Below are 72089 nucleotides of genomic sequence, written 5' to 3' on the forward strand. Positions count from 1 at the left end.
CTTGGTCCGACAAAGCGTTGTACCAGACTTGAAACATTAACTCCAATTCTCTCTTCATGGATGCTACAAACCCTCTTGCATTTTCTGTTTTTATTCCAGATTTCCAGCTTCCAGCTTCCAGCATATTTTGTTTTGGTTTCAATGCCATACATGACCTGATCTTCTGTTTTTTAGAGATGTTGGTTATTGGTTGGGCACAACGGAGGACTTGTGCCTACCCTTCTTCAAAATAGTGCCATGGGACCCCTTCACATTCACTTGAGCCTCAGTCTAACAATCTTATCCAAAGGATGGCACCTCTGACAATGTAGCATTCCCTCTGTAACACACTTGAATATCAATCTGGACTTTGTGCTAAGGTTTATGAAATACACAACCTCTTGACCTGGGGAGAGGTATACCCCTGAAGCCCCAGAACCTCTTTCTTATTCATTCAGGATGGGACAGTGTTAGCACTGCTATCTCACAGTGCCAGGGACCTGGGTTAGATTCCACCCTCAGGCGACTGTCCGTGTGGAGTTTGTACATTCTCCGTGCGTCTGTGTGGGTTTCCTCTGGGTGTTTTTAGTTTCCTCCTCCAATCCAAAGATGTGCAGGTTAAGTGGATTGATCATGTTAAATTGCCCATAATGTCCATGGATATACAGGCTAGCCATGGGAAATGTAGGCTTATAGATAAGGGGCGTGAGTCTGGGTGGCTTGTTCTTTGAATGGATGCATGATGGACTTAATGGACCGAATGACCTGCTGCCATATGTATGTGATTCTATGAGGGCATCGCTGGCTAGACCAGCTTTATTGTCCATCCCTAATTGCCTGGAGGGGAGTTAAAAGTCAACCATATTAGGTCTGCAATCACATGTACGCCAGACCATTAAGGATGACAGGAGACAGTGAGGACTGCAGATGCTGGAGATCAGAGTTGAGAGTATGATGCTGGAAAAGCACAGTAGGTCAGGCAGCATCCAAGGAACAGAAAAATCGACTTACCGGGCCGGAGTAAGGATGGCAGTATCCCTCCCTAAAGGATATTAGTGACCGGATTCACGCTTAATTTCCAGGTTTTTATTGAATTCAATTGTGGCGGGATTCGAACCTGAGTCACTGGTACAAAGAAAACGAATCGTGGCTTATGAAAAGAGGGGGAAGGGGAATTAAAAACCTCCCCAGAGTAAGTGAGGTGAAGACTCTGCAGAGGGAAAGCTCTCCACATCTCGGCGAAGGTTTGGAACTGTAGGTTGTTGGTGTGGGAGCTCTGATCCGCTCCGGGTTTTGACAGCAGCCTTCCATGCAGTGAGGGCTGGATTTATTTAGAGGAGGCTGTCCTGACTATCAGCTGTAATGAAACCGAGTGACGTGGAGCTGAAAGTCTTATTACAACAGAAAGTGCTGCACCGAGGAAATGTGATGCTCTGTCATGTCTTGGGTTTGAGAGGAGGACGCTGCGGACCTTGTGCGGGGAAATCTGAACAACACCAGGCACTCCAAACACTCCTCCCAGGGCAGACAATAATGTAGAGAGAAAGGAGCAGTCCCTCTTCGAGATTTGCAGGAGTTCGCTTTATTCTGTTTGTCCCGCTGCCCTGGCGATCGGACCCCGTGGAGAATTGAGAAAAAAAACAGAAGGAAAATGTTAAGCACAGTGTTGGACTTAGTGTTGGCAGTGCTGCTGGTGTGTAAAGTGGCGACATCGCAGTATTCCATTAACCAGTGCAGCTGGAAGGGAAGGTGAGCCGGAACATATAGCCTGACAGATAGATAGATAGATAGATAGATAAATAGAGAGCACCGGGAAAAGTCAGAGAGGAAGGGTCGCCGGACCCGAAACATTAACTCTGCTTTCTCTCCACAAATGTTGCCAGACCGGCTGAGCTTTTCCAGAGTCAGAGTCTTTTAAGTGTCAGAGAAGACTCTCTATCGGAATGTTCCTGTTAACCAAGGGGGAGGAAGCACACCTCAGTGCGGTTCACCAGCACCCGCACTATGGCACCAAGGCTATACTGAGCGGGTGCTGCTGCGGATTTGAATGGGGAACGCATTGCCTAACCTCAGACCATTGACTGATGCTGGATCTGTTGCAGGCTTGTTGCATTCAGTACTGAGTTGGTGTCGATCATATATAAATGTAGTGTTGACAAGTTCCCTGCTATGGGACTTGGTCAATGTGAGACTCGAGTTCAGCATGCAACGTCTGTATTGAGTTTCCTCTTTAACAAAAAAAAAGCGACTTCAATTCTTCTCGAAAGAAGCCCGTTTCTTCGTTTTTCGCGAATGTTTTGGTATTTTCAGTTAGTGTTTTGTCTTAATGTAGAGACAGTCGAGTTTCAGACCCCTGCGGTTAATGAGACGCTTCTATGCTGTAATCTAACCCCAAAGTAACAAACAGGCAGAGATTCTCGCAGGGTTATTGGTGCACACTCATTGTTGCGAGATAGACTCGGAGACATTAGGAAGAAAACACCTGCCACACACGTTTATTCAGAATTTTTAAAATAATGAATCAGTTTGATTTTAAAAAGTTTCCAAGTCTTGTACGCAGGAACCTGCCTTTATGTTTGTTTAAAATAATTCTTTCGGTGTTCAAAAGTCCTTCCTTCTCAATTTTTTGTCTGAAAATCTTATTGAAAATATTAACGACCTGCTACTGTCACCCTCCTGCTATTGTTGCTAGCAGTGATTCACCCACATGATTCACTGTTGTTATGATGTTTCAATTGAGCAACTGGGATTTTGAAATGGTGTTAGTCCAAAAAGAAGAAACAAGGACAATAATTAACTGCAAGTCTGGAGAATGGCAGCCTGTATTTTAAAAGTGCTGTTGTTTGGGAAACATAAAGGAATGGGAGATCTATTTGAACGAAAACTGCAGGCATTATAGTGCCAATGGGCATTAAGGAGTGTTCAGCAAGTGTGGCGGGAAAAGAGAGAGGTGTTCGTTTAACAGACTCGCACTGAGAGCCTCTTGTGCGAGACAACAATTGTACCCCAGGATGGGGAGGCCAGGGGAGGGGAGAGGGGAATAACATAAAGGAATCACAAGGACACATTTGCTGCTCAATTCCACTAAATTGCATATAGCTTTTGCTTGTATATTTTTAGTTAGTTGCTCGAAATGTGGTTTTGAACTAAAGTTTATATCAGGAGTTCCTCTTTACAGTCAGTTGTACTGTCTTGCAATGGCAATGACCAGATAGCTTCTCATTATAGATATTATAGCATGTTTACCAATTTATGAGTTTGTGATTTGCCTTATCTTTCAATCAATTTAAGAAAATGCTCATCCAATTTCTTTTGATGTTAATTAGTCAACTACCAGGGCTATTTGTTTGCCCACCTTAAAACCCTTTGTGCATACTTGTAGTTACTGTTTGACATGTGGTTATTATACCCTGGGAGGTCTGAGACATCCTCCAGACAAAGAAAGTTTACTTTACCCAGGAAAAGTTTGCCAAAGCTAATGAAAAGTGACCTGTTATCTGTCAGTATGTTTACAAGTGGAAAATAAGTCAACTCAAAATAATGACCACTTAAATTAAATGTGGCTTACTGCAATATAACTACGGTTGCTCAGCAAATTTAAATGGAAAGATAAGCTGTTCATGTCCTGTGCATTTTTTTTTGGTTGGAAGTTCACTTATTTGGAGCTTGCAAGTAATTTTAAGTTGATAGGAACACTGTGAACATATATGCAGTGACACTTTAGAGGACTTAAAGATCCGCACCAGTAGGAGCACCATACAAATAAATACTGCAGATTAGTTTTAGTGGATTATCAACCCACATAAACTCACATGCTGTCAAACAGGAACTTTGAAGTGGTTAAGAACGTTAAATGAGTTAAAGAGAAATAACTTTTATTTTACACAGAGCTCTTTGTATTCAGAATTTCCTGTCAGCAGACTAACTTAATTTAAAACTTGTGCAACTTGTCAAAATCAAAATAAAAGGACATTTGAGACAAAAAAATGATTGAAGATCAGTTTTATTTCTGCTTGTTTGCCTTCTTCACTATTATCACAAGCATAGGGAGGGAATGTTAAGTGTTCTTTTCACATTATTGTGGTGAGTTTGATGGCCTGGTTTCAAGTCCCAGCTGTAGTAGAGGTGTGGCACAACACATCTCAATATTAAAAATGTGTCTGTTAATGGTCAGAGGAAATTAGAGAGAAGTAAAAGAAAGCATGAAGGACTTGTATTGACAGAATTAGCTGTTTAATGGTCTGGAAACAGTTTCTTGAGTTATTAATATTTCCTGTCAAAATTATCTGATATTCAAGCTACCTTAGAATGAGGACTAGGATAAGGTTTGCTTCTTTAATTTCAAATCTGGGGAAGTGAAAAAGAAATGAATGTAAAAGGATTGCTACAGGAACCCCACCCCCAACCACCTTTAAATTGATCCAAAGCATACTGAGTAGGATATATCTACAATTTGCAAAGATTTTAATTGTTTTTCTCCTTGTTTTTTTCCCCTAGTGGATTAACTCACAATGCTCATTCCAGAGATATAGAACAGGTATATCTGCGTTGTTCCGAAGGTTCACTGGAATGGTTGTATCCTACTGGAGCCTTAAGAGTTAACTTAAGGACTAACATAGCAACAGCCTCCTACAAAGACTTGACTGTCTGCATAAAACCTTTCAAAGACTCCAAAGGAGCTAATATTTATTTGGAAAAAGCTGGCAATTTGAAGCTTCTTGTGAGTGAAGAGGACCATATCCCAAACAAGGTGTATTGCTTTAATATGGACCAGGGGACACTCTTTATTCAGGCTACCCCTCAGAGGGACATAAGCAGAAAAATCACTGGCTTCCAGTATGAATTATTTAAAGACAGGACTGCTGCCGATTTACACAATTCACCAGGTAAGCAATATATCCAGAGTTACTGACACAGTTTCAACATTATTCCACTCTCTGCTGCAAACTACTTATTGACTGGCTTCTGATGACCAGTAATCAGTGATGGAAACATTATTGACTTGAAATCATAGTTTCTGCTTTGGGCAGATGCCTTGGTGGAGGCTTCCAAAATTGAACTTCAGAATAGTTACTGCAGTACTAACATGCACACACACAACATTTGGGCCAAAATATCTTCTCAAAAAACCTGTCTTCATTAATATAGAAATTTAAGTACACATGAAATGGTTGGATGACCATCTGTTGTAATTTCTAGATGTTCAAAGCCATCTCTGCAAAATAATTCTTTCAAAGGATTTTTCTGTGTTAAGACTTTACTCTGGTGCCTCTTCATTTGGTTGGCAGTGTCATCAGGTAAGGTGGCTGCCAGTAGTGAAACAATTAGATTAGATTACATACAATGTGGAAACAAGCCCTTCAGCCCAACAAGTCCACACTGACTCATCGAAGCGCAACCCACCCAGACCCATTCCCCTACATTTACCCCTTCACCTAACACTACGAGCAATTTAGCATGGCCAATTCACCTAACCTGCACATTTTTGGACTGTGGGAGGAAACCAGAGCACCTGGAGGAAACCCACACAGACACGAGGAGAACGTGCAAACTCCACACAGACAGTGCCTGAGGCTGGAATTGAACCCGGGTCTCTAGCGCTGTGAGGCAGCAGTGCTAATCACTGTGCCACCGTGCCGCCCAGAAGATTAGATTTCCTACAGTGTGGAAACAGGCCCTTCAACCTAACAAGTCCACACCGACCCTCCGAAGAGTAACCCACCCAGACGTGTTTTAGGGTTAGAGATAATTTAGAAGTCCAACTGTTTCCTCTGCCTCCCAGAGTTAAAGTGGTGCATGAGTGCTACATTCCTGCAAACAACACACATAAGAATTAACAAAATTTGTCCAGACTGGGATGCAATCACTTTACCATGTGGTTGAAGTTCCATGTTAATATTCATTCATTAACATGATGTAATGCTGTGAGTCAACCCAGAATTGGGATTTAACAAATAAATTTGGTTTATTTTAATTATGGAGTTCCAGCTGGAAAGGCAGTATACATATATTTTAACCACAACATGTATTTATAAATACAGCCTAACTAATTGCAAATGTTGTGTCCATCACAATATTAGCAGTGAGTTTAAAATTGATTTGCAATGTCAATTAAATGTAATTTTCACTTTGCTCCATGGCCTCTTTTTCTTTTAAATAAAACTGAGGAATGAGAGGCTGTATTTATTTGTAATGATGCTAAATGCAAATACATTTTTGACACACTCCTGTCTTTGAGGGGCACAAAATGATGAACTCAAAGTGACACAATGACCCAGTGTTTCAATTGTGTATGATAAAATCATGCCTGCACTAAGCAATAATATTTTCTGCATATACATGCAATGACACCTGGTGTGTTTACAGTAACAATGATAGTTTTGGAAAGAGATGTACAAGATGTATTACTTCAGCTAAAGATCATCTGAATCTGTTGTCTTGTTTCAGGTTGGCTTAATTTCAGTTGTAGAGTTTTTGTCACCAATAGATGGCGCTTTCACATCAGCGGGTTAAAAAAAGCAAACTTTTTCAAGCCATTACCAGTCTAACCTGTTGTGCTTAGAACGTTTATTAAGATTAGTAGCTTTTGTCACAAACTTCATCTGGCTGGAAATTGAGTCCTTTGTTCTTAAAAGAAATGATGAATCATTGATCTGACCTCAAGAAGTGTGTAAGCTAGGTCTTAAGCAAATAGCATCAAACATCTGGGTAGCTAATCATTGAAAAATTGTGCTTTCAACATTTACTGTTTTCACTGCCAGGAACTTTTTCCATTTGCATGAAGCAGTGGTAGGCTTTACACACGTTCTTTATAGTGTCAGGATGGTGGGGCAGACAGAGGGCAGGTTGTGCTTTTGGATTGAGTCATGCCTTACCAATTTGCTGCAGTATGAAATGAAGTGTTCAGTGTGCATTGAGGTGCAGTGTAAGTCAGAGGTACGGGGTCTATTTGAGCCAAGTCAGGAAATGAAAACCATGTAGCAAGTAAGTTTGCCAAACAGCTTGAAGTGGTTTTATATTGGAATGAATTAAGTTTTTAAATATTTTTTTTCTTGCACACAGCAGTTGAGAGCTATACCTTCAATTATAACCAGAACTAAAGTGGGAAGCCTTACACACCATCATCATCCCCTTTAGACCAATCTTAAAATGTACAAAATACAAACATTTGCCTTAATGCATTTGGAAAACTAAACTCCTTATAGTTTCTGATCCCCTTCTAAACTATGCAGTAGAGTGTCTCTGGTCCTCAAACTAACAGAAAATAAAATTCAATTCCAGTCCAAGGCATATTTTGCTGAATAACATCATCTAGACCATCATAAAAGTGAATGTACTTTAAGACCATACAAACAAGGAAGAGGAGTAGGCTATTCTGCCCTTGAGTCTGATCTGCCATTCAATAAGATCATGGCTGATCGGATCTGATTGTAACTCCTCAGTTCCTCATTCCCACCAAATCCCATCTCCCCGCTTGCTTATATCAAAATGTTCAATTCTCAATGACATTCTGTCACAGATAGTCTGCAAGAACACATAGTCATTTGGCAGTTTATTTTCAAGAAGGTGTGATGTAAAACTAACTCTTGGGTAATTTTCTGGAGGCAAATGTGAAATGTGTTCAAAGGGCTCAAAGTAAAATATCTCTCTGAAATCCTCAGCTCATGCTATGGAACCATTTGGTTTTTTTATTCTATGACCTTGCTGGCAGCAGAATTTAATCTTGTGTCTCACTATTCCAACACTACCGGTTTGTCTTGTCATCTCAATTACATAAACCATAGTTCTATTATAGAGGTCTAATGTCTGGTTCTGGAGAGTGATGGGGGAGGAGGTGTGAGGGTGGGATTGTTGTTGTGTACTGCCTATTAATGAGGGAATTACATTGCAGGCTTGGGAACAATCATTGGAACGATCATTGGAACCAAATCTATCCCTTTGCACAATGCAACAATTAGTGAAGTTCATCTAATGTCCTGGTCAACATTTATCCCTCAGCAAACATCACTGAAACAGACTTTCTGTTCATTTATCTAACTGCTGTTTGTAGGAAGTTGATCATTTATAAATCGGCTGCCATACTCTCCTACAGTTTTTATGATTAAAGGAATTTTTCCAATAAAAAGAACAATGACTACTGCTCTTGAAAATCATCAAATTAGTACTTTATTGAGAAGTCCTGAGAACATGAAAGATGGAGTACAAATCTACCTTTCTCTGTGCTTGCTTCTTTTAACTACTGCTCTTCAATATTTTGCTAGCAGCTATTATATCTACACCCACAATCCAATATAACACCTCCTTTACCCTAAAAGCCAAACTTCTCTCGGGAGACATTCAGCACGTGCTTGTGTTGCTCTGTTTACCTCACCCAGGTTTGTCTCACTGCTGGAGGAATTCTTTTTGGAATAAATAGAGAATAAGTAATATGCCATCAGAATTTAACCAAATAGCAGCAGTGAACTGCTGTCACTAAACATTGATGGTCTTTTGAATGTAGCAGCACTTGAATCTGCCCTTTTCCCATTGATGTTCATTGAAAGGAACGTATGAAGAAGCTTCAGCAGGTTCATCTGGGAGAAGGAAATAACTGAGCAGAAGGATGAGCTTAGTAATGAGATGCCACAGCTGTACAAACACAGTAATCTCCCAAACAATTCAGGAAAGTACAGTCACACTAATATTTTTGAATACCATACCACGTCTAATTACTGACTTGAATAATTGATTCTTTTGTCTCATTCATTCTGGTGGGTTTTTAAGTTACTGACATTTTATGGAGCACTATCCAGTTTCACAGTTATTAAAACAAAGAGGGCAACTGTAGGTTCCGATGCACTGACTGCTTGCTTTTGGCAAGGTGAAAGTTTAGTCATCTTGTGGCCAGATTCATAATTGAATAATTTTGAACCCTAATTTAAGTGAAACATTTTAAAAATCATAATAGGATTTTAAATGGCATATAAGATGGTCCTAACTGAGATTTTTTAAAATTTAACCTACCAGTAGTAGGCTAGCCAGTATTCCTATATCCCTAATGCTTTCTCTTAAACTGCTGATGAATTGACTTAGATATGAGGATGAGCTACAAAAACTGTGATTCTTGTTTGACAAAGCATTGCAGATTGGAGGAAGAATAAAGATATGCATAATGTTACAAAGATTTTGTCATACAGATATGAAAAGAGGCACATAGAGTCATAGAGATGTACAGCATGGAAACAGACCCTTCGGTCCAATCCGTCCATGCTGACCAGATATCCCAACCCAATCTAGTCCCACCTACCAGCACCCGGCCCATATCCCTCCAAACCCTTCCTATTCATATACCCATCCAAATGCCTCTTATATGTTGCAATTGTACCAGCCTCCACCACTTCCTCTGGCAGTTCATTCCATACCCGTACCACCCTCTGTTTGAAACAGTTGTCACTTAGGTCCCTTTTATATCTTTCCCCTCTCACTATAAACCTATGCCCTCTAGTTCTGGACTCCCGTCCCCAGGGAAAAAAACTTTGCCTATTTACCCTATCCATGCCCCTCATAATTTTGTAAACCTCTATAAGGTTACCCTCAGCCTCCGATGCTCCAGAGAAAACAGCCCCAGCCTGTTCAGCCTCTCCCTATAGCTCAAACCCTCCAACCCTGGCAACATCCTTGTAAATATTTTCTGAACCCTTACAAGCTTCACAACATCTTTCCGATAGGAAGGAGACCAGAATTGCACGCAATATTCCAACAGTGGCCTAACCAATGTCCTGTACAGCTGAAACATGACCTCCCAACTCCTGTACTCAATACTCTGACCAATAAATGAAAACATACCAAACACCTTCTTCACTATCCTATCTACCTGCGACTCCACCTTCAAGGAGCTATGAACCTGCACTCCAAGGTCTCTTTGTTCTGCAACACTCCCTAGGACCTGAACATTAAGTGTATAAGTCCTGCGAAGATTTGCTTTCCCAAAATGCAGCACCTCGCATTTATCTGAATTAAACTCCATCTGCCACTTCTCAGCCCATTGGCCCAACTGGTCAAGATCCTGTTAGATTTATCTGGAAAGAAAATAGCATATAGGGAGCAATAGTGGAAGCAGTGTGCATTGATGATTTAAAAATAATTAGATATAATTTGGAAAATAAATATTTTCAACATTTCAAAGAGCGGGGAATTGGGTAACACTTTTAAAGGACGGGCCCAGATACGATGGACTAAAACATCTTCTTTCCTGTAAAATCCGACAGTTCAATTGATGCTTTTTAATAACATTACAGTATTCTTATAAAATTGAAAGTCACAACACCTAAATCTGATAAATTATTCAGAGAAAATTTCCCCAGGTATGTGTTGACATTCCCCATTTCCTGAACCAGTATAAATCTCCACAAACTGATGGCGAAATCTTAATAGCAATCAGCAATCTAACTTTTAGAGATTTCAACAACATCTTTAAACTTGGGTTGTTGAACAATGCCTTCAAGTTTGTTTTTGACCTTGCAGGTACTGAGCACTCATTGACACAGAATGTTTGAAACCCTTGAAATATCTAAAACGCAGAGCTGGCAATGCAATACCTGTGTGATTAGAACTATGTAATTGACGATCACTGGGAGAAAGATTGACCGAAAATAGTTTTAGCTTCTAATTACCATTCTGAAGAAAAGATGCACTCATCTGAAATCAGGGTAAACTAGCTGAATGCAAACAAAATATTGTATTTATAAAATGTATACTTACCTTCTAATTAATGCTTCACACGTTACTCTTTCTGAAGCATTTGATCTGTACATTAAACATGATCATTTAGAGCGTCCTTACAAATTAGCTATTTTGTTTAGAGTTTCTTCCAGTAAAGAGGAAATATTCAGTTGCCCTTTTATTTCCTTTCTTTCTCAACAGTAGCAATATAACAGTACAATTGTTGTACTGCATGGCTATTAACTGAGGAACACGAATCTAAAAGCATAACTGTTATGCTAGGCTGCACTTCCATTTATAATTTATCTAAATGTTCATCTTGTGAATAAGTTAAATGCATTACGCCCAGAGCATTATTTGAAGCTTGATTTATGACCTAACTGCATCTGGTTAGGAGCACGGGAGATTTTCAGTGAGTTTAATAATCTCGTGAATTTTCATTCCATAGAAGCTTGCTGTCGGTTGTATCACCTTTTGGATAAAATGTTAAGAACCTTAAAAACTAGGCAATTATGCTCCTCAAGCCTGCTCTGCCATTCAATTTGACCTCAACTCCTGCCCATTCTACATAATACTTCAACCTCAAAATCTGTCTCTTTCCTCCTCAAATGTATTCAGTGTCCTGGCATCCACTGTAACCGAGGTAGTGAATTCCACAGATTCACAACTCTTTGAGAGAAGTAATTCCTCCTCATCACAGTTTTAGAATAGCCAGTAACAGATTTAAAACAATTGTTTATTTTCTTGTAGATTGCTCAGAAGAGGAAATATCCTCTTTACAGTTACTTTGTCAGTTTCCTTTAACACCTTGTGTATCTCAATTAGATCTCCTCACATTCTTCTGAAGAATAGAGAGAAGTGGCCTAAATTGTTCAATCTCTCTTCATAAGGCAAGGTCCCATCTGCCCTCAGGATGTCTGAGATCCCATGGTCGTATTTTGAAGAAGAGCAGGAGAGTTGCCCCAGGGTCCTGGTCAATATTCATCCCTTGATCAGCATCACAAACATAGATTATCATGTCATTACTACCTTGCTGTTTGTGGGTGCTATCCGTACGCAAATTGGCAGCTATGTTTCCTAATTTACAACAGTGAATACATTTCAAAAAAGTAATTCATCAGCTGTGAAATGTTTTGGGATGTCCTTTGGTCACGAAAGGAGTTGCAATGGTCATGAAATGCAAATCTCTCGTTTTCACTTTTAATGTGAGGCAAGTCAGATGCAGAATTGCAGGTTTTGATGAAATATGAAACTACATTCATCACTGTTTTGTTGCATAAGAGAGAGGAGAAAAGATGTTCGTGTTACCTCTTCTACCCTGTAACTTGAACTAGAGAAAGGAAGCACTTTACTTTGTGATAATCTGCTCTAAATTGGATCTTGAAGCCACAGATCTGCCATAATTGACTGAACTAGTCATAGAGTTATGTCGACTGGTACAGCATGGATCAGAGCCTTCAGTCTAACTTGTCCACACTGACCAGACATCCCAATCTAATTTCATCCCATTTGCCAGCATGTGGCCTATGTCTCTCTAAACCCTTCCTATTCATGTACCCATTCATGTACCCTGTTAAACATTGCTTTTGTACCCGCTCCCACCACTTCCTCTGGCAGTTCGTTTCATACATGCACTACCCTCTGTGTGAAAAAGTAATCCCTCAGGTACTTTTTAAATCCTTCCCCTGCTTTAAACCAATGCCCTCTAGATTCAGACTTGCCCTATAATAGGAAAAAGACCTTGCCGATCACCCTATCCATGCCCCTTATTTTACAAACCTTCTCAGCCTCCAATGTTCCAAGGGGAGAAAGCCTCAGCCTATTCAGCCTCTCCCTGTAACTCAAACCCTCCAGCCTCAGCAACATCCTTGTAAATCTTTTCTATACCTTCTCAAGTTTAACAACATCCCTCCTGTAGAAGGTCATGTCTGACATACTATGTTGGAACACAATCCAATGATCACCTCCAACAGAATGAGGTAGAATGGAAGGAGACTGTTCAAGTGCTTTCTCTGTTAAAGGGTATTCATTTTATTCCATTGCCGTGTTCTTTCTTCAATGCCATGTACAGACTTTCTTTTCAAGAAAGTTAATGAGGAATCTGCTTGCATTACCTTTTCAGACAGTGCATTCCAGATCATGGCAACGTACTACATAAAACAAATTCTCCTCATCTCTCACCTAGTTCATTTGCTAATGATCTTAAATCTAATTTCTTCATGCTACCTGTCTCTTCCCAGTTAAAACTATTTCTCCTTATATTCTCGATCCAAACCTGTCACTTTTGTAAATACTTGTTTGGTGCCCTTCAGCGTACAGCAGTGACACAAGTCTGTATCCCATATTTCCACAGATTTGTTAAGGGCTAAGGGCCCACTTTGCACTCTCCAAAAGGTCAGCTCAAACTTTTCCCCAGAACATCCTTTTGCAACTTTTCTTCTTCAACCTGATGCTGAATCCTGGTATGTTTAGTGCAGGCAGACTCTGGTTTAGTAATGGTTGGGCTGGGCCTTTTTTAAACACACCACCTGAATTTCTTTTCTGGTGACTCGGTTGGATTCATTCCCCCTCTGAGAGTATTTTCCATGTTCGACATCATTTTGCAGAGGTGTGACACTTTCCTCCCATCCGAGCTGCTGTCAGCTCTGCCCTGAGATGCCGGTTCATCGTAGGTGTCCTTTGTTGGCCATCCTGACACAGAGGGCTCCCGTGTCTATGATGGGACGTCCATTGTTGCTTCTATAGAGGAGTTTACCCTGCACCCCAACAACCCTAGCATCTTTGAGCCTCTTGGCACCTGTCCTTGAAGCACCTTCAGGGTCACTTGCCTGCCTCAGCAGTGCCCATCTTCTCTGTTGGTCTTGTCAGTTCAACATCACTGTCTATACTTTTGCTTCCTGCTTCCTTTGTCCCAACTGTCATCTTTAACTAAGTGAGGTTTCTGGAAGCAACTTGTTCATTGGCCAACTCCTGAACAATCATGGCCACTGGCCACAGTTTCCCTGGTGTTCGGACTCCAAATTGAGACTAGTCTTTGGGATTGGACCCTACCTGAGGTTTGATGAAAGGTTACAGTGCTGAAACATAATTTTGTTTGTCTCCCCAAGTGCTACCAGTCGAGTATATCCAGCAATTTTGAACTTTATTACAGATATTATTTAACCAAAACTTTGCTTATCTATGTACAAATTTTGGTTAAAATTGATTATTTGTTTATTTTGAATACTGTCAGACATTCCTGATTTGAGGCATTTTATATATCTTTGAGCTCAGTGATCTGTTTTGATTGTCAATTTACGTGGACTGGAGAATAGAGAACTAGTCGGACTAAACTAGTGTACACACATGCACACACATAGACACACACATATAGACCCAAAGGCACACACACACACGTACACATGCACACACACACGCCAACAGGCACACATGTATAGATAGACACACACATACAAATGCATGTGCGTGCACACAGACGTACATACAGACACACGTACACATACACATACACATATACACACGTATACATAGTGTGCACACCCGTGTTTGTAATGTGTGTGTCACACATACAGACATACACATGGTCACACACATATACATAGACACACACATACAGACACACATATACAGATACACATGTACACGCAATTGGTTTTGCTCATGGGATTAAGCTGGATTGTTGAGTCAGTGATGCCACACAACATGATCAATACAACATAAGGGAAAGTACATCCTGCCCCTGAAATGTTATATTTCAGAAAATGATTTCAATGCCGTAACTAAATACATTTGCTACTAATTGTCTGCGGATCCACCAAGGTCAACTTTGTGTACCAATAAATTTATTTTTTGACAAATTTATGGAATGATATCAAAGAATATGCTTATCATCACTCCGTGCAAAGTTTGATCTGTTCAGTAATGTTCTATGGTCTGGATCCAAATGAACTCCTTTTGCGTAACTTAGTGGGAACTTTAAGACAAGATGAAGGTTTGTTTTTGCACTCGGCATATGGTTATTCATCCAGAACTGCAAAGTTAATTCTGTTGTCAAGTTTTCGAATTATGCTGCAGTGAAGGGGTGCTTTGACAAGGAATAATGGTCCTTCCTTGGATTTAATTTGAACTAGCAGCATGGTCATTTAGGTGTTCAATGTTTCAGAGCTGTAAGGGAGCAAAAGATTAAGTAAAAGGGGAGCTTATTTTGCATGTACAGGCAATGCCTTAAATACAGATAATATGATGTGAATCTAGATAGCATTTTTACAGCTGCTGGATATCTTGAAACACATTACTGCCAAAGATATTTAAAAAAAATGATTTTGAAAAAATATTTGGAAGTGTAGTTATTATTGTAATGGAGTAAGAAATGCAGCTTCAAATGTATGCACAGCAATCTTCCAAAAACAGCAACCTAACAATGACCAGATCATTTGTTCTTTGTGATGTTGACTGAGTGACAAAATATTGGTGATCACACTGGGGATAACTCTCTGCTCTTCTTCAAAATGATACAATGGGATTTTTACGTCCACTGAGTGGAAGTTGGGGGCCTCAGTTTAATGTCTGATTTGAATGACAAAACCTCCAGTACTCCCTGCATAATGCACAAGAATGTTAAACCTTGGTATTGCTGCAGAAGGTCCTGGGCTGGGCTTTAACTTGGAGCCTTGTGATGCGGAGGAAAGTGTTCTAACAATTGAGCTGTGGCTGCTGCAGATACAGGAAGTATGTTTTGGGCAAGTAATTGATTTGAGCCTTTTATAATTCACTCTTTTTTTCTTCCTACGTCTGAGGACAATGGGTCAGGGTGGGAATGATTAATTGTGAACCCATTGGCAACTCTTCAATATTTTATCCGAGTGGCTACCCATTATGTAGAAGCAGGCAAAGTGAGTAGAGTTTAGCTCTTTGATAGTGGAAGACATCACAGTTGAGCTTGATTCTGGTCTCATGCGACATTCACATTTATTATTGTTCATTAAGGGATACTTGATGCTGACCGGAGAGGGGGGGATGGGTTCATTCCTCCATTTCACCTGGTGATTCCTAATCCATTCTCCTGCACCCTTCTCGGGGTACATGATGCTGCTCTGTAGCATTCCATTGATGTTCTGGCAGAAATAAGCTGACACAACAGAGACCAATAATCAAGCATCTGTTCAGAAATCTTGTCACTATCTACGATATTTCATGGATTCTGGACAGGCAACTAACTTGTGGTGAGAGTCATTTCATATGCAAGATTTGCCATAAACAAATACTTTTCCAGGAAACATTTAGAACATAAGACAGCCGGTATTGTCAACATCCAGAGATCATAATTGTGCTATGACTTTTCAATCTGGTTTTGTGTTGCAACTTTTAATGACAAACTACTTCTGATATATGTAATCAAAACAACTGACCACTTCCATTGTGATCCTTTCACTTTATGATTAAACAGATCTTATCTGACTTATTTAGGTTATATCCAAGATATCAAAGGTTTTCTGTGCCGTGCAGAATTGATGTGAGGCATTCTTTTTGCTTTTCACAGTGATATTATATGCATTGGGAAATTGAGGTTTGTTCAAGTACAGTAATACATTGGTCTATGCTGATATTGCATCATTAATAACAATATCATCAATAGTTACTTAATTAGCAATATTTAGTGTTGACAGATAATGATGATAGTTTTATGATGAAATGAGTTAAACTTTTAAATCGGTCCATTATCCAATTGGGTCCATTAATTATTGATTTAATTCAAGTAGACTGCCTTGACTAGGGTTGTTTGTAGTCTGTAATTAGATTAGACTCCCTACAGTGTGGAAACAGGCTCTTCGGCCCAACAAGTCCACACCGCCCCTCCGAAGAGTAAACTCCTACCCTATATTTACCCCTGACTAACACAATGGGCAATTTAGCATGGCCAATTCACCTAAACCCACGCAGACACGGGGAGAATGTGCAAACTCCACACAGACAGGTGAGAATCAAACCCAGGACCCTGGTGCTGTGAGGCAGCAGTGCTAACCACTGAGCCACCATGCCGCCCATCTACTGAGCAACTACATAAAATCCAGAGTGAACACTTGATTGTTATGCTATACTGATTTTACACTTTTTTTTTCTTTTTGCCTCATAAAAAATAAGTTGTAATGCAATGATTCCAGGATGGGAACACATTGGAGGTGTCCTGTCAAAAATTTAATACAACAGCTAATAATTGTAATTGGAAATGAAAGTGACACACGACTGCAATTCATACATTCTTGGTAGAAGAAAATCTTAAATATATTTACTTGAGGTGTTTTGAGATAGAAAGATCTACAGACCAACTAAACATAATTTTTGCTTTTAAATAATTTATATATTTAAGTACTATACTGTATATATAAAATTTTAATGTAATTCTTAGTTTGTCACATATAAGGAGAAAAGTCAGCCATGGTATGACTTTAAATTGTGTATATTTGTGCATATATGTCAGTATGCCTGTGCATGGGTATTGTATTTATCTGCATGTATTATGAATATTTCTTTGCGTTCTGGATGTATATATGAATGTGTTTTGGTTTATATGTGGGTATCTCTACGTGAATGTATATGAGTTGGTATTGTTGATGTGTGTGCATCTATACCTGTATTAGACGTCCTGCTGTTTGTCTATCATATAACTGTTGATGAATCACAGGCATTCATCAAACACAATACGGGGTATTAGAGTATTGCCAAGTTACCCTGACTTATTGAGTCTGTAGTTTGTTCTATAAAGGTTATTAAAATAAAGTTCCACAGGCAGGAAATTCAGAAAAAAAAAACGATGTTGATTTTGTTTTAAAGATGTGCAATTATGGCAGAGACATTAAAACTTTTCTGTTTGGGTGGCCTTCTGTAAATATTGACACACTCCCAGTGACCTCTCCAACTACTGTAAATAGTAACACATTCCCTGAGGGGCCCTGTTCCTAACTTCTATAAGACAGTGTTGCTTTCTCTTGAGTAGGTGACTATCCTTGCAGAAATTGCTTGGTTAGAATATTGCAACAAGCATAGTATAACAGCTCTTCAATGCACACAAGAAATATATAGATTTTTTTTAACAGATGTAAAACTGCAAATCATTTGCCAACTTTTGTCAAACATCCCTTGTACATCCGTCCCAAAGCAATGTGTTGTGAAACCTTTTATTATCTGCCTCTTAAACAATTGTTTTATTTCGCTAACACATTCATAGAATTGTACAGTATGGAAAAAGACCGTTCGGTCCAATCAACCCATGCTGACCATAAACCCAAACTAAATTAGTCTGATCTGCCTGTGCTTGGCCTATTACCTCTCCAAACATTTCTTATTCATGTAATTATCAAAATGTCTTTTAAGCATTTGTAACTGTACCCCCATCCACCACTTCCTCTGGAAGTTCATTCCACACACAAACTATTCTCTTATTAAAAAACATTGCCCCTCATGTATTTTTAAAATCTTTCTCATCTCCCCTTAAACATATGCCCCCTAGCCTTGAAATCCCCCACCCTGGGGAAAAGACACCTGCTGTTCATCTTCTATGTACCCCTCATATTCTTTAATAACTGTATCTTTCCATGTTACTTTAATGTCACATCTCAAGCATTTGTAATCTGATTTTATTTGTTTCTTATTAATTCAGCAAGCCAGAGTTTTCAGTACGGGTGAGATGAGTATGATGACTGTATTTGCAACTTTCTCTATGTTATAGGCTGCTACTGGGACTGCAGTAAAAAAATTAATTTCCTCAGTTGGTTTGGAGGGAGGTGGTGGTGAGAGATCTAGATTGCAAATGTCTAGCTGCATTTTCTTAAAATTGCAATCTCTGGGTCTGATGGCCCAAAATGTTTAGAAGATTTATTGTTTCTTTAACAAGTGTTCGAACTGCGCAAACAAAAGTATTTTCCTGAGGTAAGAACATATAAGTGTTAATATGTGAGGAAATAAAATTCTCCAGAATATTTTGGCATTTGATTTACTTGCAGAATCACCAGTACATACCAGATTTGACCCTCAGTGATTCAAAACTGATCTGAGTAAAGGAATTACAGTACAACATTCACCAAAGACTCATGCTATAACATGAATTGTACTGGCGGATTTTGGTGTTGTGGCTAGTTTAGAAGGTGAGTTATTCAAGATTTTGCTGTAACAATAACAATGTGGTTTTGTTTGAAGGCTTTTTTTCTTCCAAAATCTGTTGCTGAGCTGTATCTAAGAACTGCAGTAGATTGGGAAGCCAGGAAGAAGTATGAAGAAATAAGAACAGAAGTTGGAAACATCAAACTATACCATGAAATTTAACTTTCTCACACGATACAACTTATATGTTCCTATCTTAGGAAAATGATTTGGTTTGTCTCCATTATCAAAACTGATTAACATTTCACTGGGTAACATCAGAACTCAATTAATGCTTCAGTCATTCTGATTTGATTCTGAAATGTTTAATTTGAGATTAAATTAAGATGAGCATCAAATGGAAATAGACTGGATTTTAAACATGATAGTGCTTGGCAAAGTATGAGATGTTTTTAAAGTTAAGTCTGACCACTTAAGAACTGTTCTAATCCTATAGATCTGGGGTTTGTGGTGACTCGTGGTACACAGTTAATGCAGCTCTGTGATAATAGGAAAGAAAATGGTGGGGGAAGGGGTGTAGGACAGGAAATACCTGTTATTCAGAGCTTTGTGTGCTACTATATTAAATGTTCATCAATATGTTCTGATTTTAAAACAGTTGTTCCAAATAAGGTCCCACCAATAGTATTCTCAGTGCACTTACCTTCTCTGTTGTTCATTTAATTAATTAGGATTGAGGAATCTGTAGAGAAAGTGCTCATCTGCTCAGGTCTTGGCCATTATGCCATTCTGGTGACAAATAGTTGCTGCCCCTTGGGAAGATCTATTCACAAAGTATGTTGGCCAACAAGTGCTGCCTATTGTTAGCAGCATCATGTACTTTCAGTAACATCAGGTTCAGAGGGCAAGTCTTTCAAAGCAGCTGCAACACGACTGCTGGCTTGTGCAGAATGATGTAATTACATCCTTCTGTCAAGCAGTGAAAGCAGTGGACTCAGGAGCAGTGGTTCGGCCTGAGTCAGGTTACTGCAGGATGCTGTCGGTATCCGTAAAGTAATCCCCAGCAGAATCCACTGTGGGCTCCAGACAATGCCCATATTATACCATAAATAACTCTGAATTGTGTCTAAGCTTTGGAGATTCATAATGTGTTTCTTTCTGTTGTGTGGATGGAAGTCTCTGATTGTCTTAAGTGATTTGATTCAGAGACAGTAAGTAAAGCAGACCTGGAGGAAATGGAAACAAAGGTTTTTTAGTCAATAATGGGGAAAAAAATGCTGACCACAAAACATTAAAATCCTTCCATGAGAACAAAGAATGAATGTTGTGTTCAAGGCATTATTTGAAAATACAGTATCCTTACTCGTTAGTGTGTAATTCTCATTTTAAGTCTCTGACAGATCACAACCTAGTTCGCTTTCTTGAGTGTTCCTTCCAGATTATTTATTAAATACATGGTTTTACAAAATACTAAAATAGCTGATTAAATCCATGTCCTGTCTTCATATTTTGAATTGTTAAACCTAGCATCCTGGATGTAATAGCTGTGCTCATTTAAGTTTTCATTACCTTCTCATATTCTGCTGCAGATTAGGAATCAATCTTTCAAATCCTAAGTATATTTTAAGCAGTACTTGACATATGATGGTGAATCATGAAGTGCTTTATTGTGTGAGTATGAGATGGAGCAGAAGGAGAAATGATTTCAGTGTCACTGATCATTTTCACTGTTATCAATAAGGCTTTATTCAATTTTAATAAACAAGCACAGCACAAGAGATGCAGGAATACAGCCTGATTGAAAACTGATTAACATAGTGACTTTGGGAAACTGAACTTTCTGTTTAGCAGAAGATCAACACATCTGTAAATCACAATGAATTCCCTTTGTACAGAATCCTTCTAGATTTGTTTTTCCTTTACAGTTAGTAATTCAGTTAAAGCATGGCTTTAAAATGATATCTAAAAACCATATAAGGGTAAACCACACAGCATTTTATGCTTGCATTTTACTGAATGATAAGTTATCATATCTATGATTTGGAGATTCCGGTGTTGGACTGGGGTGGACAATGTTAAAAATCACACAACACCAGGTTGTAGTCTAACAGATTTATTTGGAAGCATTAGCTTTTGGAGTGCTGCTCCTTCATCAGGTGGTTGTGCAGTATAAGATCGTTTATAGCAAAACAGAATTTATAGCAAAAGTTACAGTGTGATGTAACTGAAATTATATATTGAAAAGGACCTGTTTGTTAAGTCTCTCATGTTTTAGAATGAACTGTTGGTTTCAGTTCTTTCATATGTAAATCGCAGAACTTTTTAAAAGTTGCATTCTCAATTGGTGTCATGTCAGCCCAGATAATGCATTTAAGGTGTGAGGTGCCCTGTGTGAGACTGTCTGTGCCACAATGGTCAGACTGATTCTAATCTAAAAACGGATTTATAGAATCTTACATGGATTCATGCAGTTTTTGAGCAAAATAGAATGTAATTCTGCAAGTACAAATTCACCCCACAAACTTGTGTGTGTGTGTGCGTGCGCACGTGGGTGTGGAGCGGTTATGAGTGTCTGTGAGAGAGTGTGTGTATGCGTGAGTCTGTGAGAGGGTGCGTGTGAGTGTGAGAGTGTATGTGTGAGCATATGAGAGAGGGTCTGCATGTGTATGTGTCTGTAGGAGAATGTGTGTGTGTCTGTCTGTATGTGTGTAGTGCAGTGGGGTCACCTGTAGTGTGACATGAACCCAAGGTCCCGGTTGAGGCCATACTCATGGGTACCGAACTTGACTATCAGTCTCTGCTTGGCCACTTTGCGTTGTTGCCTGTCCCGAAGTCTGCCTTGGAGGACAGTCATCCGAAGGTCTGAGGTCGAATGTCCTGGACTACTGAAGTGTTCTCTGATTGAGAGGGAACACTCCTGTTTGTTGATTTTTGTGCGGTGTCCATTCATCTGTTGCCGTAGCCTCTGCTCGGTCTCGCCAATGTACCGTGCCTCAGGGCATCCTTGCCTGCAGCGTATGAGAGAGACAAAGTTGGCTGAGTTCCATGAGTACCTGCCTCGTACATGGTGGGAGGTGTCCCCATGTGTAATGGTGGTATCTGTGTCGACACTCTGACACATCTTACAGCCGCAGTAACAAGGTTGTCCTGAAAGCCGGGTGGTTTGCTACGAACAATGATCTGTTTGAGGTTTGGTGGTTGTTTAAATGTGAGCAGTGGAGGTGTAGGGAAGGTCTTGGTGAGGTGCTCATCCTCATTGATAATGTGTTTCAGGCTGCGAAGAACATGGCATAGTTTTTCGGCTCCTGGGAAGTACTGATCCACAAAGGGTACCCCGTCGACTGCAGCACGTGTCTGTCTCCTGAGGAGGTCATTATATTCACTCGCTGTGGCATATCAGAACTGGTGGTCGATGTGTTGAGCATCGTATCCTGTTCTTATGAGGGCATCCTTGAGTACTTCCAGGTGCCTGATATGTTCCTCCTCATCTGAACAGATCACATGTATGCGTAGGGCTTGTCCATAGGGGATGGCTGTTTTACTCCAAGTGGAACTGGAGAAGTGTAGCATCATGAGGTTATCTGTGGGTTTGTGGTAGAGTGAGGTGCTGAGAGGCCCATCCTTGATGGAGGTGCATTTGTTCAAGAATGAGACAGATAGTTGAGAGTAGCCCGTGGCGAATTTGATGGTGGCGTGAAACTCTGGACAGGCAACAACACAAAGTGGCCGAACATAGAGTCATAGAGATGTACAACCCGTCCACGCCAACCAGATATCCCAACCCAATCTAGTCCCACCTGCCAGCACCCGGCCCATATCCCTCCAAACTCTTCCTATTCATATACCCATCCAAATGCCTCTTAAATGTTGCAATTGTACCAGCCTCCACCACATCCTCTGGCAGCTCATTACATACATGTACCACCCTCTGCGTGAAAAAGTTGCCCATTAGGTCTCTTTTATATCTTTCCTCTCTCACCCTAAACCTATGCCCTGCAGTTCTGGACTCCCCGACCCCAAGGAAAAGACTTTGCCTATTTATCCTATCCATGCCCCATATAATTTTTTAAACCTCTATAAGGTCACCCCTCAGCCTCCGATGCTCCAGGGAAAACAGCATCAGCCTGTTCAGCCTCTCCCTGTAGCTCAGATCCTCCAACCCTGGCAACATCCTTGTAAATCTTTTCTGAACCCTTTCAAGTTTCACAACATCTTTCTGATTGGAAGGAGACCAGAATTGTACGCAATATTCCAACAGTGGCCTAACCAATGTCCTGTACAGCAGCAACATGACCTCCCAACTCCTGTACTCAATACTCTGACCAATAAAGGAAAGCATACCAAACGCCTTCTTCACTGTCCTATCTACCTGCGACTCCACTTTCAAGGAGCTATGAACCTACACTCCAAGGTCTCTTTGTTCAGCAACACTCCCGAGGACCTTACAATTAAATGTATAAGTCCTGTGAAGATTTGCTTTCCCAAAATGCAGTACCTCACATTTATCTGAATTAAACTCCATTTGCCACTTCACAGCCCATTGGCCCATCTGGTGCAGATCCTGTTGTAATTTGAGGTAATCCTCTTCGCTGTCCACTACACCTCCAATTTTGGTGTCATCTGCAAACTTACTAACTGTACCTCTTATGCTCACACCCAAATCATTTATGTAAATGACAAAAAGTAGAGGGCCCAGTACCAATCCTTGTGGCAGTCCACTGGTCACAGGCCTCCAGTCTGAAAAACCACCCTCCACCACCACCCTCTGTCTTCCACCTTTGAGCCAGTTCTGTATCCAAATGGCTAGTTCTCCCTGTATTCCATGAGATCTAACCTTGCTAATCAGTCTCTCATGGGGAACTTGTCAAACACCTTACTAAGTCCATATAGATCACATCTACTGCTCTGCCCTCATCAATCTTCTTTGTTACTTCTGCAAAAAACTCAATCAAGTTTGTGAGACACGATTTCCCATGCACAAAGCCATGTCGACTATCCCGAATCAGTCCTTGCCTTGACTTCACCTTGGGTGGCATGATGGCACAGTGGTTAGCACTGCTGCTTCACAGCGCCGGAGACCTGGGTTCAATTCCCGCCTCAGGCGACTGACTGTGTGGAGTTTGCACATTCTCCCCGTGTCTGCGTGGGTTTCCTCCGGGTGCTCCGGTTTCCTCCCACAGTCCAAAAATGTGCAGGTCAGGTGAATTGGCCATGCTAAATTGCCCATCGTGTTAGGTAAGGGGTAAATGTAGGGGTATGGGTGGGTTGCGCTTCGGCGGGTCGGTGTGGACTTGTTGGACCGAAGGGCCTGTTTCCACACTGTAATGTAATCTAATCAAATACAGATGCTGATAGCCAAGTTTGGTACCCATGGAGATGGCCTCAACCAGCACCTTGGGTTCATGTCACACTACAGGTGACCTCACTGCACTACACACAGACAGCATGGTGTTGTGTGATCTTTAACTTTATCATATCTAACCATTGTAAAGTCGAAACTCAGAAGCAGACTAAAGTGTAATCTCAGCACTGTGATTGAATGATTAGTGAAATATTACACATTTAAGTTAATTTGGGATTTCAGGTTTTCCAGCCCATAATAATGGATCAGAGCTGGTGCAATAACAGATGTAATGTTTGTAGCAAGTTTCTATCTGAACAAATGTATTGATGACAGCATGATGACACTGGCGGTGGCAATCTGAAAATCTAAGAGTAAATATTCTTTACCATGAACTGAGAAATTTTCTTCTGGATGTAATGAAATATACTGACAGAGATTTATATGGCTGGATTCTAAATGGCTGGATTCTGAATAGCTTTTTTTCTCTTTCTAGCATCTTGCCGCCCCTGCAATGATACAGAACTCCTGATCGCTGCCTGCACTAGTGATTTGGGTAAGAGTGATTGATTATGATTGATCCCTTCTTTGCACCATTGTACAGTTTAAAAAGGTGTTCTTTAATTTGAAATATTGTTAAATTAGGGTATGCCAAACATTGAACATCTCATGCTAATCAGCAAATAGAATGAATAAAAGGAGTCAAAGCCATCATCGGACTAAAAAACAATTGATGATTTATTTTGACTAAAAACTGTAAGTGTCTGCACATTTGTGCATTGAATATAAGAGGCCATAGATTTTAAAGAGGTTTTGTGTTCAAAGAATCCCTAGAACGAGCAATGGGCATTTTCTTTAACATTCTTCAGTGGAAGAAGAGAGCAAGGTTTCTGGACCTTGCTCACACTGTCTAAACTGTGTGTTAAAGTTGTAAATAATGCTGCATTTTAACAGTGAAACATATAACATAATAGAATCTCTACAATGCAGAAAGAGGTCATTCAGCTCATCAAGTCTGCACCAATCCTGTGAAGATCATCCCACCCAGACCTACCTCCCCACCTGTAATCCCACATGGGGTTATTGTCATGGCTGACCTGTACACCTTTAGACTGTGGAGAACCCAGTGTAATCCCATGCAGAGATGGGAAGAATGTGCAAACTCCACACAGAGAGTCACCCAAGGCTGGAATTGAATCTGGGTTCCTGGCGCTGTGAGGCAGCAGTGCTAACCACTGTGCCACTGTGTGGCTGTACTGTTTTGCAATAAATACTCTGTTGAGATACAAGCAGCTTTTTGGAGCTATGGAATGCTTTGCCTTGTCACCCCATGATCCTTGAATCCAGTTTAAAAACAAATATTCAGAGGCTTTTTTTAAGAAATAAAACTCCTTGGATCTTAATGTTCACATTAGTACATCCGGCTGTTGAATTGTTAATTCAGCGTAAACTAATCAACAATTTAAGTTTCAAATTTGGATGTTGACAAAGTAAGATGCAAGATAATATCAAAAAAGGCAGTGTGTTTCAAATGTGACAGTATATCAGCTAAAATCTTATTTGAGGTTGCATATGGCTCATGGCCTGTTCATCTCATACTGGTTACTAAATTGGTCATCAGTTTTTTTTATATACTCTGCTATGCTCTGTAATTTAGTATAAATATCTCCTGCTCATGTATAATTGCTAGGACTGGATGGTTGTACCTTGCCAGTTCCAGAAGTTGCCATTATGCAGCAGGAGGAGCTAACTGCTACAAATCTCCAAATATATATATATATATATATATATATGAAACAAAAGAAAACATAGTGTAACAGAGAGGGACGTTTTAACCTGCTTTTGCCTGACTAAAACTGAGACAAGGATGGTTAAAATGAGTCCTGACTGATCTCATACTGTTCCTGCATGTTTCAATATTAACCAAGCCAGCAGGACAGCAGCCAGAGACAGTGGGATCCTGTTTTATTAAACTGCAATTCTATTCCTAGGCATCAGTGCGAAAAGCCTTTGCGCCCTTCCCTAACCAAGTCACGCCTGTCAGAAGACACTTCCTTAAATTTAGAATGTCTTTTCTTTGAATCTAGGAGTCTCCAAAAGGAAAGCCTTTGGGCTTACCCACTCCTAATTCCTCCATTCCTCTCATCATCCCAACTCTCTTCCATCCACTTACCTTAGTGCCATATACCATTCCTCTGACCTCCATTCCATTCAGAAAATGCTGCCTGATTTCTATCAGGTATAGATGAGAGACTGATGGGGTCCATTCTAAAGAAGACTTGTAGTCTGCATGCTGCAGATCTCCTGCTGTAGAGGACCGGACGACTCCCTGTCCATAATGGCAACAATGCCACTCCTCATTGAAATTGACTCATTGTGTTCATCCAGAAACTACATTTGTTTGTGTATTAGTAATTGCTGAAAACTGGGACACCTAACCATCTCACGAGTAGTTTTGTAACGTTCTGGCACTTTTGTTTCAGAAGTTCCTTTTTTTTGGATAAACATTGAATCATTATCCCCTGCGTCCATCGTGACAAAGAACACAATCAAACGACATATTCCTTAAGTTGTTTGTAATAGACAAAGTACAGGCCATACTCAATCAGCCAGTGCTTACAAAACCCAAAAGAAAGTATCTATGGATAGATGTGATTTTGCAATTAGGTAACAATCTTGATTGCATTAATTTATACAGTAATAACCAATTTAAGACGATAGTTGAGCTCATAACATGACTCATTTATGCTTACAATGAGTGATAAAGATGAGTGCTTTACAAGCAAAAGGAATATGCTTTGTACCTTTTTGAACTACCTGAGAGCTACATTGGGGAGCCAATAGTTCCTTGTTACTTTCTCCTTTGCCAATTGACATATTTTTCTCCTGCAGTAGAAATTGTTACAATTGTTTAAAATTTGATATTCTTGTGTTTGTCCTGAAAAGCACAAGATGAAAGTTTTCATTAACATGCTTTTTTTTTAATCAGCAGTGTTCATGTCCTGTATTACCATAGTATTAAGTTACCTTTAATATAGAACCTTTGATGAACTGAACATGTCAAAGTGCTCTATAAACATGTAGACAAACTACTAGACTACAGTTGTCACTGGTTAACAAAGAGGATTGATGAGGGCAGAGTGTTGGATGTAATCTATATGGACTTCAGTAAGGTGTTCAACAAGGTTTCCCATGGGAGACTGGTTAGCAAAGTTAGATCTCATGGAGTACAGGGAGAACTAGCCATTTGAATACAGAACTGGCTGAAAGGTAAAAGACAGAGGATGGTGCTGGAGGGTTGTTTTTCAGACTGGAGGCCTGTGACCAGTGGAGAGCCACAAGGATTGGTGCTGGGTCCACTACTTTTCATCATTTACGTAATTGATTTGGATGTGAGCATAAGAGGTATAGTTAGTAAGTTTGCAGATGACACCAAAATTGGAGGTGTAGTGGACAGTGAAGAAGGTTACCTCGGATTACCACGGTATCTTGACCAGATGGGCCAGTGGGCTCAAATGTAGCAGATGGAGTTTAATTTAGATAAATGTGTGGTGCTGCAATTTGGGAAAGCAATCTTAGCAGGATTTATACACTTAATGGTAAGGTCCTAGGGAGTGTTGCTGAACAAAGAGACCTTGGAGTGCAGGTTCATAGCTCCTTGAAAGTGGAGTCACAGGTAGATAGGATAGTGAAGGAAGTGTTTGGTATGCTTTCTTTTGTTGGTCAGAGTATTGAGTACAGGGGTTGGGAGGTTATGTTGCGGCTGTACAGGACATTGGTTAGACCACTGTTGAATATTGCATGCAATTCTGGTCTCCTTCCTATTGAAAGAATGTTGTGAAACTTGAAAGGGTTCAGAAAAGATGTATACGAATGTTACTAGAGTTGGAGGATTTGAGCTATAGGGAGAGATTGAATAGGCTGGGGCTGTTTTCCCTGAAGCGTCGGAGACTGACGGGTGACCTTACAGAGGTTTATAAAATCATTAGGGGCATGAATAGGATAAATAGACAAAGTATTTTCCCTGGGGTGGGTGAGTCCAGAACTAGAGTGCATAGGTTTAGGGTGAGAGGGGAAAGATTTAAAAGAGACCTAAGGGGCAACGTTTTCATGCAGAGGGTGGTACAGGTATGGAATGAGCTGCCAGAGGAGGTGGTGGAGGCTGGTACAAATACAACATTTAAAAGGCATCTTGATGGCTATATGAATAGGAAGAGTTTGGAGGGATATGGGCCAGTGCTGGCAGGTGGGACTAGATTGGGTTGGGATGGACTAGTTGGACCGAAGGGTCTGTTTCCGTGCTGTACATGACTTTACAAAACAGCTGTAAGACAATATTTTTGGCCACCTGACCACAGTTCTTGTCACTAAGATACAGTACTGGCCATTGTGTTGAAGTCCTCATCTTTAAATTGTTTCTTTGACCCTTGTGTTGCAAAAAAAATCTATATAATTCATGAGAGTGCATAAATGGGAATAAGACTGATCTTCAGTGTAAAGTGATCAATGATTAGAAAAAGTCTAACTCTCTTGTCTAGGCAAAAACTAATTATTGCTGTCATCCCAAAAGAAAAATTATTAAATGGCATATACAAAATGAATAACCAGAATCATGCTTAAATGTAAGCCATAAGAACATTTTTAGGTTGCGAAAAAGGAAATTAGAAACAGATATTAGGAAAGATTTACTAAAAACCAAGCATTTGGAAATATTTCAGGAGGTAAATAGAAATAAAAATAGTGAGGAAGCTCAAAATGTGAAGAACTAGTGATGTGGTAAAATAAAGCAACTTGCTTTTCCTCACCTGTGTCTTATTTTTATGCTTCATGTTTTACTGATGCAGCCTTTTCATTTAAAAATATATATTTTTTGTCATTCTCCCAGTGGTTAGAGGAAGCATTCGTTTGGTGTCACATGACCTGCAGCAAGAAGAATCAATAATTGATATATTTGCTGACAAGATTTACAGACAAAAGAGCAAAACGTTCCAGCCAATTGGGAAGAGTGGGAAGTGGCTGGGACACATAAAGACATTGCTACACTGTGGGGTCAAGGAAGGAGAAGGGGACTTCCTCTTTGTCGGCAGCATGCACTTTGGTGAGGTCCAGCTAGGCTGTGCACCCCGGTATAAGGACTTCAAAAGGATCTACAAAGATGCAAGAGACAAAGGGGAAAATCCTTGTGAGTTGTCCACTGATTGAAGATGTTCTTTCACAATTGGTCACCAGGATCCAGATAAAGAGAGTGAAGCAAAAAGAACACTATCCTATAGTGCACTGCATTTGATATGTGGTACTGATGGAATTAAGCATTATGCCACTTTATTAGAGCTCAGTGTTGCTAGGCAACAGTACAATGTTCAGCTAAACTAAATTGGACAAAAGGTAATTCATTTCTCTTCAGACTGATCACTGCTAATCAAGAATGCCATGAAAATATCAATACTAATGAATTTCAATGTCTTAAAGAACCTGAATGTAGCATAAACTTGTATATGTTGTACAGATGGTCACTGTGATGACTAGAAGTTGATGCTTTGTAATGAAGCTGATGTACAGTGCAGGTATTTCTTACCATAGAAAATTATGAAGTCAGAATGTTTCTGGAAGAATGTACAGTCCGAGCTATTGTCAGCCCTTTTTAATTGGTAATAAAATCATTCCAGAGAAATTTCTGTCCCTGGATCAAACACACACTGGCCATGCTTGTCAATTTATGCTTGTGCTCACTTTTGACATTGGATAAGGTGCAACATGTAATGAAAATGTGTCCAGTGCTTAATGTCTGAGGAAACTATTACATCGATAACTGCAGTTGTTAATGTGATTCAAAACATGGATAAGTTTGTATCCAGGCCTCCCTCAACATTCCCTGCCTTTCATAAACAAGTTTTGAGTTCTCAGCTTGACTGCTATAGAGCTGAGGTTTGCTAAGCTCCAGGGCCACACATTTCTGCTGGCCTGGATCTGACCCCTGTCACTAGATCTTGGAATATTTCACATGTCGGTCTCAGTGACACTCATTCCTAATCTGTACTTTTTGAAAGAAGCATGTCAGCAGGAAAGATAATGTCAATCTCTGGGTGTTCTAATAATAATATGTGGGACTGAGTGCATAGGCTACTGATGAAAGATATTGGAAACAGGATTCACATTGCTGCAACAGTACATTCAGAGGCCAAGTGTGACACTGTGCCCACGTACAAGACCATGTCAGGTAAGGAAAATAAGAAGTAGCAGAGGAAAAAGGTAACATGAAACTTGAGCAGAGAAAATCAAATGGGGGGGAAGAAAATAAACTAGAGATGCAAAAAGCATTTGGATTTAAATCATTGATACTTTTTGTTTTCTTTACGTAATGACTAGGAGAAATATTCTCCAGCCACCACCTCTGTCTCAGCATTATGGAAAAGCTGTGCACTAGAGATGTGGTGCTCTGATACAGTCTGAGAAGGGCCTGGTTAGCTCAGTTCATAGAATCATGGAATTCCTACAGTGCAAACAAAGACCATTCAGTCCACTGACCCTCTGAAGAGCATACCACCCTATCCCATAACCCTGCATCTCCCATGGCCATCTTCAGACAATGGGAGGAAACTGGAGCACCCAGAGGAGACCTACGTAGACAGAGGGAGAATGTTCAACCTCCACACAGACAGACACCCAAAGGTGGGATTGAACCAGGGTCACTGGCACTGTGAGGCAGTAGTGCTGCCCGGTGAGCCAGTATGTCACTCCAGTTGGCTGGCTGGCTAATGTGTAGTTCAGAATAATGCTGGCATTGGTTTGTTTTTTGTTGCAGTTTAGGTTGACTTAGGGCCTGATGCTTTGTCCTCTTCCCCAGACTTTCAAAAGCAGCGGCAAAAAACCACTGACAAAACTGTCAGGAAGTCAGCTCCACATGAGGCATTAACTAACAATGATCAAAAGGACCTACCGTCAGGCAAGGCAAACTAAAATGAAGGCTGTAAAGGCTATATGTGCTTCCAGACTGTCAGCAATTGTTTATTCGGGGTTGACCTCTGAAATAAAAACGAAGTGCTGGAAAAATTCAACAGGACTAGCAGCATCCGTGGGGAGAATAACAGAGTTAACGTTTTAAGTCTACTGACTGTTTGTTTGTCAGAGTTCTGAGGCAGGGTCACTGCTCGAAATGTTAACTCGGTTTCTCATCTCATAGATGCTGCAAGACCCCCTGAGCGTCTCCAGCACTTTCTGTTTTCATTCCGGATCTCCTCTAAAATGGCTTAGCAAGTCATTCTGTTCAAAGAATGGGCAAGAACTGCTCATCTTTTCAGTGACACTCGCATCCCATGGAGGAATTAAGGAAAGAAACGATATTATCTGTAGTGACAGCAGGCTGTGGGCCTGCTCCCTAGCTGGCTGGGCTTAGTACTAACTGTCAGGGCAGCAAAGTCTTTTTGGCTTCTAGTCATGTGCCACGCATCAAGCGAGTGAGATCCTCTGATGGGGATTGTGCTAAATGCATGTGCAAAGAGAACTGTGTGAACATTAGAGCTTCCCAGCCTCTTCCAGAAATTATTGTAGCTGATCTGTATGACTTCAATGGACTTTTGCCAGTCTCTTAGTCAGATAAGGGTCAGTTTCTGCTCTGTGTCCCCCGACCCCACACTATCCCCCTTTACTACAGCCACCTGACAAGCCTTCTACCACCAATGAGTGGTGAGTACAATTATCTGAGGGCCTTAACCATAATATATTTTGAAGCAGAGAATAATGATTCTTTGGCAGCATAGTCAGTAGCTTCATTATTGTTCAATGCTATTTTAGCAAAGTTCAACAACTCAATACAGCGGGCCAGAGCTGTTTCGTGTCCTGGAGAGAGTTTTCAGCCGAAACAACAAGGAGAGGAAGAGAGACCAGAAAGATGGTGGTGAAGCCCTTCTGATTTGCTGACCAAATGACACTTATGGTAACTATTGCTGATTTTAATTGGTAACTGCTCATTTTTGTAAACTTGATGAAATGTATAATCGTACCATGCAGTTGGTAGATTTTAGTTCGTGATCCAACTGAAATCTAGGAAAGTCAAGTGACAAATCTGCCAGACTGATCAATTGCTGACACCTTCTCTATTAGTTGAGCCATTTCAGCAATCTGACTCCCTTTCTCTCTCTGAAATATCTGCTGGTAGGTATGGAGTGCCAGTCAAGACCAGCAGGGCACCACACACTGCGACAGACTGTATATGATCATGATGAATATGGGGTACTGCTTATGGAGGGGTCATTGGAAGCACAGACCAGTGAGTCGCAGCTGATTGGATCCTGGATGATGGCTAGGAGACAGTGCCAGGGAGCAAGACCATTTTTGATTGGTAACAGTGTCATCTGCAGTACCCACCTCTGCCTGTGTCTTGCAACACTCACCTTCTGATTGCAGGGGGCCCTGCCTGCCAGTATGACATCCCTAATCCCACTTAACCTTTGGGTGTGTCTTGGCTATTGACCTCCTTGCAGCTGTAGCTTCTGAACTGGCCACTACAGGTGGGGGCACCACTGAGCTGCTGGCCCTCCCATTGAACTGGCAGGTCTTCTGTGGGAGAGCCGCCATCCTTAATAATCACAGTAGGCCCCATGCTGGCTGCTTCTTTGGCTACTGCCAGGAATATGCCAGCCCAAACCCACCATCATTTGAAGGGGAGGGGGGGGGCGGTCGACTCCTGCTGTCGGTCTCGATGTCAGGACTTCGACCCCTCCATCTGCTCCCTTACTGTCCTTCTCAATACCCGCTCACTCTCATTACATCACTTCATGCCTTCCCTGCTGGATTAAGGTTGTTTTGGTGGAGATTCTTGCATTATGATAACATCATCATTAAATACAAAGAGAAAACTTATGAACCAACCACATGAAAGCTCAGTCAAATACCTCCCTCCCTGCACCAACTTTTCTGAATCCTTTCCAAACCAAGCAAGCTCTCCATTTATAGATAAAGGCTCGAGAGACAAGATGACAAAACACAAAAAAAGCCTGCAATTTTTCTGACTCAAATTGTAGAGATTATATCATGGCTAAGGGAACATGGTCTCCTCAGCCACACCCTGTGGGTTGCTTTTATGAAACTGTTCCACATCTGAAAAGTACAGCGTGTGCAGGTACTTGGGAAAAGATGCCAAGTGGTCTTTCAAAGATCCAAATTTCACAATGAAGCAATCTGACTCTTCTCATCCTAAACAGAAACTTAATGCAAACCAGATAGAGAATGCAGAACGAACAACCAGAAGTGACTTCAATAACAAAAGTAGCAACATGAAAATGCTGGTATGATAGTGCTTGTCAGTCAGCATTGGAAAGAGGAAGACGAATGCATGTGTAGGTCCTGTGGATTGAAAAATGCTTACACCAATCATCTTATTTTTGACTGGCTCTAAGGGCCGAAGCTATTTATTTATTTCTGTTATTCTTTTTTCTTTTTTAGGATATCTGACCCTCCTGTTCTTTTTTTTCATATTTTCACCAACTCTTGTTTATTTTTCTTTTTTCTTGCTTATCCCCACACTCCCGCCTAACTGCGGTAGTGCTTATTTTTCCCCAGCACCCATGTTGTGTGTGAGACACAGTGAAAGACACAAGGTGTACAAATCTTTTTTCAATTTTCACCACCAGGAAGAAAAGAAACACCCAAATGGCCAGTGACAAGCTGTGCCCTCCACATCAAAGGGCAATGCTGCGTGATGAAACAGTGAAGGGATAAAGGCCTAATTTATTTATAGTGATGGAGGATCAGCTTCTATTGAGTCTTAATAAGAGGCTTAACTAAGATGTAATTTATTGCATAATAACAATTAAACGCATGTTACATTGCTAATAAGAGTGTTTACAATGGTAGAGATTCAGTTACGATTGAGTCAAAGCAAGAGCCTCCAGTCTTAAATAACATGGAGCCTATTGCATGTTAGCTAGTTACATTGTTAATAATGCTCTGTCAATGAACTAATGAGGGGATCTTTGCAATAATGGATCTCACTCCCTGAGATTGTTCTGCCTAATGTCCAGTCAAACTAGTATGACATTATCACATTGAGTGGCGCTCGTGCAGTCCTCAAGGTTAACCCTTTCAGAACCATTTACATACACAACAGGTTTGATCAGCCTTTTCTTTCTACTAGATTTTGAGCATTTGTATCTGCTTTCCAGATCAATAATGATCTTTTTCCTGTATTTAAGCCAATTCTGTGGGTACTATATGTAAGTTTTAGATGTTAAGCAGAGTGACTGTTTCCCAAGTCAGAAACTTGACACAAATAGCATTTTGGTTTTAGCTTTGTTTTACCTCCCAGCAATGACTCAGTTGGTCACCCCTCTGCCAGAAGACTGTCAGTTCATATTCTTTGCCAACTTGAACCATATGGTTGAGGCTGATATTTTAGTGCATTGTTGGGGGTGCATTTTATTGTCAGAAATACCATCAATAGGATAAGACATTAAACTAAACATCTGACTATTTACTTTGGTATTTGCATTGGAAGAAGAGTCGGAATGTTTCTTCACAAACATTCCTCCCACACCAACAGCTCCAATTCACTGCGGCATTTGTCGACATAACAGCAACTGAATTTGAAAAAAAGTATCCATTGGTGATAAAATACAAAGCATACGTTTAATGAAATAAGATAATTATTGTGCTGCACATAAAATAATTTTATGTGAAGTTATGCCATACCTGTACAGTAATATTCACTCAGTATAAATTTACTAACTAAAGTTTTTAGTAGTTAAAGGTGGGAATGACTGATGCCAGGATATGACAGTTAGGGTATGAGAACAAAAATGGAGACAATGAGTAAAACTGCCTTATTTATTCTCATTCATTCAACCCACCCACACTGTAATTTGGGCCTGATTGTTCTGGCAGTGAAGGGATCCTGATGGTCAATTCACAATTAATTCCCAGAGTGGAAAATTCAACCTCTTAGTGTCTACACTTTCAGTACACAAGTGGCATTTTGGCTTCAAACTGGTATTTGTGGTACCTGTGCAGACTTCTGGTTCAAACCATGCCAGATACCATTTTGGTGAAAGAATTGGTATGCATGCAGGGAACGTTTGCGGGAAATAAGTAAGCAGATTGTGAAGTCAATTTGTGGTAACCATGAGTTAATGCCAGCACTTTTACTCTGGAACACAATGTTCCAGCTAATACCATTGTTTAACCCTCTCAAATTTGAACATCCATTCAGCAGCAGAAAGGATTGTCACCTCCCCTCTTCTCTCTCCCAGCCCCTTTACCTCAACCCAAACATCTCTAATTAAAGGGAAAATCAGCCAGTTTCTGGTTAGTTGCTGATTAGTTTCTAGTGGTTATTGCTGATATTGTGGAAGTGTTTGGCAATTTCCACTGGAAGTGGTTCGTACATGTTGCAAGACTGTCCCAACTTCAAAATTCCTCTCAAATTATCTGTTCCGAGATGTAAACTCACCCCCTGTTGATCTATAGTATAGCAAGCAGTAGCAACAAAGAGCAGAGCAAATTGCTGGAAGAGGGAGAAGTCTTCCAACAGAGATGGTTATCCAGCAGGATATTCAGCAAGCACTGCATGCACCTGAAACTCAGTTAGGAATAACCCTTCAGATCTTTAGGTGAAGCTCTAGACTTTATTTAGGCAATCTGTGTGACATCTCACCATTTTCCAAGTATTGTTGTACTAGCTCTGGCTTCTGAGAGAGCTCAATTCATTTCATTCCCTCTTACCAGATAGAAACAGATGGAGCAAATATTTAGATTGTAGGTTTCACCATGGCCTGGCCACCATTAATTGTCCACATGTTGCTTTGTGACTGCTAACTCTAAGATGTATAGAAATCAAAGGGAATTCCACTCCATCAAAGTCCAACCACAGTGTGGGCATATGCAGCGATTTATAACAGGCAATGATGGGTATCCTGACAGCAATCATGATCCACTTCTTCTGTGGTAGTTACAGACCATCTGCATTCAAGATACCACAATAGTCCAAGGAACAGCTATTGGGTGGCAGGCTCTCTCCATTGAGACCATTGCTCGTGACCCTGGTGCATAACTACACAGGCAGTGTGCATATAATGAAAGCCAGACAAAATGTGGCAGAGAAAACCATTAACATGGTGAAACAATGCTACTGCTGTCTGAACTGCCCTGGAATATTCACCAGAGTATGGACTGATTCATTGTGGTGTCTCATCCTGTGCTGATCTTGATTCTAATCTATTCTCTAATGGATGTCACAAGGCCAGTATTTGAGCTGGTGGCTCCAGGTGTGAGAATGAGTGATGACGGTTTCAATCTCATCATTATCTTCCCAATACTCCATGTTTAGCTCTTCCATTATTGGTTGGCCAGTTTGTAATAGTTGGCTTTCTGAATGGAGAAAGCTGCATGGTTTATCATGAGGGGAACTGTAAAAGCAAGACAGACATGCTTACCATCTGCAGCCTATGACTCAGGAGTGGCATTTTAAAATTTATTCATGGGATGTGCACAATGATGGCTAGGCCAGCATCTATTGCCGTATCCCTAATTGCCCAGAGGGCAGTGAAGAGTTAACCACCTTGCTGTGGGTATGGAGTCACATGTAATCCAGAGCAGGTAAGGATGGAAGCTTCCTTCCCTAAAGGACATTAGTGAATGAGTTTTTCTCAACAATCAACAGTCATGGTAATCATTAGACACAAACTATTAACTGTGGATATGAATTTTGCAGAGCAGTTAAGGAATTGAAGTTGAGATAATGTCTAGCTAAGGATGTTGCAGAGTAACGTTCTTCTGGGAGTGGATAAACAGCTAGAATGGGTGGCATGGTTGCTCAGTGGTTAGCACAACACCAGGGACCTGGGTTTGATTCCCACCTCTGGCGACTGTATGTGGAGTTTGCATATTCTCCCTGTGTCTGCGTAGGTTTTCTCTGGGTGCTTGGGTTTCCTCCCACAATCCAAAGATGTGCCGGTCAGGTGAACTGGCCATGCTAAACTGCCCATAGTGTAAGGTACATTAGTCAGGGGTAAATATAAGGTAGAGGAATGGGTCTGAGTGGGTTACTCTTTGGAAGGTCAGTGTGGACTTGTTGGGCTGAAGGGCCTGGTTCCATACTGTAGGGAATCTAATCTAAAACGTTGTGGTTCACATTGATACTATTGTCTTGGGCAGGAAGGAATATATGGTCCTACAATCCAAATCTAGCAAACCAGGTAGAAAACTAGCAGCAAGATCTCAAATGTAACAATCTTCAGTTTATAGGCAGTGTCACTTACAAGGAACCACTGAAACAGAAGGAGAATGCAGATAAATGTCAAGCAGGGAAGATGGTTCAGGATGGAGAGCTTTAGATTCCTGGAACACTGGGATTGGCTTTGGGGTAGATTGCACAGGAACAAGCTGGATGGGTTGCATTTGAACAAAGCTAGGACAACGTTCCTTCACTTAGAGTCATAGAGTCATAGAGGTGTACAGCACAGAAACAGACCCTTCGATCCAACTTGTCTATGCCGACTAGATATCCTAACCTAATCTAGTCCCATTTGCTTGGTACTTGGTCCATATCCTTCTGAAACCTTCCTATTCGTATACCCATCCAGCTGCCCTTTAAATGTTGTAATTGTACCAGCCTCCACCACTTCCTCTGGCAGCTCATTCCATACTTGCGCTACCCTCTGCATGAAAAAGTGCCCTGAGATCCCTTTTATAAGAATGGGATGTATTGAATGGTGTCTTTTTGCAGAGTAACAATTCTGTGATTGTGAGAGTGTGCATGTTGGCTGTCAGCATCCAGGCTAGCTTTAAATGGCATTAACCATTGATAATGGGAATTCCCTGCTGAGACATGCATTCATTCAAACATATTTTTAGCATTGTCCATACAGGGCAAACATGCAAATTTACAGTTCTGAGGAAGGGTCACTGGATTTGAAATGTTAACTTTGATTTTCCTTCACAGAAGCTGAGCCTTTCTGGCAATTTCTGTTTTTGTTTCTGAAGCAAATTAACATCATGATATTAGAATATTGCTTATGATGGGTGAAATATATGTAGGTCAATTATTGTAAATCTGCTGCCAATTGAAAGTTATTGAATTTTGCCCCTTGCTCCTTCTGGCGTCAACTTGCACCCTAAACTTATTATACAATTATTTTTGCATTGATTCAAAGGAATCTCTGATTTGCAAAACAAAAAGCTGCTAAATTGAATCAATGGTAAGTTAGATGACTTGACTAAATCATCAAAAGGCAGATATTCCAACTTCCATCTTCTGGCATTTGTGCCAAATGGTTTAATATTATATTCATAGCACCATTTCACTGGGCTCAATCTGTTCCCACTCTCATCCTCACCCTCTTTAATTTACTCACTGTTCCTGCTTTCGCTGTCCCCAGTCCTTTATTACACCAAATTTGGCATAACAGCAGTCCCACAATGTGTCACTTTAAAGTCAATCCTTTGGAATATTAACAGAGAGCTCTGTTTCAATGTTATTAGCAGTCAGAATCATTAAATCATGTTCCCCTCACATGCTTTGGTGCAGCTTCACTGTAATTAAGTAGGGACTGATATATATGACACATCGAATCCCTGCAGTATGGAAACAGGCCATTCAGCCAATCAAGTCCACACCAACCCTCCCAAAAGCATCCCAACCAGACCCTTCTCTCTATCCTACCCTCTAACATGCATTGCCCATGGCTAATCCACCTGGTCTGTACATCCCTGGACATGCTAGGCAATTTAGCATGGTCAATCCACCTAACCTGCACATCTTTGGACTGTGGGAGAAAATTGGAGCTGCTCTGCACCACAGTTAAGGAGAAAGTGACAACAGCAGATGTTGGAGATCAGAGTTGAAAAGTGTAACACTGGAAAAGCACAGCAGGTCAAGCAGCACTCGAGGAACAGGAAAATCGAAATGTCGGGCACATTCCTGATGAAAGGCTTATACCTGAAACATCGATTCTCCTGTTCCTCAGTTGCTGCCTGACCTACTGTACTTTTCCAGCCCCACAGTTTTCGACTCTGCACCATAGTTAAGCAGTTTTCAGATTCTGGTCTCTGACTGGTACCTGTGGTATGTATGTTTTTAACCCAAGCTGTTCAGACATCTTATGGCATACCTCCATGGCTGGCATATTGAATGTGAACCAGACTTTCTGGTCCAGAGCTCAGGACACTACCACTGCATCACAAGAGCCTCTACTGATAACTGCGATAAAGCTAACCTCTTCCAATATCAATGAGCACATGTAATAAAAATCTTTACACATGAGTGACCACGCGATGGTTGTTAGATCATTAGATTTGAAGGAGATCAGGACATGTTGAAATCTTTTCATTGAAATGTCTGGTTCATCAGAGCCCACATAAAAACATGTTGTCCTTTAAAAGTTTGCACCTTTCATCAAAACTCACTCTCAGTTATGTTGAATTGCCTACACCTTAAATTGCTTATTTTTCTTAAGGTATTGAAGAATCTACTGTGTATGTTTACCATTTTCTTTTTTATTTCAGTTTTCCTATATTTGCAGTTTTCTTAATTTTTAACTCAGATAATCATTTTTCCCTTTTATTAGTTTAGATTTGCTTTTGTTTAAAATTGTAGTACAGAGTTTATGCTTGACTTAAAGGAAATAACAGCTTAGATGTACTTGCGGTATTTACTTATAATGCTGTCAGTGGAGGCCATGAGTTCACACTGCCCACATCTATGAAAAATGTCTATCGTCAAGAATGTTTTCATTAGCAAATGGAAAACTGGAGTAAAAGAAGTTGTGATCATATACAACAGGCACTTTCTTCACATTAATAAACATTTCAGCTCCCCATAGGGGAAAACAATTCATTTTAATTCACAGGATCGAGCCTGAGTGGCGCAATGGCAAAAACACAAGATCAATCCTTCACAATACAGCTTGTGTGTGCTGTAGTAAGCACCTCAATCATTTACTTTCAGTCTGCTTTTTTCCTGAGGTTGGGCCTGGTCTTAGTGGCACCGTTGCTAAAACTGTGATTGCATCATTAACAATGTGCCAAACAAAACTATATTTAAAGGTATTTGAACCTCTATTCAGGCCAACCCACAGAATAAACATACCTAGTCAGGTCCAACATCAGACCCAAGAGTATCGTTCAAAGAATCATAAAAAACTACAAATGTTTTGATCAAGGTCAAGATCTCTGCTCAGTTGCCAATAAATAGGTTTAACTTTAGGCTCATTTGTCCACTCCCTTACTGCTTCTTCTGGTAAGTTTTTTTTAACCAATGCAGCTTTTTATACCCAGTTTGTGAAACATTTCTGCCTTTATGACTAGACACACTGTGCAATACTTAAGACTTTCAATCACTTTTGAACATTCCCTTGAATAACAAAAATGAATTGCCTGAAATAATGCAGACGGCAGGCTAACAGCCAGTTGTCACAGTCAAAGGGGAAGTGGAACTGCATAAGTAATACATTAAATAATACATACAATAAAACTAAATGAATGTAGAATTAAGCACTTTCTCTTGTAATGAAACATATGATTATTGCACAAGTTAATTGTTCTGAAGCATTTGTTGCATTGAGTTTTACCCATTCTGTTGATGTCACACACAAACAGTGAGTGAAGACACAGAGTTCTACAGTAGGCTTCACAGTATGGTTAAAAAGGCAATGAGCACACTTGCCTTCATTGCACAGACCTTTGATATAGGAGTTGGGATGTCATGATGCGGTTGTACAGGACATTGGTGAGGCCTCTTCTGGAGTACTGCAGTTCTGGTCACCCTGTTATGGAAGGATATTATTAAACAGGAGAGGGTTCAGAAAAGATTTACCAGCTTGTTGCTGGAAATGGAGGATTTGAGTTATAAAAATAAGCTGAGTAGGCTCAGACCTTTCTCACTGGAGTATAGGAGGTTGAGGGATATAAGCTTTATAAAACCATAAGGAGCATAATTTGGAGGTACTGATGTTGGACTGGGATGTACAAAGTTAATACATCACACAACACCAGGTTATGGTGCAACAGGTTTATTTGGAAGCACTAGCTTTTGTAGCTCTGCTCCTTCATCAAGTGTTTGTGACAACCACCTGATGAAGGAGCAGCACTTTGAAAGCTAGTGCTTCCAATAAAACCTGTTGAACTATAACCTGGTGTTGTATGGTATTTAAAGAAGGAGCATAGATAAGGTGAATAGCGAATGTCTTTTCTCTAAGGTAGGGGAGTTCAAAACTAGGGAGCATATTTTTAAGGTGAGAGGTGAAAGACTTATCAGGGACATGAGAGGCAATTTTTTTAACACAGAGAGTTACTGTGTGGAATGAACTGTCAAAGCAAGTGGTGGATGCAGATGCAATTAAAATATTTAAAAGGCATTCGGATAAGTAGATAAATAGGAAAAGCTTGGAGTGATGTGAACTCGTGGGACTAGTTAATTTGTCAGCTTGGACTAGTTGGACCAAAGGAGCTATTTCCATGCTGTATGACTCTATAACTCTATATGTTCTGTGTAATTCCCAAGTATCTTCGGAATTACATCTGACTTGTAATTGTACTGATTGCAGTCATGCAACAAACTATACTGTACAATGAAAATGTTGCCTCTTCTGTAAGGACACTATGGTGTTCAATCCTACACCACTGACCATTAGATTAATTCTTGACAAAGAAGGATTAGTGGCAATTAAGTACCTCAAACAAAACTTGCACTGAATCATGTACTCGCAGAGATGGCAGATGCCATGAGGTGCCAGGGTAATACCTTCTTGGATAAATTTTGACACCCCTTTTGTTTATGAAGTTAAAAGCAGCATGCACATTTTTCAAAATAATATGTAAGTTGACATGGTTCAGATTCCTTTCCAGTGTTTTTTTGTTCTTGTGCTCAATACAGAGATTGGCGTTCATAGACAAATCTAAGCAAAATAGCTGAGATAGCATGTTAATGAGGTCCTCTTCCATTGGAATTGATTCAATTCAAATGTTACATGCTCCAAATGCCCCTGAATCAACAGGAAACATCTGTTCAGGCTAAAAAATGTAACAAAGGTTTATTATAGAAATAAGATTACTTAGAAGCAAGAATGAATCATCAGTTTAATAAAAAAAAGCAGAAATGCTTGTCTTATATTTATACCACAACTTTAGTCCTTCAAAATAAAAGGACAAAAGTCTTTCAAACTGCTTTTCATGTGTACTTGATTTGGTGATTTCAGAAAGATTATAAAGTAAATGTCTGTAATTTAAAACACTGTTTGACATTTCTAGTTTCCTAGAACAGTTAGATGCTTGTTTTCAACATGCCCAGACTCACTGGGTTGAAGGTCTCTATGAATCGAATGAAGAGAAATGGAGAACAGCAAAGGTTCTTTTCAAATAAGAGATGGTGTCATAATATAATTGATGGTATCTCTTTTTATATCTCTATTCGTTCATGAGATGTTGATGTCACTATCATTTATTGCCTGTGAGATGGTGGTTGTAAGCAGCCTCTTGAACAACTGCATTCCATGTGGTACAGACACTCCTATGGTGCTACCAGAGGAAAGTTCCTAGATTTGGAACAGTAAAGGAAATGGGATATCGTATCATACTTCAGTATGTTAAATAACATCCTCCATGTGTCTGTTCATTTCACCAGTCTATCTATGTCCTCCTGAAGTCTATTGCAATCCTCTTCACTGTTGACTCAATTTTTGAATTTTATATTATTAGCTTAGATTAGATTACTTACAGTGTGGAAACAGGCCCTTCGGCCCAACAAGTCCACACCGACCCGCCGAAGCGCAACCCACCCATACCCCTACATTTATCCCTTACCTAACACTATGGGCAATTTAGCATGGCCAATTCACCTGACCTGCACATCTTTGGATTGTGGGAGGAAACCGGAGCACCCGGAGGAAACCCACGCAGACACGGGGAGAATGTGTAAACTCCACACAGTCAGTCGCCGGAGGCGGGAATTGAACCCGGATCTCTGGCGCTGTGAGGCAGCAGTGCTAACCACTGTGCCACCGTGCCGCCCACATCAAAGACACCAATTATCTATAACTTTAAAATTATTCCTTGCATTTCAATGCCCAGTTTATTTATGCAGTCACAAAAACTAGTTCTAATGTTGAGCAAGGGATATCACTGCAAAGCTTCTCCAGTCTGAAAATCAATACTTCCCATCAACTCTCAGCTTTCTGCCCCACTGTATTATCAATATTGTCCTATACAACACAACCCCTTTAATCCCATTGTCTTCAATTATGATAACAATTCTATTATGTTGTACTTGAGCAAATGCCTTTTGAAAATCTATATACGCAACATCAAAGACACCAATCTTTGCCACTGTTTCATCAAAGAACTTGTTCAAATTATTGAAACTCAATTTGTGTTTAACAAGTTTGTGCGAGCTTCCATTTACCAACCCACCTTCTACCACGTACAAACTAATTTTGTCCTGGACTCTTGTCTGCACATGTTGCCCAAACATTTAAGTTTGTCTGGCAGGTCTGTATTCTTTACCCTTTTTCAATACCCTTTTTCTGTCATAGGACTGAAAATTTGAAATCTTTCGGTTCTCTGACACCACTTCCTTAATTAAGGAAGTTTGGAAAGTTATGGCTTGAACATGTAAATTTTCCCCTATTACTTGTCTTCACCACACAGATGCAATCCATCCTGAACAGGTAATCTTCTTTCAGTATTACTGACCTTCTAATTATTTCTTTATCTATGTTATCCTTTCTAATTTCTCTGCAATCTACACCTATATGTAACACAGGCATCTAAATCTTGATGGGCGGAATCTTCCCAGCCTCTGAACAGACATTAACATCTCATTACTATCTAATCTGCCACATTGACGTACAGGTTACTATTTTACCAGGTTGTGCATGGAGACCTAATGCTGACAGTTCCTCACACAAAATGCTGGGCGGGTACCTGGCAGCTCAAGCTCACTGCTGGCTCCTCCGAGTCTTCATCTTGGCCGGCAGCCCCCAGCATCTCAGGGCATGCCCCATGGGCAGTGACAGCTTGCAACCTTTGACCATGGAGGTTGGCATCAGACGTGTGCACCAGCCTCACCTCATCATCATGGCACCAGTCTGGCTTACTTTGAATACAAGTCAGCACTGCAATGCTGAACTTTGGATTTCATCCTGACATTGCAATATTGCTGCCAGAACACATTGTGCATCGGGATGGGCACTCACCTAATGCATCAGAACAGAGTGCTTCTTAGGGCTCTCAGCTTGTTTTCTTACTACTCCCTACTTTGTGCTTGCTTGGATTCTCACTACCTCTTTCCCTTGGCTTGCCTTTTTTCACATTGCTGCCTCATTCAGAAATTGCAGAGTCTCACAGCACTTCTTTGCTGCATTCTTTCTTGGCTTTTAGAGCAGACATGAAGCCAGACAGCTTGTCAAGGTTGCCAACAATGACCAGACATCTTGCTGTACAGCACTGTGCTACATCAATGTTACAGCTAAGCCCTGCGCCAAAAGCTTATGCCTTCAGCAAACTGAATGTGCTTCAACCGAGTGGACATGTCTCAAAGTCTAAGGCGAGTAGCCCGCAGTCAAGTGAAGGAGTTTAGTTGTCAGACTGGAAATGGTGATGTGTGATTCTATTTCCAATGAAATGTCACTGAATACACTCAGAAACATCGTGTGTACTGTGAAGGGCTATTCCTGCTGTATCCAGCTGGGTTTTAAATAATGCATTGGCGAGGGAATCCTGAAGGCCCAGGCCACTGGTGAGCACATGATAGTTCAAATGCAGCACTGTAAAGATATGTGTTTACACAGCAAGATGAGCAGCAGGGGTTTGCATGAAATAAGTTGCTAGGGCTCAAGGAGAAAAATCCTCCATGAGACTTCCCAAAATTGATATTTATCTGACCTTTGGTAAAACTGAGCCCAACAACATTGTTCAACCAGGAAGGCCTAGCTTCTTCTAAATTCATCCACACTTGAAGCAAGTAATTGTTGATCTATCAGTGAGCAGGCATTGTTGAAACTGATGGATACTTCAAGCCAATCACAGGAATCTGCTGCTGAACTTAATGGCTTTACTTCATTCCCAATCATGGACTAGCATAAAAGCTGCACAATATATCGTGAAAGAAAGATCTTAAAGACCCAGGAAGTGCTGCAAATTAAAAAGGACCAAACCTGCTGTCCCCAGATCAGTGTGAGGATTGCTTTGGGCCTGGAGATGGATAGGGTGCACACCAGCACTTTAATTAAGATTTTTAAGGATTATTAAAAGTAAAATTTTAAAACTTAAATATTTTTATTTATACCTAATGTCAGGGTCCCTGTGCACCCAACCATTAGAGACATAAAGTGGTGCATCGTCAACAGTATTCCTGTTAAGACCAAGAATATTTAAGGCTACATGAAAGCCAAGCCTAGACTCTATTACGATCTCCAAAGCTTTTGAGTCTTCTTGGCCCCAGTGTAAAACTGGCCAAATAGGTTTCAATGAGATGCTTCACTGTCTCCCGAAGCTGATCCATTTTGGTCATTATTTCCATCAGACTGTCCAGCCTTCTGTAGAAGACAAGTGCTAGGATTGGCCTGTAGTGAAGGAACCTCCTGCCACTCACATGTTAGTGAAGGAATCTTTTCTGACAGTGCTGATGTGGTGAAATTGGGAATAGGAAATGCAGTTAATTAGGTGAGGTGGTGGTGTAGCAAACCCGTGGTGCTTTCTCACCTCCATTGGAAGTAAGCCAAGCCTGCTCTACCATTCGTAACCAACATGGCTGATCCTGGGCTTCAACTCCATTTTCCTATCAGCTTCCTGCAAGGGTTCCCTGAGAGTTCAGCAATTTGTCTGTCTTAACCTTAAATCTAGTCAAGGATGGGGCATCCACAATTTGATGGGATAGAGAATTCCAAGGCATACAGCTCTCTGGGTGAAACAATCCCAGTCCAAAATGATTGACCCCGATCTTGAAACTGATAGCCCTATGTTTTAGATTCTCTGACCTGTGGAAATGTTCTCTCTGTATCTAACTTATCAAATCCCTTCAAAATCATCAGTGTTTCAATTAGATCATCTCTCATTCTTCATAACTGCCGTGAATATCGGCCCAATTTTCACAGTCTCTCATCATAGGATAACCCTCTTATCCCAGGACTTAATTTAGTGAAGCTTCGCTATACTGCATCCAATAAAAGTATATGCTTCCTTAAATATGGATAATGAAGTTGCACAAATTTGAAGACAATGTTTTCATTGTTTTCTGTTTATATTCATTTCTGCATCAAAAATCCTCCAGTCTCCACTTTTGGAGTTTGAAACACAATCGTCAAGTTTTTACATTAATGACCAGCAAACAGAGAACAGCAGAATGTTCCTTGCTCGTGTACTGATTTTTGTAAGGCTTCATTTCAAAAGAGGGAGAAGAGAAAATTCGCAGCTTGAAAAGAGAGGCTGAAACTAATCCATTCAACCCACTTTTGGGCTGACAATTCTGTGCAGTGTCCAATGAGACAGAGATGCAGCTGGAAATCAGAGCGACTTGCTAATATCAATTGCTAGCGACCATTATCCTGTACTGAAGATCTTGTTCGTCTTAATGCTGTAAAGCCTGTAGCCAACTGCAGAAAAGTTTCACGGGTTGTTCACTATATGGCATGTGGGGACTGCTTTAAAAAAGAACTTTCCTAAATTAAATTTACATTTCTCATTCAAGTAAGGCATAATGTTCATCTTTGGCACTGATGAGTGACTAGACAACCAACAAAGAAAGACAACAGGTCAAAAAAGAGCCAACACAAAGCAACAAATCATTAGACCTTGGAGAGGGATAAACAAAGCGATGATGGTTACACGCTTGTGAACTACTTTGTTTCTCAATTCATCAGAAGTTGGGAAATAACTTGTCTGAGGCTGGTTGATAAGCAGAATATTTCAACCTTGGTATCAACCTCTAAACATTATATTATCACTCTGACTTGGCACATTTCATTCGAAAGTATATTTTCAAGTTATTTATGCAGTACCTTGTCTCTCCTTGTCTGTTAGGCATGTGAATTCAACTGAATAGTTTGACTTTTATTCAACTTTGTTCCGTCCCAACTGGTACCAAGCCTGAGCTACTTTCTGCATCAAAATCTCTGTAATTAATCTGTGTTGTTTTTTCTGCCTGTGTCCTAATCTGTACCAGAGGAGTCAGAGGACCTCTTTGATACTATAAATAATCGTAATAGTTTTTGGATAAGCCTTTTGTTACCAAACAGTTTATCTTGATGATAAGCGAGATCAAATATTTTGATGCCCTTCATTTAACAATTGAAAGGTGTTCCCAAGCTCCTTTTTAAAGTTGATCTCTGTAACTTGTGATGCTAATGTTAATGGGGAAAAAAAAGGCAGATTAATTTCTTTTCGTGGCAAATAAAATGGAACTCTGCTGTTTTTGTTAAGGAATGTGAACAAAAGCAAAATACTGTGGGTGTTGGACATTTGAAACAACGGCCTTCTGGTGGTCACACTCCCCTTTGAGAATATTCTGCACCCTGTCTGAGACATCCTTGACGCTAGCATAATGGAGGCAACACACCATTCTGATGCCTAGGGAATAGCTGTCTGTGCTTCTAACTGGATAGTCCCCAGTCATAATCGATTGCTTGGAACCTGACGTATCCCTCATTATGGTAGAGCCAGTCTTGGTAACAGGAACCTGACTGTCAATGCTACATTCCCCTGAGAGTCCATCACCCCCTACATTTTCCAGAACAGTACAGTTATTTGAGATGGAGATAGCAACAGGATACTCCTACATTACCTGCCTTCCTCTCCTATCTTTCCTAGAGTTAACTCATCTATCTGGCTGTATCTGCAGTTTTTCTACCTTCCTGAATTGCCATCAATCACACTCCCTGGCTCCTGTAAATTGCTCATTCTTCAACAAAGACAGAGAATACTGAGAAACTCAGAATAAATGCAGAGAGAAAAGCAGCACGATGGCTCAGTGGTTAGCACTGCTGCCTGACAACGCCACGGACCCAGGTTCAATTCCTGCCTTGGGCGACTGTGTGGAGTTTCCACATTCTGCGTGGGTTTCCTTCTACAGTCCAAAGATGTGCAGGTTAGATGAATTGGCCATGCTAAATTGCCCACAGTGTTAGGTACATTAGTCAGGGGAAAATGTAGGGGAATGGGTTACTCTTCGGAGGGTCATGTTGGGCTGAGGGCCTGTTTCCATATTGTAGGGAATCTAATCAGAAGTAACATTTCATAAAGAGTCACACCTGATTCAAAATGTAAACTCTGTTTCTCTCTCCACCAATGTTGCCAGCCACATTGAGTTTATCTAGCATTCTCTGTGTTGGTCTCTGCTAAGTCACAACTGGAATGGAATCTGTACCTTGAATGTACTATCAATTTTCACTTTTTAAGAAGTTGGGAAAAGCATAAACATTTAAAAATGGAAGTTTCTCAGTTAATGAGCCACTGGGTCTTTGTGATAATTAGCAAACCATGCAAATATTCCAATATCCCAAATATGTAAGGATTCCAAAAGTCCAGTTAATTCCATATGATATCTTATTCCTGCCTTCTTAAAGGGAACCCAATTTCTTTCATGTTTCTTGCTTCCTCTACTGACAAGCACAGATAACAGGCATACACCACACAGGCTGCAAGAGAATGAGAAAGCAGTAAAACTGGGAAATGAATGTACAGTCATAATGGAGTTGCTGTTCAGGTAGACATGTCTAGTCAGAGCAGTTTGCACCATTTTCAAGTATTATTGATTCTTTCTTCTGGGTGGCTGTTTGCATGACCCAGTTGCATTCTGATCTTGACCCTCCCCACCCCACTTCAGGTTTTGTACCTGCTGTGTCTCCATTCGCTTGTTAAAATTCTCAGCTGCTCCTGAAAGCATGACAGCCATGTCTTCGTGAAACAGCTGAGCACTCAGTGATACAAGAGGGGTGACACACACAGACACCGGGAGGTAAAGAAGGGATATGGAGGAGGGGAGAGCCAGAGAAAGCAAATAAGGGTCAAGCTGGAAGATAGCAAGAAAATACAAATGGAAAACATACAGAAAAGCTTAAATGCACTTTCTACATGAAAGCAGCAACATCACCATGGGCAGTTGGAAACACAGACGTTGTTGAACTAGACAAGGGCAGCAAATTAGGCAAGACTCCAAATTTCCTTCTGTGATATTTCCATGCATGGGGAGGGACCAAGCAGAGGACAGGAGGAAATGGACAATGGGACAAGTAACAAAATCTGCAAACTTCATCTCACTATAGGAATAGTGCCAGCAAATGCAATCATTTTCAGATGTGCTTACGTGAAATTCACAAGAATCATTGACCACTTGAGTCCAATGTGACTAGCTGTGGTTTTGAGGTGCTGGGGATAGGGGTGAGTAACAACATATGAATGGACAGTGGTTCATGAATGCTCGCAGGTGGGGGTAGGGTGAATATGTCCCTCATATTCCTTGGCAGCAGAGGAAACACATGCCCAGCTACATTTCATTCCTCAGTTTCTGTCTCCAGCTCTGTCCAAGCCTGTATGGATTCCAACTGAAGTTCCATCCTTCATGTTTCAAATCCACCCAAGATGATGGGCATCTCCAAGACATCTAACGTTCCTCAGACATATCTGGGGATCCATAGTCCAAGACATAAGCCATCATGTGCAAACTCCTGACTTCTCTGTCCATCAGCACCACACCAAACTATCTCAAAGCTGTCTTTGTTCACAGTGTGTGCTGTGGAGGAGCCAGAGTTGGACTGGGGTGGACAAAATTAAAAATCACGCAACACCAGAATTCTGTGTCCTATGATCCTGCCCCATTAGTTACCTGACAAAAAAAGGAGCAGTGCTCTGAAGCTTGTACTTTCAAATAAACCTGTTGGCATATAGCCTGGTGTTGTGTGATTTTTAACTTAGTCCACAACTCAATTTCATTCTCCATCTCATTCAATGCTTTAATAAGAAACCTTTTCTATTCCTTTCAGGTATTGAGGCAGCATACGTATTGGTGCGAGACACTGAGAGGGAGCATATTTTTTAATCCAAAATCACCGTGAGGAAGGGCACTACAAAGAAGAACCTTTGGATGACAGTCCATGCTCTGGTTAAAGGTCAAAGGTGAATAGGTGTAAACTGTGTGTCAAATCAGATTACCAACAATGTGGAAACAGGCCCTTCAGCTTAACAAGTCCACATTGACCCTCTGAAGAGTAATCCACCCAGACCCATCTCCCTCTGACTGATGCACCTAATACTATGGGCAATTTAGCATGGCCAATCCACCTGACCTGCACATCTTCGGACTGTGGGAGGAAACCGGAGCAACCCCATACAGACACAGGGAGAATGTACAAACACCACACAGACAGTCACCCAAGGCTGGAATTGAACCTGGGCCCCTGGTGCTGTGAGGCTGCAGTGTTAACCACTGAGCCACCGTGCTGCCATAGTGTATTGGTACCTGGGAAAAAAAATGGGTGAGAGTTAACTGACATCAGGTAAGTGTATCACCATTTACACATGTTACTATTGGATATGTAAGGCAAAGCACCAAGGTAAATGTTCAGCTGCTGGATTCTCAGGGAGATAGCATATTTTCAAATGGGCCAAAGTTGTAGAAAACAATTCTATTCTGATGAACATATACCTGTGCATAACAATATGGATTTTATAGCTGTACCATCAGTGAAACAGGCAAGCTTCACCATTCGAATCTGATGCCAAATTTGGAAGCATGAGCATACGCACTATAACATAAAATCTGAAGTTACTGTGAGGCCGTTCTGTGTTCCTCCATGGCGTGTGTTGTTTATATCTCATACTGAAACTAATTTGTAAAACATGGCTTCATGTGAATTAATCACTTCTTCTGAAACTTCTTCAGAATTTCTTTAGGGTGAGTGCAAGCTGATGCAAGGTACCTCTTTTGCATGAATGAATATTTAACACAGATTTATAGCCATAGCTACCATTGTACCAGGAGGAGGATTTCTCCATAGAAGGCCATCTTCAAAATGGCTATGAGACGCCAAAATAAAATGCTTTAATTCTCTTCACATTTGTCTGACTTTTTGAACTAATCTTATTTAAACATATAGCAGGGTTGAACATATGCGACCCCTTGACATGACTTGGCTCACGTGTATGTGACTTCTTAAAATTCAAGTTATAAAAATGACTTTCTCAATATCTTTTCCAACTTTTGTTACCATTCATTCGTGGGACTTGAAGCAAGTAGGGATTAGTCCGTCACAGTCCTAACATGTACCCTTATAGAAAGTGGACAAATTTGGAGGAGCCAGGAGGTAAATTGCTCATTGCAGAATTCCTAGCTTCTGACCTGCTCTTGCAGTCTCTGTATTTATATAATTGCTCCATTGCAGTTTCTCATCAATAGTTACCACCAAGATGTTGACAGTGGAGATTCTGCAAAGGCAGGGTCAGAAATCATGGACTATCCCTATACCAGGTCTCTATCCCTGGACCAATCCTTCAACCCGAGCATATGAATAGCTCCCCTATAACTCCAGAATCCTGCTGTTTTGCTCAGATATATTCTATTGTCTCACTCTGTTCACTGGTGGGAATTCATTGAACATCAAAGGGCAATGATTAGATTCTCTCGTTGGTAATGGTCATTGCCTGGCCGTCAATGTTACTTGTCACTTGTCAGCCCCAATGTAAATATTGTCGTGGTTTTCCTGCATCTGAACACAGGCTGTTTCAGTACCTGAGGAGTCATGAATGGTGTAACTGCAACAGCTTAAAGAAGAAGTCTATGAGAATAAAACATGCCATTTATATTGGGAAATGAACACGTTGCTTTTATTGAATCAATTAGGTCTGAAAGAAATTGCGATTTCTCAATTTTGTGTAATCCCCATGTACTTTCACTTGAATGGATACTTATTATATCCCAACAAAGCTTGGATGACCTTATGGGTTTAAAGCCAATTAGATGTTTTTGTCATGCCCCAGGTTTCCCTTGTGCCAAACATTGTTCAGCTTCAAATGGCGGGAATATATAGGAAGCCCACTATTTGCAAATTCTATGATTATGTTTGCTGCATTCAGTTAGATATGTTCCTATCATTTTTGCTGAAAATGATAGGCGTGTGGGAGAATCCAGGGAGAAGCAAGTTCTCACCAAATTTTCTCATAATTGTTATGTTCAGAATTTGTGAGAAGATTTGTAGCTCGGGTGCTCGTTGCGTAGTTCTGTTCGCCGAGCTGGAAGTTTTTGTTGCAAACGTTTCGCCCCCTGTCTAGGTGACATCCTCAGTGCTTGGGAGCCTCCTGTGAAGCGCTTCTGTGGTGTTTCCTCCGGCATTTATAGTGGCCTGTCCCTGCCGCTTCCGGTTGTCAGTTTCAGCTGTCCGCTGTAGTGGCTCATCCACAGACTCCATCAACAAACACATCGACCTGGACCCAATATACTGGCCACTACAGCGGACAGCTGAAACTGACAACTGGAAGCGGCAGGGACAGGCCACTATAAATGCCGGAGGAAACACCACAGAAGCGCTTCACAGGAGGCTCCCAAGCACTGAGGATGTCACCTAGACAGGGGACGAAACGTTTGCAACAAAAACTTCCAGCTCGGCGAACAGAACCACTGCTATGTTCAGAATTATAATTGATCTTTCCAAATGGAATTAAACATTTATGTATCATTTTGTTAGTATTTAATCTCCATCAAACACTGCTTCTGGTGTAGCTATCAGCATTCAATTCCTTTCCTTTTTCCATTCACTTGTAGTGTCCTGAGAATATTTTCTTGAAGAGCACCCACATTTAACATTGGACAATAATATCACACAATGCTATTAATAGGGTTAAGTTAAAATGTGCTGATTTCTAGTTTCTGAGACTTCAGCCATATTAACGCTGTGATACTCCACCAGTTAATGTTTCATTTTGGCTTAGCTCCCAGAACGGGCAGGCCGTCCTGATTGAAAACTCAGGTGCAGCACCCTATGTTGGCTGCCAGCAAACATTTACCCTTCAGCTAAGCTGTTTCTGTTATAGTGTGAACATTTCCAATAGTTTTTTGTAAACTTGGGATTTATTAACAAAGAATACATGTGTAATGTTATACACGGTTAGAAAAAAGAACACTCTATTAATGCATCCCTGTGTGAGAACTGGGACAAAAAGCATAAATATAGCCTCAAAACGGAATCTGGCCTCATTCAGTCAGAATGATCTGTTTGTGGTGTGACACAGACCTTTTTGTAATGACACCCAATATACCAGATAAGGCACCTCTCTTAGTGTATATTTGATATATCTTAGACCAATGCAGGGAAGACATTAGTTTCTAATGTGCAACAGGGCTATTTATAAGTGTTTTAAGATATTAGTGAGTTTTGAGAAGATTTGTAGCTCAGGTTGAGGATGTAGGTTTCAAAAAAACTCAAACATATAAATAGGAAGCAGGAAACATCAACAGTACTTCGTCCGGAGGCTCACTGAAGATGTTACCTAGTATGGTGACGAAACATCTGAGAATGAACCTTCCAGCTCAGCGAGCAAACCTACATGCTATTTTAAGATATCTCAGTAGTCACAAAATGCCTGTACTTATGTTTGCTGCATTTGGTAGTATTTGTGGTGTCTATTTACTTTATTCTGAGTCCACATCCAAACTTAACCAATTAAGCACAGTGAGCATAGATCAGCTATTCGACTCACATACTTATCTTTCTCATCAACCTGTTCCAAGATGTCATTACATACCTCTGGAGCAGACAGGACTTGAACCCAGGCCTTAGAATCAAAACCAGATCAGTTGAGCCGATATATTTGAACTAATGAAATGTTCTAGCTTTCCGCTTATTCAAATATGAATGATCTTAATTCCACCTGTAGCTAATAAATTGGATGAATGGGCAACATTGGCATTTATCCAGATGCTATCTGATTGTGTTGAACAGTGGTCAACATCCTTGCTCATGTGAAATATTCAACATTCTCCTGGTCATATAATATTCTGAAGAGCCAGTCAGCTCCTTTGAAAACCATTATCTTTGCCTCTTCCAACTGAAATTATTTAAATAGAGTCATAGAGTCATAGAGATGTACAGCATGGAAACAGACCCTTTGGTCCAACCTATGCATGCTGATGAGATATCTTAAATTAACCTAGTCCCATTTGCCAACATGTGGCCCATGTCCCTCTAAATCCTTCCTATTCATATACCCATCCAGAAACCTTTTAAATGTTGTAATTGTACCAGCTTCCACCACTTACTCTGGCAGCTCATTTCATACACACGCCAACCTCTGTGTGAAAAAGTGACCTCTTAGGTCTCTTTTAAATCTTTCCCCTCTCACCCTAAACCTATGGCCCTCTAGTTCTGGACTTCCCCACCTCAGGAAAAATAGGTGGTTAATTTTTCCAATATTCTATGCAGAAATAAATAATAATTATCATTCTATCAGACACTGAGAGGGTTTAGCAGAAGGTTTTGGAGAAGGTAAAATTGATAACATGAAGTTGAAAGCCTGGAAAAGTGTGTGTATTAACAGCTTTTTAATTGAACCACTGCTTTATCACTTTACATTTGGGGCTCCCATCCAATTAGTGTTCGCGGGCATGATGACCACAATTCACCTCCAGTATTAAGTCAGACGATTATGGAGAGCCATAGACTTTTTGCTATGGAAGTGAGATGGTCAAAGGCTGCATCTCCCTGAATGTACTGTGAGACCGCTGGAAGTGTCTGGAAGGCGATAGTCTTCCCTGGTGATTAGAGGAAGATGCCTATAACTGTCACAAAGGAGGTATATCTGAAGGTTGTGTGGCAATTTGTAACAGGATCCTGGGGCCACAGATGAGGCTCCAAACAATTGTCTGAAACTCTCCTGCCAAGTGCAAAAAGATCCAGGAAAGTGCATTAATGCAGGACACTAGGCATCAATCCAGAATTTTTGCAAACAACTGCATAAATATCTGTGATTCAGTTACACAACAAATATACATTGATGGATGGAAGCCTTTAAAGTTGATAAATACAACTGGGCTAGTAGGGTAGAGGTTGTGACATCTTAAGTACATGTTCTTAGTTAATGGCATGTGGTTGTTTTCTTTAGATGCCCTGGATAATACCTCAAATTTATTCAGTTATAATAATGGAAGTAATATTAAGGGTGGAGTTTCTCAAAATGGCCTTGACTCTAAAAGTGTGTCGGGGAAGGATTCGCTCCCATCTGTTTGTCTGCACCACCACACCAGCCCCTTTTCCTAATTCAAGGATAATGAGTTATGCCAAGCCATCTCCAAGTGGCAGCTCTGATTTTCTGTAAGAGCCCATCACAGTAAGGACCTTGCAGGTAGCACCCTCTCCGGACATGTTGAAGGTCAAAATGACCTTTCAAAAACTGCAAATTCCTCCAATATCAAATTCTGAACTGACAAATGAATCACAGAAAGTTCGAGGTGGTGGGACAAAGGGTGAGGTCAGCTGAAGTAATATCTGCCTCCAGCCTCTTCACTCCTAAGACTGCTTTACCATGACCTGGTACAGGGGTGGGACTATCAGAAAATCAGCAGAAAGCTCCACTCCTGCATCGTTGGTTAAGCACAGCACGATGGGGACTGGGTGGATAGTGACACAACTGAAAATGTGTTGCTGGAAAAGCGCAGCAGGTCAGGCAGCATCCAAGGAACAGGAGAATCGACGTTTCGGGCATAAGCCCTTCTTCCCTGCATTCTTTGTTCCCCGGCCACTGAGCTTAGGGTATGAGTTCAGAGGCAAATCCATCTAATATTGTCAAGACACTATGCATTTTGTTTTCAGCAGTTCATGGGTTTTATATAAATGCTTGATGTTAAGGATGGTCTAAGTTTTAGCAGATTTGCTTACCAGAGAATTTATGGAATAACATGGTGAAGGAATGTGCTATCAATGAGTTTTGGAATGGCCGAGGTAATGAACTCTCCACAGGTTCCGCGTGACCTCGTATACCTGACCTTGTATGCCTGAGCAGAGGAGCCCTCTGCCAAGTCACTCTCATGATCACCATAAAATAATCGAGCTAAAAACTTTAAACTGAAAGCATCACACTCCAATGATTTTCAGTCAGAAAAAGTAACAGTGAAAACCTGCTTGTGGAGATGGGCAGAGTCATATGAGTGGGGCTGTTTCAAATATGTCAGAAAAAAAGCTCTTGCATAATCAAAAAGACAGCTCTGACTAAAAACTCATACTAATTTTCCTGGGTGATCTAGCAGTGGTTTAAAATGAAGGGCATGTTCTGCGTCTGGGAGAAGCTCTTGCTAAGCTGAGTTTTTTTTCAGAACGGAAAAGTTGTCAGAAACCGTGGTTGGAACTTATGTAAAACAAAATCTATGAAATGCATTCTACTCTCAGTTGTTGTAACCATACATGGAATTCTTGACCAGAAGTGTCTAAGTTGTGGACTATGGATCACGTGTGGACCATGAATGCTTAGCTTTCTGTTTTTTTGAAGAAGTAATAAAGAGTATTGATGAGGGCAAAGAGGCAGACGCGATCTATATGTACTTCAGTAAGGCTTTCAACAAGGTTCCTCATGTTAGCAAGGTTCAATCTCATGAAATACAGGGAGAACTAGCCATTTGGATATGGAAGTGGCTTGAAGGTAGAAGGCAGAGGGTGGTGGTGGTGGTGGGTTGCTTTTCAGACTGGAGGCTTGTGACCAATGGTTTGCCACAAGGATCGCTGCTGGGTCCACTGTTTTTTGTTATTTATATATGATTTGGATACGAAAATAGGAGGTATAGTTAGTAAGTTTGGAGATGGCACCAAAATTGGAGGTGTAATGAACAGCAAAGAAGGTTACCTCAGAGTACAACGGATCTTGATCAGATGGGCCAACGGGCTGAGGAATGGTAGATGGAGTTTAATTTAGATAAATGTGCAAGGTGCTGCATTTTGGAAAGGCAAAACAGAGCAGAACTTATACATTTAATAGTGAGGTCCTAGGAAGTGTTGCTGAACAAAGAAACCTTGGAGTGTAGGTTCATAGTTCCTTGAAAGTGGAGTCAGAGGTAGATAGGATAATGAAAATGGCATTCGGTATGCTTTCCATAATTGGACAGAGCATTGAGAATATGAGTTGGGAGATCATGTTGCAACTGAACAGGACATTGATTAGACTGCTTTTGGAATATTGTGTGCAATTCTGGTCTCCCCCCTATTGGAAGGGTGTTGTGAAACTTGAAAGGGTTCAGAAAAGATTTAAAAGGATGTTGTCAGAGTTGGAGGATTTGAGCTACAGGGCAAAACTGAATAGGCTGGGACTGCTTTCCCTGGAGTGTCAGAGGCTGAGGGGTGACCTTATAGAGGTTTATAAAATCATGAGGGGCATGGATAGGGTAAATAGACAAGGTCTTTTCTCTGGGTTGGGAGAGTCCCGAACTAGAGGGCATAAGCTCGTGTGAGAGGGAAAAGATTTAAAAGGGACCTAAGAGTCAACTTCTTCACACAGAGGGTGGTGCATGTAAAGAACAAGCTGCCAGAGGAAGTGGTGGAGGCTTGTACAATTGCAACATTTGAAAGGCATCTGGATGGGTATATAAATAGGAAGGGCTGAGAGGGATATGGGCCAAGTGCTGGCAAATGGGGCAAAATTAGGTTAGGATATCTAGTCGGCATGGATAAGTTGGACCGAAGGGTCCATTTCCGAGCTGTACATCTCTATGACTCTAAGTCATTGTATTTTAACCTGCTCTTGAAATTTATCAACAAATACAGCCAGGCCCAATTAAAGCAGTCACTCTGTAATTTACTTCTGAAAGAATGTTTATTGTCTTTAATTACAGAAAATTCATGCCTAATTTGTCTCTAAATTATAGCATGTATAATCTTTTAATTCTGTGTGTTGTATTGTAATTTTTCATATCTGATTGTGGAAATTCATTGTACGCTATTCGAGTAAGCATAGAGAGAAGGGATGGATTTTCTCAGCCTCAGTGTTTATGTGAAGATGAAGAACAAAGATGAGAAAGTATTTGGATTAAGGTTGCTCAGTTTCCTGATATATGCTTTCAATGTCTGCCACAACAAAATATACATTTAAATTGTGACTTTAATTCAATAATATGTCCCAGGATACTTTGCAAGAGTGAAAACAGACAATCAAGTAAGAGGGAGAGATATTATAGGATAGCTGACCCAAGCTTGGTCAAAGAGGTTTCATGGAGTGCATAAGGGTGCAGAAGTGCTCAATCTCCATGTACTGACCTGAATGGATGAACAATTGGTTTAGGTGTAAATAGTATTGAAATTGAGCTCTTTCATTTTGTATTCAAGTGCAAATTTAGATTTGATGAAAGATGAAGCACTAGCAAAGTGGTGGAACTGGCTCAACACTGTCTCTCATTAGGTCATAGTTATGTTACTGGATTTGCAATCCATAGCATTTGTGAATTTTAATTAAAATGTCTGGAAATAAAACAAAACTGGTCTCGGTAAAAGTGTCATTGTTACAAGCCCTAGAGAGACTGATAACTTTTAAGAAGGCACGTAACTTCCAGTGGCTAATTGAATGGTTGACACAAGAACATTTAAATTGTAAAGACTTTTACAATGACAACTGAATGAAATGCAGCACTATTTTTGTAGGTAAGATTTAGACTACAGAAAAGAACTTTCCCCTTTCTCTCAAAACTCAATGTGAGCTGGTGGAACAATACCTCATCTTCCATTTTGGTACATTACAACCCTCAGGACTCAACATCGAGTTTAACAATTTCAGAGTTAAACACCTCCTTCCTTGACTATTACTATTCCCAACAACCACAGACCCTGTTATGAAATGGATTGCTTTCAGCATAGCCAACCAATTTATAACTAATCATTATCCCCATTACTACTTGTCTAGCTTCTCTTCTTCCCTGGCTTATTGTCAACAATCCCTGGCTACCCTTTCTTTCTCTACCTCTCTGGATGTCAACTCCAATGATCTGTTCATCCCTTTTCCTCCCACTTCCACTTCCTATCATTAGCATAAATACCACTTTTCCTAGTTGCTTCTAGTTCTGAAGAAGAGTCACTGGACTTGAAACATTTTTTCTCTCTACAGATGCTGCCAGACCCAATGAGTTTCTCCAGAAATCTCTGTTTTTGTTTGTTCCCCCATTTAACTGTTCACAAATGTGAAAATCCCCCTTCTTCTTCTGCGGACACTTCATTCTCTGGGAAACATACAAAGCCCATCTTCATTGGGATTTCTGCCTTCCCTTTCCTTTTGTGGCTGAATAACTTTGAATTCTCAAGCTGACATTTATGAGGAGGGTCACTCTGGAGGTTCCTCCATCTATCCAAAGCTAGGCAAATATTTCAGCCTCATTTAAATCCTAATGGATTTGGTCTCTTCAATCTGAATGAAAGATTCCACATTGGCTGCTTCCATCTGTTTGTTTTCTTTCACTCTCTCTTGTTCGCTCACTCTCTGATTATTAAAGACTGACCTATTTCAGTCAGGTTCAGGGATATTTTAAGAAACCTGCCACCTGATCCCACAATGGTTTGCCATGGACTCTGACCCTCTCATAGCCCATCTGTGAGTCAATGAATCACATGGGCCTTATATCTATGTGAATTTGTTAATTTGCTATCAATTATAACCCTCCCAAGTCCATTGCATTTTGAAATTAAATAGGCAATTTAAATAGTCACCTGCTCAGCCTCAGCCCAGACAGGAACCCATGGTGTTACCAATTCAGAATTTCATTAAAATGCATGAGCAGATATAGATGTAACAGGCAGGTTTGTCAGAGATATTGGGAGAAAGGTCTCAAAACATTGGAGGACTCCACCATCACTGGTTGTGCCACACTGCCTCTGAAATGAAAACTTCCAGGGACAGATTGGCACGTGCCTTGGAGAATCGCAGTCAGTGTCTGCTGGGTATAAGTACAGACCTGCCCAGCATGATCAGCAAAGTGACAGGGGGAATAAAGGATCTTGACCTCACTCCAGGTGCCCCTTCCTGATGAGAAGCTGGGTAGTGACAGTAGGCACCCAGCTGGAGGTGGAACTACTTAGAGACTCCCTGAAACCGCTCTCAGGAAACTTCAGAGGTGCCTGGGTCTTGCACTTACACTCTGCCTGCCCCTTCCTCTGCCCCGTGGGAGTTCAAGCTGAGGAGGATGAACCTGGCAGTGGGTAAGACGTACATCTCCACAGATGCTGCCAGACCCACTCAGCGCAACTGGGCCAACTGTGCACAAACAAACCTGGAAGTTCATGGCTAGAGGGCCCAGACCAAAACTCCAAGGCCAACGAGCTCCACTGTAGGGCAGGCCCCCAGCTACAGAGCCTAGGACGGTGCTGAGGCACAGTGAGAGGGAAAGGAAGAAGAGGACCATCTGAAGGCATGTTGGTGAAACCTGACTGTAAATACATTCTGGAGGAGAAAGTGAGGTCTGCAGATGCTGGAGATCAGAGCTGAAAATGTGTTGCTGGAAAAGCGCAGCAGGTCAGGCAGCATCCAGGGAACAGGAGAATCGATGTTTCGGGCATAAGCCCTTCTTCAGGAAGAAGGGCTTATGCCCGAAACATCGATTCTCCTGTTCCCTGGATGCTGCCTGACCTGTTGCGCTTTTCCAGCAACACATTTTCAGCTGTAAATACATTCTCACAATTGTAAAGATATATTCACTGTTTATCATCAGTTGTGTAAGTGAATGTCAAGTTCAACCCACATTTGTGCTCTGCTATCCATCTAAGCTGCAGTTTATCATGGACAACATAGCCACTCCCTCTGTAGTGTCACCCATTCTGGCTGAGAGTTGATTTCACAAATACTGGAACAGATAGAACCCAGAGACATGGTCTACTACCTTTCGTTTGGTATATGCAGTGGCCTTAAATACTGTAGCAGTTCAACATGTGCACAGCAGCCTGCTTCCACACAGCTTTCTGGTCAGGCTGAAAGAGTACCAAGTAACAGAAGAATTTCAGGACTGATGCAGGTCTCTCACAGGTAAATAACACATCTCTTTCACTCAGTCACCCTGCTCAAGCAACCAGACAACCTTACACGTCATGTGCATTCTGTTAGCAACTTGTGGCTGCAGATAATTGCAGTTAAAATTACAGGGTTGTGTTCTGATCTAGCTTATTGAGATATGTTGATAGACTAATCCTGAGATGTATCACCCAACAACTTTATCATCTTTGTTGCTCATGATTTTCCTATAAACACTGACAGCAAGTGAGGACTAAAAACATTTCATTTTTGTACCTGCGCTTTCGCTAGAAGTTCTAAAGGGAATGCACAGGCAAGGTGGGAAGTAGAAGATGGGATATAAGATATGAACAGGTGATCTCATTGAAACTCACATGATTCTGATTTGGTTTGAGAGGGTAGATAGTGAGAGGTTGTTTGAACTGGTCAAGGAATCTAAAGCACAGGGTCTCATAAGTTAAAAGTATAATCATGTACAACCATGTTGAATAGTGGAGCAGACTCCGTGGACTACTTCTGTTCTTAACTCTTGAGCTTTGTGCTCTTAATTACAACACAACACACAGAATCAAAAGATTACAAGTCCTATAATTTAGAGGCAAATTAAGAACTAATTTTCTGTAATTAAACTCAAAAGCATTCTTTCCAAGGTAAAATATAAACTGACTGCTTTAATTTGGCCAGGCTGTACTTGTTGATGAATTTCATGAGCAGACTGCAATGTGAGTTCTCATGGATAAGAAGGCTAAGGTCTTATGGCCCACAGCTTGGAGGTGTTTGGTCAAAAGAGTTCCATGTCTAAGAGTACTAGGCACTGCCCAGAGTTTGTTTGCACAAGTTCCAACAAAGCTTTCCTGATAATCTTCCTTTTTTGAAAGAAGATTCTCTGAGTGCTTTTCCCAAGGTGGACCATGGGTGAAACAAACACTCAGAGAACAGATGCAATGAAACTTTCTTCATAAATATTGTGATATGGTGTGATAATTCTTTTAGTATTATCTAAAAGTATTAACTGGTTGAGGAGAAACAATATTCTATTTAGAGGTCCTGATGTGCAGCTGGAGCCAGTTAATGTGTACAAGTGGCCTGTGTGCTCCAGGTTTTATGGATTCTTGTCTAATGCAGTATATCATACTGCACATAACTAGCATTCTGTATACCTCTCCCCCTAATACTGTGGGGTTCCAGTTACAATTGGTAGTGCAAATTGCCTTTATGTGCTCTGCAAATTGCCTCAGTTGTTTATAAGAATAACAGATCTTGTTCATTTCAGTGTAACTTCTTAACAAAATGTGTGAAATGTCACTAGCAAAGTTCTTTGCCAAAATCTGTGGCCCGTGTATGTACATCTTTTGCACATTTTCTAATGTCTTGCAATGAATCAATACTTTGGCATTGAGGCAAGTCCTCTAACCCACAATGAGTATATTGAGCTAATAGACACCTATGAAATTCAATTGAAGTAGGACTTTTGGACTTTGTCTTGCTCTCAAACCATATTTGTCTCATAATGTTTAACACTGGGTACTTGGCCTAAATGGTGCATTCTCCAGTCTTGAACTTTGTGCACGTGGAATAATTCCTCTGACCTTAATAAACTGGGATTTACAGCATTCAGTTGAAGAGCATCATTTTCACAGAAATCTTAGTACCGTGTTTAATAAGTTTTGAATTGCTATCCTGCTGAGCAAGCTGGAATAGTTATCACGATCAATGTTTTGACTTTAAAGGGTAATTCAACTGGTAAGATTTCATGGCCAGTATTTGTCTGAATGGTATTCAAGTGTCGAATTTGCAGCCAGGCAGTCACAAGAGTCATATTGTGTAATAGTCTGGCAAAATAGCGAGATGCATGGACAAACTAGGCCAGCTAGGATTATGATGATTTCTGTCAGCAGTACACAGATTGTGTTTGAAACTTGCTGGAAAATCCGATGACACTGACATATTGAATTAATTTGAGCATTAACTGCTTTCACAGGACAGTGGTTTTATATCAGTATTGTATTATATGCACTAAAATACCAACCACAGGCTAATTGGCTCCAATTTGCATGAATAAACACTTGAAAGTTATTTAATTGGAAATAAGCAAACTATATCGTTTTGGTGGCTTGTGTCAATTCTTTGTGAAACAAATGGAAAACTTTCTCTAGTTTGCATGTTTGTGGGTTTCATAGACCAACATACTGTAATCAAGGCTGAAATAACTCTACAATATCCCATCATCAAGTCATCCTGTATTTACACTTGACACAGATCCTGCTTCCTCAGAGCCAGCTCTCAGAGTGAACAGAACATCTGACACTCCTATTCTTATCTGTCAGCCAGGGTTCCCTCAATGGACCAGATTAACGGCCCAATCAGGGAATGCATATTCTATGAGATCAACCTCACTGACCTCATTACAATCACTACCAATTCCCCATATTGACCTTCAATTCCTCTGGAATGTGTTTAAAGTGACTGACCTTTCATTGAGTCATTGCTTTGTTGTCAAATTAAATACTCATTAAATATCTCAATGTACACTCCAACACATTTCCAACTGAACACAACGGAAAATGTAATAAAATACAAACTTTTTTTTATTGAACATGTTGCACTCAATCCAATTGTAAATAAGTGCACTTGGTGAATAGCATAGAATCTGAGGCATTCTATCTGTTACCATCTCCTCAGTGTATTATGGCTGAAAGACCTTTAACAGTTGCCTTTCCACATTGTGATGGCTGACATTCGTTTTGGACGTCCTTGAACATGTAGCCCTGGACCTTGATCACAGAGACAGGTGGACAGTTACATAGAATGAGTGTAGGACTTTCAAATACTTTGTCCCACAGCTCACAAACACCAGGTAGAGCTTTTATATACTGCAATGGAGTAAACATGAATGGTGATGTTCAACTTCTTGGTACAGTGTAAAACCTATGTCTTGGGTCAGATCAACCAAGATCTCATCAAATAGCAGAGGGGACTCGATGGGCTGATTGGCCTACTTCTGCTTCTACATCTTATAGGTCAGGTGAATAGCAAGGAATGTTGGAAAGTTTCTATAAGGAGTGTTTGATCTTTATACCAGTTTCATTCCCCTGCTTGTTGATGTTTCCTTGGATATAGTATGATCAAACCTGTTTCTCAGTAAAATTCAGACAAAGCTTATTTTTGTAGCATTGCAACTTAGCCAAGACTTCAAGAGGACTATCGCAAGACTAGCAAATTCAAGTATTTCAGTCAAAAGCTTTAATCAATGTAATCGTCACATGTAATTAATCAAATGCTTACTTTTTTTAAGAACGCACATAATACCTTTTTTGAGTGGATTTCATTTTACTCACTATTCCAAATCAGTCGTACAGTATCAAAAGGCAGAATCATGTGTTCTACATCTCTTATCACCCAATGTCAACCTACCGTCACAGGCTGGTTAATGAATGTTATCCTTCAGGCCTTAGAGAACATTTTAACTTCAACTAGGATTAGCACAGATACCATTAATGGTGTATATGTTGGTTTACTGAAAACATTGGATAGAGATAATGATCTGTTCACAACGTAATTACTCTATTTAGGCATTTTTCTTTGAGTGAAAAGAAACCTTGAATATTTTCTATCAGTTGCAGATACCACAAAGGATAATTTTCAACTTACCAGCAGAGTGCAAAATTGACATTATAGATTGATGGCTGCTGCAGAAATCACTTGACTTTTCTTAAACTCGCAAGTACAGTTTTATGCTCCAGTGACGGGCTGAGTATTGTTCTCAGTTGACCTGACTTTTCTAAAGGCATTTAACAACATCCCTCATGAATGATTCCAGCATATTGTGCATATGACTGATACTACAGAAGCCAATTTTTGCATCTGATACAGTTGATTTTCCATACCTCTGTACAAATGGAGAGGAAAAAATACAAAGGCTCCTTGGAGTTGCTCCCATACTGCTGCCCTGATTTTACCAGATATGTGGGGAATATCTCTGTCAGTGATACACACATAAATTGGAGCTGGAACAGCCTCAATTCCAAGTCTACATGCAGTCAGGTGAAAGGGCACTTGAAAATGAGAGGAATAGGCATACGGGCTGTAGCAGTCATTGAGTCCCCAATTTTGAAGTCATGTTTCCTGCCTTTATTTTGATCCAATATTTTAACAAACCTTATACCAGTGTCATAGAGTCATAGAATCATACAACATGGAAACAGACCCTTCAGTCCAACCAATTCACGCTGACCATAATCCCAAAGTAAACTAGTCCCATCTGTCTACGCTTTGCTCGAATCCCTCCAAACATTCCTTATTCATGAACTTATCTGTCTTTTAAACATTGTAACTGTAAGGACATAAGAGGGATGTAAAGCTGTATGAAATGCAGTATAAATGCATACATACCAGGAAATATAAATCTAAGGTTCACTTAAAATGTGACAAATTTACACAGGAGGTCCAGCTAAAATTGTTGACATGGAAATTTTTAATGGGAAAGATGCACACAAAAAAACACATGTAGATGTCAGATCTTTAAGATATATTCCAAGTTGCATGCCAGTACCAATTTTCAAGCAATGATCTGGGCTTGTAAATCTGAAAGGGATACATTCAATAGTTTCAAAAGATCATGCAGTCACTGGGTCAGAAAATCATTATCTAACATGTAGTGTTGTTAATTGATCTCATTGCCATTCCTCCATTTCACTTCTCCAAGTCATCTATACATTTCTAGATATGAAAAGGGAAATAAAGAGGCAAAATTGGATTTGGGCTGCTGGAAAATGATGCTGGAGAGATAGTAGTGGGGAACAAAGAAACAGCTAAGGAACTGAATATTTATTTTGTGTCCATCTTCATGTGGAAGACATTAGTACGATCCCAAAATTTCAGGAGTGAGGGGCAGAGCTGAATATGGTGGCTATCACTAAGGAGAAGATGCCAGAAAAACTGAATGGCCAAAGGTGGATAAACCACCTGGACCAGATGGACTACATCCCAGAGATTTTAAGGGAGATAGCTGAAGTGATAGCAGAGGTGTTAATGGTGATCTTTCTGAAATCTCGAGATTCAGGAAGGGTTCCAGAGGACTGGAAACTCACTAACACGACACCCCTGTTCAAAAAAGGAATAAGGCAAAAGATGGAAAATTACAGACCGATTAGCCTAACCTTGGTCAGGGTAAGATCCTGGAATCCATTGTGAAGAATGAGATTTCTGAATACTTGGAAGTGTGTAGTAAAATAAGGTAAAGTCAACATGGTTTCATCAAGGGAAGGTCATACTTGACAAATCTGCAAGAATTCTTTGAGGAAGTAAGGAACAGGTTTGACTAAGGATAGATATGTTATCTATCTGGACTTCAAGAAAGCCTTTGACAAGGAGCTGCACAGGAGGCTCCTGAGTAAAAGAAGGGCCCATGGTGTCAGGGGCAAGATGCTAGCATGGATAGAAACTTGGTTGCCTGGCAGAAAGCAATGGGTGGGGATATAAGGGTCCTTTTCAGGATGGCCGCCGCTGACAAGTGGTGTTCTACAAGGCTTAGTGTTGGGATCACAGCTTTTCACTTTATACATTAAAGATCTAGTTTTGGACCCCATATCTCAGGAAGGATGTACTGGTTCTGGAGTGTGTTCAGAGGAGGTTCACAAGAATCATCCCAGGAATGAAAAGCTTAACATATGAGGAATGTTTGAGGACTCTGGATCTTTACTGGATAGAGTTTAGAGGACGAGGGGGATGTAATTAAAACTTACAGAATACTGAATGGCCTGGACAGAGTGGATGTTGGGAAGATGTTTCCATTGGCAGGAGAGGCTAGAACCCGAGGGCACAACCTTAGAGTAAAGGGATGACCCGTTAGAATGGAGATAAGGAGAAACTTCTTCAGCCAGAGAGTGGTGAATCTATGAAATTTGTTGCCACAGAAGGCTGTGGAGGCCAGGTCATTGAGCATATTTAAGACAGAGATAGATAGGTTCGTGAGTTTCAAGGGGATCAAGGGTTACAGGGAGAAAGTGGGAGAATGGGCTTGAGAAACCTAGCAGTCATGATTGAGTGGCAGAGCAGACTCAATGGGCTGAATGGCCTAATTTCTGCTCCTCTGTCTTATGGTCTTATGGCCTTATACTGTAGAAAATCATCTCACTGTAGTATGTTCATAGGATCTTGAGTAATGTTGAAATTAATAACTTTTATCAACACCAACCAATGTATGTTGGGGAAGGATTTGATTCCAGAGTAATTCCCAAACCTGAAAACTAATTGTAGGTTTTCTGAACTTGGCAAGTTTAGTAAATTTGCAATCATGCCTCTAACAGATAATGGTTGCTGGTAAGTGTAGCCATATACTGGTTCTAAGACCTGTTATATCTCTGTGCACTGTTGTGCATGTCTTTTAATTATGATACTCAATATTTCTGACCTTAGGTAATCTATCAATAATGTTTACTGAAAGATTCTTATGATAAGCAAGTGCCAACACTTTGACTTATGCTGTGTTAATTATAAACTACTGTTTGAGGGCAGGCTATTTGCCTTGTCAATTTTTTGATTTTATCTTGTTAACATCATTAAATAAAGCAAAACCAGAAATTGATGGAGAAACACAGCAGGTCTGGCAGCATCTGTGGAGAGAGAAAGAGTTCTTCAGGGTGGTTGAACTCAAAATATTTACTTTTGTTTCTCTCTCCACAGATTCTGCTGAGCTTCTCTAGCAATTCAGATTTCCAGAATACATAGTTCTTTGTTGCATGAAATAAAAATTGGTTACTTAGAAGAAATGGGAATGCTAATGTGAAGTCTTTTACCTGAAAGGATCATGCTGCACTTCTCGCAATCACTGGACATCTCAAAGCACATTACAGTCAATTAAGAAATGTTTGAAATATGTTTGCTGGTGCTAAGTAGGAAACATGATTGCCAATTTGAACACCGCAAGTGATTAAAACAGCAAAGTGATAATGACCAGTAAATCTGTTTTCATGTTAATCAAGGGAGAAACGTGGGCCAGGACATAATGGATAACTGCTCTATTCTCTTTCAAAATAATGCCACAGGATGTTTGAGCAGGCAGATGCGACCTCAGATGAATGCTTCATCTGAAAGGCAGGATTCCCACCAGTTTAGCCCTCCGCAGCACTGATCTGTCAGGCTTGATTTGTGTGCTCAAGCCTTGGAGAGGGACATATGGCCAAAAGATGGTGAATCAGAAATGGGAATATAGCAAACCTTGTTTTAAGCAGCACCCTGTGAACCAGTGCTCTCATTAAACTGGCAAAAAAAAACCCTTGAGTACTAGAAGTTTATTATCACCGTCTCTGAGATGCCCGAGTAGTCGGTTGAGAAACAAAACCAGAAATTGTTGGAAAAGCTCAGCAGGTCTGGCAGCATCTGTGAAGAGAATTCAAAGTTAGGGTATCAGGTCTGGAGTTCTGAGGAAGGCTCACTCGACCCTAAAAGTTAACTCTGTTTTCTCTCCACAGATGCTGCCAGACTTGCTGATGTTTTTCAGCAATTTCTGCTTCTGTCTCTGATTTACAGCAGCCACAGTTCTTTTGGTTTTGTTTTGGTCAGTTGAAGACGTGAGTGAGAAGGCTCTTTGCTGGTAAGTTTTATTTAAAGCAAAGTTGCCTCATTGTTTAAGTGATTTATGCTGTGAATAAAGTACACCAGTGATGTGTTTAGCCCCTGCATTCCATTTCTATTACTAATTGTGTGTTTTTTCATTGATTAATATGGACCTCTTGATCAATTGGAATATTTGATAAACTAGTACACTCCTAGTCCCATAGGTGCCAGTTAACAAAATGCTTGCTGTACGACCAACTGAGCTACATTTGATGTAGGTTGAGGAAGCCTCTGATACACTTCCTGGCATGCTGTGTTCTTTTGGCCTCTTGCCTGTTTACTTTGGATTCCAGCATCTGCAGTTTTTTTTGTCTGTAATCATGATTTTGTGTATAGTCTAGTTTGATCTCCAAAATTCAATGTCTTTATCCCAACATAATTCCCGAGATCAGGAATTGAGAAATCCTACAGAATCTTTTGAAATACAGATAGAGCCACAGAATTTCTTTCCAACAAGCTGGCCAATATGAATGATGGGATCTTTTTGCTGGATTTATAGAACCTCCATCCTGAGAGAGTCATTTAGCAGTGAAGCTTCAGCTCAGGTGCTTTTTTAATGACCTAATAAAATCAAGGAGCTTTCTTAGGACATTTCCACCAGCTGTACTTCATTCTGCTTCCCTTCAATTGTATCCATTATTCTTTTATTTCAGATGGTATTCTGCTGTGCATTTCCATAGCAACAAATCTTCTCATTCAGCATATTTTTCAGGGACACAAAATGTATTTCCACAAAAATCAATAATTTTTAATGATAATTTTTGATGAGTATGCTGTTTATATTTATGTCGCAGTTTAAACTTATCATCAGGACCGTGCCATTTCGAGGCTCCATTTCAAAAATAACTAAATCAAGAATCTCTAAACCATTTTCAACATCCTTATTTACCTTAGACCGGTCACTCATTTCGTCCCTTAACTGTTCTCCATCTCCAGAATCTCTCCAGTCAGTCAATACAATTATCATGTTTTTTGAATTCAATTTATATTTCTTTCTAACCCGGACGTAAATTCATATCTCCTTATTGTGTAGTTCTGACTATATCAAAATCATTGAGAGTATTTAGTCTACCTATACTGCTTGAAATCCTTATCCTTCAAATGAAAGCTCCCTGTTATGATTTGGATGAGCACCACATACTTACTTTTTGAAATTTGTATGAATGTCTGCTTCTTCAGACAAGTCCCCAGCCTGTGCTTTAGTAACCTGGAAGGTAATGTGCATGGATGAACAATAAACCCATTTACTGGAAACTAACTCCTGATCTTTCTAACTGCTGAACAAATAATATTCTGACATGATATATGTCTTAGACCATAAACTACAAGTCAGGTTTATTAAGAAATAAAATTAACAGAAGCCAAAAGAAAAACACCATCGGGCAGATAAATCAATTTTTCAGTTATCCATTACTAGACAATAAAGCATCTCAAAATTCAGGTCTTTATATATGATGTACATTATTACAATCACCCAATGTCCATCATATGAAATTTATACGTGAAATTAGATATTTATGAAGTGCCCCATTAGATTTAGCTCATTAGTTGCCAGATTAACCTTTGCTTTAGATATATGTCTGCGAAGTAACAGTTATGCATTAAATTATGCATTAACTGACAACTTCATTAGCCTTAGCTTCTTAGCCGTCTGTTAAAAGAAGGACTTATTGGAAAAGCCTTGACATAGGATGACAATTATACTCTTCATTTACTTTGAAGGCCAAAACAAGCCACAAGGAAATCAAAAAGGGTACACCTGATAGTTCAAAGTTGTAAATTACAGTGGGATGATCAGATAACCAGAAGGAAAAACTGATAGCTCAAAGACTTGATAACTCACCCATCTTTTCTCAGCATGGTCAGGGGCCATTGAAAAGACAATTACAAAGGTCATGGGGTGATACAAGGAATTGATCAATGATCAATGTTACTGATCCCTAGTGTTTGGATAAACTTTGTATTTACAATACGTTAATCCTTTAGCTTTTACACAAGTTACTCATTTGCCTTTGCATGAGCCATAAATGTGGATCCCTTCATCTTGTCAGAGTAAATAGAAACAGTCAAGAGAATATATTGCAGTAGGCTAAAGTGTCACAAAGAAACACAAAAATATGTAATGTAAGGTTTTCCTTTTGAGTGCAATAAGTGTGATCTTCAAAGTGATGAGAGTTTCGATAATCTCCAAAACATGTCACAAAGAACGTTTGTTTCTGCTGTTGTTGTCGATTAAAGAAATGACTTGATTGTAATTTCTTTAACAGGCAGCTAGTCTACCTGGGGGCCAGGGTCAGTGACATCACACTTACTGAAGTGGATGAGCAGAGAGATATGGGCTGGAATATTCCCAGGCCCTGAACACCCTGGGCCACAGTGAGAAATTTGGGAGAATCACATGAAAAGTCAAGATAGGCCTTTCATTGTGTCAAGTGACAAATTGCATTTTCCAAGCCTCAGATAGACAGAGCGTGTGGGGACTTGGAGAAGTGCAAAGCCTATGGGGTTGAAAGAGAGGCCTACAACAAAGGAGATGTTTATGTTAGGGGAATTCCTGGGAGTGTTGCTGAACAAAGAGACCTTGGAGCACAAGTTCATAATTCCTTGAAAGTAGAGTTGCAGGTAGATAAGATATTGAAGAAGGCGTTTGGTATCACAGAATCTACACAGCGTGGATACGGGCCCTTTGGCCCAACAGGTCCACACTGACCCGTTGAAGAGTAACCCACCCAGCCCTATTTCCCTACCCGATTATCCTATACTTCACCCTGACTAATGCACCTAACCTACACATCCCTGAACATTATGGGCAATGTAGCGTGGCCAATTCATCTAACATGCACATCTTTGGATTGTGGGAAGAAACCGGAGCACCTGGAGGAAACCCACATAGACACGGGGAGAATGTGCAAACTCCACACAGTCACCCCGAGCTGGAATCGAACCCAGGTCCCTGACACTGTGAGGCAGCATCTTTTATTGGTCAGAGCATTGAATACAGGGGCTGGGAGGTCATGTTGTGGCTGTATAAGGCATTGGTTAGGCCACTTTTGGAATACTGTGTACAATTCTGGTGTCCTTCATATTGGAAGGATGTTGTAAAACTTGAAATGATTCAGAAAAGATTTACAAGGATGTTGCCGGGGTTGGAGGGTCTGAGCTATAGGGAGTGGCTGTTTTCCCTGGAGTACTGGAGGCTGAAGGGTGACCTTATACAGATTTATAAAACCATGAGGGGCATGGATAGGATAAATAGACAAGGTCTTTTCCCTGGGGTGGGAAAGTCCACAACTAGAGGGCATAGGTTTAGGGTGAGAAGATAAAGATTTAAAAGGGATTTAAGGGACAACTTTTTCACTCAGAGGGTGGTATGTGTATGGAATGAGCTGCCAGAGGAAATGGTGGAGGCTAGTACAAC

At 40.5% G+C, this 72089-nt stretch overlaps 1 protein-coding gene across 1 annotated transcript; it reads left to right on the top strand.

The window, feature by feature from the left end:
- The first annotated feature begins 1367 nt into the window (after positions 1-1367).
- Positions 1368-29812, top strand: metrnla (meteorin like, glial cell differentiation regulator a). Its single transcript, XM_043714492.1, has 4 exons — positions 1368-1728; positions 4477-4865; positions 24615-24674; positions 29004-29812. Exons 1-4 carry the CDS (start codon positions 1631-1633, stop codon positions 29318-29320), a joined length of 864 nt encoding a protein of 287 aa, XP_043570427.1. The 5' UTR covers positions 1368-1630; the 3' UTR covers positions 29321-29812.
- The last annotated feature ends 42277 nt before the right edge of the window (positions 29813-72089 follow it).

The sequence above is a fragment of the Chiloscyllium plagiosum genome, chromosome 24, assembly GCF_004010195.1.
Source record: "Chiloscyllium plagiosum isolate BGI_BamShark_2017 chromosome 24, ASM401019v2, whole genome shotgun sequence".
NCBI lineage: Eukaryota > Metazoa > Chordata > Chondrichthyes > Orectolobiformes > Hemiscylliidae > Chiloscyllium > Chiloscyllium plagiosum.

Bases quoted from the DNA above. Each gene is read 5' to 3' on its own strand.
- metrnla (XM_043714492.1), top strand. From the start codon at position 1,631: ATGTTAAGCACAGTGTTGGACTTAGTGTTGGCAGTGCTGCTGGTGTGT. The intron at 1,729-4,476 runs GTGAGCCGGAAC...TTTTTCCCCTAG, and splicing joins CAGTGCAGCTGGAAGGGAAG to TGGATTAACTCACAATGCTC. The intron at 24,675-29,003 runs GTAAGAGTGATT...TCATTCTCCCAG, and splicing joins TGCCTGCACTAGTGATTTGG to TGGTTAGAGGAAGCATTCGT.